At 39.4% G+C, this 72089-nt stretch overlaps 2 protein-coding genes and 1 long non-coding RNA gene across 4 annotated transcripts; 1 reads left to right on the forward strand and 2 right to left on the reverse strand.

Annotated features, from left to right (window-relative positions):
• Positions 1–17651: 17651 nt before the first annotated feature.
• Positions 17652–19149, reverse strand: LOC104222371 (cytochrome P450 71AU50-like). The gene is made up of 2 exons (XM_070174032.1): positions 18463–19149; positions 17652–18352 (listed from the first exon to the last, which is right to left on the reverse strand). The coding sequence occupies exons 1-2, from the start codon at positions 19084–19086 to the stop codon at positions 18305–18307; spliced, it is 672 nt and encodes a 223-aa protein (XP_070030133.1). The 5' UTR covers positions 19087–19149; the 3' UTR covers positions 17652–18304.
• Positions 17742–18223, reverse strand: LOC138868523 (cytochrome P450 71AU50-like). Its single transcript, XM_070146078.1, has 2 exons — positions 17984–18223; positions 17742–17912 (listed from the first exon to the last, which is right to left on the reverse strand). The coding sequence occupies exons 1-2, from the start codon at positions 18221–18223 to the stop codon at positions 17742–17744; spliced, it is 411 nt and encodes a 136-aa protein (XP_070002179.1).
• A 4067-nt stretch (positions 19150–23216) lies between the features above and the next one.
• Positions 23217–30994, forward strand: LOC104226248 (uncharacterized). 2 transcript variants are annotated; one of them, XR_710811.2, is made up of 5 exons: positions 23217–23465; positions 24420–24521; positions 29145–29261; positions 29362–29778; positions 30881–30994. It is a non-coding gene; the product is annotated as an uncharacterized lncRNA (long non-coding RNA). The 2 variants fall into 2 exon arrangements; XR_011407373.1 differs by having other exon boundaries at positions 30884–30994.
• Positions 30995–72089: the final 41095 nt, after the last annotated feature.

The raw sequence follows: 72089 nt of genomic DNA on the forward strand, positions 1-72089 counted from the left end.
GGGTGGCACGCCGCCATGGGTATGTTATCTTGATCGGGTTGCATGCCACACAGTGTGATGTTGAGTATAGTTTTCTATATGCTATTTTGTATGCCTTGCTTCCTATTTTCTAAGGAAAATCCGTATTAGTGCGTGGGATTGGTAATTCCTTCCAGAGTTCGTTTTCTTTTTGTATCGCGTTCGAATTGGTAGCCTATTGGCATATTAGGGCATCATATGCGGCTTTTGATTATGTCTAGGGTGGCTTATTGCCTGAGCAGTTCGTAATGGGTGAGACGAGATCATTGAATTCGAGATCAGTGCAATCTGACCATATGAAGTAAATTAAGGGGCTAAGACCATTGTTTGGTTCATAATGATGTGATAATTCTTGCCAGAAGTATAGACCCAATGAATTGTTGATTCGGCGGTGTTATGAATTTATACAGATCCCATCCGTCGTGTCGATATTGTAAGAATTTGAACAAGACCTATGTATGTCATGCAGAGCATGGGATGTGTAATGATTTTTCTTCTAGATGGGATCAATGGAAGTTCTTGACTAGTTGAGTACGTAAACATTCATGGTTCGGAAGGGGGGTGAAGTTCTCATGTTACCTTAGGATGATATGGTATATGCGATATGTTGTGAAGTATTGAGATTTGTGTGTGTAAGGTTATGGTTCACTTCTGAAAGGAAATTCATAACATTCTTAGGGAGTACGGGCAGCTTTAGGTGATTAGAGAAATGAGCTTCAGATGATTAGGGTGAATTATCTTCAGATGATTAAGGAAATTGTATTTCTAATCATAGTGATTTGTAGAGGGTATATGTTTCAGAAAAAGGCCAATGTGATTAAGTTGATGGCACTTCAATAGTATTGCGGCACTTTAAGGCTGGATCGACTACTGATATTCGAGTTGCTTGTATGGCACATGGAAATTTTAAAGTATTTATCGTGGGATGATTGGGTATTAAAGGTGTTCAAGTATTCGCACGGTGGAAACTGGAATCAGGTATGACGATTTGTGTGCCATATGGAGTTGGATACTGGGAGTTCTCATGTACAAGCTAGGTTGTGGTGGTGGATCATGTGTATTCGGCACCGTTTAGCGCCAATCGGGATTTGGAGGCTCGAGTGGATCTTTGTTTGCTGGTATGTTAGATTTATGATGTGATGTCGGAATTCAGACTGGTTGTCTTAATATTGAGTGATTCTGAACTATTGCGCTATGGGCAATATCAAAAATGCCATGGGTTGAGTGATGAAGTGAGTTGGATTATGTTCTAGCAGAGTGGTTTATATTTCAAAGAACCAGCGGACAGTTGGGAAGGATTGCTTTCTTAATTGGGCATTCGTGATAGATGTCAGTGCAAAGGTTGCTATCATTAATTCAGTTCTGGTGTTGAGGGACTTTTCGGATGCATTTCGTGTGGCTAGGCATGTCGCTGGGCGAGGTTGTTGATTTCGGTATTAATTTGGTGTCGGGAACCGGACCGTCTGGCTCCGATAGGAGTTGTAGTAGTGGAAGTCGAGCGGGATAAGTAATTAGGTGTTGCTCGGTGAATAACGTACCGGTTATGTTCTATCAGGTTTGCGTGGTGTGTGTTATTTGTTTCACTGTGGGTGTAATGATTTGCTTTGGCTCTAGACATCAATTGAGCATGGTTGTCGATTTCAAGCATAGAGACTTGAGGTGTTTCATGAGGAGTAGTATTTGGATAGTATCGCGCGTTGCAGCAAAGCTGTGTGGAAACATGACCTTGCGGGTCAAATTTGTGTGTCCTATTTCTATGATGTGAGACAGGGTCTTAGCCTTGTGTTGTGGCAGTACTGGTGAGTTTGAGGTACAACTCTCTCAGTTGAGTCATTTTCATGATTTGAGTATGTTCGGACCATTTTTTATTGGTGCACGTATTATGCAAGTTGTGGCTTAGGAATGTATTGATGTGTCATGTCACCAGAGTGGTGTGTTGGGTTCGAAGTGATCGTTGGGGTCATTAATGAATTCAAACGGATTTGATTTCAGCATGTTTGATGGGTAAATATCGAGGTTAGGTTCAAAAATTTGTTATGATAATTGCTAGAGGAGAAATGGCCTCATGAATGGTTGATCTGAGCAATGGTTATGGTTTATTGCATGTTTCAATTATCGTTGCCAGTTTATGAGAGTGTTGGAATGAGACCTTGGCTAATAAGATATTTCTATCGGTATTTGGTTGTTGTGGGCAGCTGCTGTGAATGGAAGTTATCGCTGCATTTGTTTGAGTTATTGGTATATCATATAATTGCACCTAAGGTTGCAGGCATGGTCTATTACAGCTGGTTCAGACTTATTCTGAATGTAAGTGTGAGGTTCTGATCTTGTGTATGATTCCGAAAAGGTGAAATGTGGCTCTATGATTTATGGGCTAGACTAGATTGTGTGATTTTAGTTAAAACGCATTATCGGACCCATGTGAGATAGGGTGACGTTGGATTATCTCCGGGTTTATGCTTGATAAGGTCATTCAGCTTTTGGTTGGCTTCTAGGACAACTCTGGGTACGCTCGAGGATGAGCATTTGTTTAAGTTAGGGAGAATGTGACGACCCGACCCGTCGTCTCGTCAGTTACCGCCCCGTTTTTCCCACTACCTATTTTGTTATGGTTTTGTGGACGAGTTGAATTGGAGTGGTTTTGACAAGAAATGAGACACTTAGTCTCTTTAAGGAAGGTTTGTGTAGGAAAAGTCAACCGTACGTTGACTTATGTGTTAGAGGGCCCAGATTTGAATTCCGATGATTTGGTTAGCTTCGGGGGATAATTTTTGACTTAGAAGTGTGATCGGAAGTAATTTTGGAGGTCCGGTGTAGAATTAGGCTTGAATTGGCGAAGTTAGTATTTTGGCGATTTCTGGTTGATAGGTAAGATTTTGATCCGAGAGTCAGAATGGAATTCCGAGAGTTTCTGTAGCTCCGTTAAGTGATTTGGGATGCGTGTGCAAATTTTAAGGTCATTCGGACGTGGTTTGATCGGGTTTTTGATCAAATGCGTATTTCGGAAGTTTTTAAGAAATTTAGGCTTGAATCCGATGTAATTTGATGGTTTTGGTGTTGTTTGTGGTATTTTGATGATTGGAACAAGTTTGAATGATGTTTTAGGATGGGTTGGCACTTTTGGTTGAGGTCCCGGGGGCCTCGGGGTAATTTCGGATGGTCAATCGGACCAATCTTGGTTTTTGAAGTTGCAGATTTTAGCTGAGTGTTGCAGAACATTTTTGTTCTCTGCGATCGCAGGAGAGCAATTGAGATTGCATAGAAGGTTTGGGGAAGGCCGTTCTGATTGTTCATTGCGATCGCATGAGGAGTAATGCGATCGCGTAGTGTTAAATGGACCTGAGGATCTGAGGGGTACTTTGTTCAATGCGATCGCGGAGTGGTGTATGCGATCGCGTAGGTTTGATTGGTGAACCAGTGCTATCGCAGTTAAGGGTCGCATTCGCATAGGACATTTTGGAGGCCTGGGAAAGTTGAGCTATGAGATCGCAGAGGCTTGGATGCGATCGCATAGAGTAAAATCTGGGCTGACAGAAGGGTTTTAATAAACATTTCAACCGCGAACCAAGTCCCTTTTCCCCCATTATTGAGTAACCTTGGGAGCTTTTGACGAGTATTAAAGAGGGTTTTGACTGGGAATCGATTGGAGGTGAGTCATATGGCCTAGAAACGTCATTTAATTGTAGATTCAACATCTAAATTCATGGAAATTTGATTAAAAAGAGAAGGATTAGGGCTTGACTTTTGAAATAGAAATTTGGGGGTTTGAGGGAGCATTTGAGCTCGGATTTTGGTAAATTTGATATGCATAGACTCGTGGCGAGATAAGGAATCCGGTGATGTCAATTTTCTGATTTTTTGAGAAGTGGGCCCGAGGCACAGGTTTTGCCAACTTCGTGATTTTCGATATTTTTCGAGTCTTTTCGATTGGGTTGTATTCCCTTAGCCTATTGTAACGTATTACTTGTGGTTTTGATCAGATTCGACGCTCGAGGAGGTTGATTTGCGAGGTAAGGGAGCAGCGAGCTAGGATTTCGGCCTGCTTGAGGTGAGTAATGGTTATAAATGATGTTCTGAAGGTTTGAAACCCCGGATTTGCACAACGTGGTGCTATGTTGAGATGATACACACGCTGTATGATGAGCGTGGGGTCTGTCACTACTGGGGATTTGGACTCGGTCCATCCCGTTTGATGACTCTACTGTACTTTTGACTGAGACTTAATTAATATCATTATATTATGGGCTAGTTGCCATGTGTGGGGCCTTATGCCGATCTGTATAACCCTTAGGGGGCATTTGTATTGGTTGACCCCACTTTTCTTGTCGAAATCATACTCTCAGTCATGTTCTTAACTGATAAACATAATATGAACCAACTTTAGAAATTGTTAAATCCTAATGAGAGTAACGTGTGGGTTGAGGACCCCGTCTTATCTTAGTGTGCCCGAGAGGCCAAGTCTATATTGTTTGAGAGGGGTCGAGAACCCCATGGTGAGGGTATTTGATATGATATGGATTGGGCTGCATGCCGCAACAGTATATATATTTATGCGGATCGGACTGCACGCCGCAGTAGTATATTATATGGATCGGACTACATGCCGCAGTAGTATATTATATGGATCGGACTGTACGCCGCAGTAGTATATTATATGGATCGGACTGCAAGCTGCAGTAGTATATTATATGGGTCGGACTGCATGCCGCAGTAGTATAGCTCTTGGACTGAAGGAGCCTCTCCGGAGTCTGCACACCCCCAGTGAGCGCAGTCGAATATTCTTGGATCGGGCTGCACGCCGCAGCAGTATATATCCATATATATATATATATATATATATATATATATATAGATCGAGCTACGCGCCGCAACAGTATACTATATGGATCGGGTTGCACGCCGCATCAGTACAAATATGAATTCGGTTATCGTGAGGAGTAAATGAAATGAATACTGGCTTAAAGGACTTTTAACTGACTTCTTCATTCAGTTGTTGTTTTTGATATTCTTACTATTTTAATATAGAACTGCGTAGTGTTTTACGAGTTTTCTTTCCGTCAATCATTATTTATTGCTATTACTCATTGAGTCGGAGTACTCACATTACTCCCTGCACCATGTGTATAGGTACAGGTATTCCTGAGGCATAGAGCGAGCTTTCCTGCTGTTCTGTTTTCATTGGAGTTATCGAGGTAGCTGCATGGCGTTTGCAGACCCGATTTCTCCTTCTATCTCCACTTATTATTCCGCATTTTAGACATCTTTCTGTATTAGATTATTGAAACCTTGTATTAGAGGCTCAGACTCGTGACACCAGATCGGTGGGATTTATATTGTTATTTTATGGATTTTCCGTACTGTTTATTTATTGCTACAGAGTTATAATCATGTTAATTTGGCATTAAATTCTATTAATTGGTAATGAATTCTACATAAGGGATTGTGAGTGACGAATTGGTCGGGCTTGCCTAGCATCATGTTGGGCGTCATCACGACCAGGGATTGGGGTCGTGACATATTGATTAGTCAGACACGGAATTGTTATTTCTGGAATGGATCCAAATATGATTTGAGCCATAGTTTAAGGGGATTGGCAAAATTGATAGTTTATTTAGCTTTCAATCAAGTGTTAATAACAATCAATCTACCTAAGGTTTATGAGAATCATTTTGAGCAGTTTTCCTGTACATCTTTTTATGTGAAGATCTCTTAAGCGCTAAAGGTGTTATTGTAATATCAAATTTGTTGGAGTATTATTGTGAATGAATCTCGTTGAGATTGCTTTCGTTTCTTTTGATATTGTCTAGTTAAAATCTAGTATTTGATATGTTGATTTGGCAAAATGTTTAAAGTCTTTTTCTTGCTGGTTTTCTTTTGTTTCAACGTGAATTTTCCTTAAATCCTCGCACCCCAGCTCCTACTGGCTGGGAATGAGACCTGCTTCATTTCTTTAGAAAGTTATTTTTTGGTTAATGTTAGATAACGTGAGTTTCCATAACCAATGGTCTTGTTCACAATGCAAGGTTATAAAATTGTAGATTTGGTAATGTTCTGAATTATTTTTAATCATTTGTAGCATGTCTTTCCAGTTAGCTTTTCTTGAGAACCTTTTCATGTGATCAAGCTTTTGGATAATCGTAGGGGTGGGCAAACTTTTAGGCGCATAAATAAAGTCATTGTGACTATGAGTACGGTTCCCGTAGCATAGTCATGATACATAAATCTAAATTTGGATGTGCATTTCATGTGACCCGATCATAACTTCTAATAATAATAAAATAAACATATCATAGATCGCGGGTGCATTTCATGTGACGCGGTTTGCAATGTGTAGCAGAACGACAAGTGTACGACATCGTGCCTTGTTCCAAAAAATAATTCCATAAACACTAAAAGTGGTTTGAAAGCTAAAAATGCACATAGGTTTTAAATATTTAATAAATGGGATAATTAGGCCAATTATTAATAGTTAAGCGACCGTGCTAAAACCACGGAACCCGGGAATGTCTAACACCTTCTCCCGGGTTAACAAAATTTCTTACCCAGATTTCTGCGTTTGTAGACTATAAATAAGAGTCAAACTTCCTTGACTCAGGATTTTAAATCGGTTACTTGGGACACCATAAATTATCCCAAGTGGTGACTCTGAATTTGAATATAAATAATCTCGTTTCGATTGTTGTCACTTTAATTGGAAAAATTCCCTTATCCCTTTGGGGTAAAAAAGGAGGTGTGACAATTGGATCAAGACTACATAATGACTCTTTGGTCCTTACAATTAGGTGGCACATGTTGAGGATTCTTGTGGCTAAGTCAGCTAAAATGTAGGGCCCACACCCAAAGGTTAATACTTCTCTAAATTCACTTTGTAATCTCTACAAGGGAATGAAGAAGGTTCAACAAATTCTCAAGAAATTATAGTTCTCAATAGCAACGTGATTTGCCTCAAATATCTCATACAAGACTACTTAATGATTCGCAACGTGAGATTTTGCTATTCTAAGGGAGTACGGTGCAATCTTTCTCAAGAATATCATACATATTTTTTCCTACTTCGATCCATCGTCACGTGTTTTATCACAAAAGACGTATGTTAGAGGGATTGTTAAGAGAATCGGTTCAGGTATGTTAAGGCTAATCCTTCCTTCTTTTGGCATGATCCAAGTAACGATACGTAAACATAATGCTATTTTATAAGTGTTTCTGCTCTTAGCAGTTAAAGATGTCGATGTTATTCACTCTTGTAAAGTGATATTCAAGTATGTATAAGTATGCTCCTAAGTCTCTATTGAGGTATATGATAAAGATGTTAATATTTATAATATAGTGATACATGCATCTTCAAGCATTTACCAACGTGCTACGGCCGGTTTGGCGGTCATGCTTATTTATTTACCACTTTGCTACAATTGGTTGGGCAGACATACATCTTTATTTACCATCGTGATATGGACGGTCGGGCAGTCATGCATTTACTATCAGGCTACGACCGGTTGGGCAGTTGCACATTTACTATTAAGTTGCGGCCGGTTGGGCAATCATGCATTTACCATCGAGCTACGGCTAGTTGGGCAGTTACATATTTACCATCGAGCTATGGTCGGTAAGGCAATCATGCATTTACTACCGTGCTACGGTCGATTGGGCTATAATACATTTATCACCATGCGAAGGCCGGTCGGGCAGTTACTATTGATCAGTTGGGCAGTCATGCATTATAATATATGGATAATAGTCTCAAAGAGAAGCATTGTATATATATGAGTATAATAAGTATGCATATACGGTGGCACTTCAGAGATTCAGGTTGATTGTTATATGTAATTAATTAATGTTGACTTAATGTTATCTTTCAGTTCCACCTTACATACTTAGTACATTATTCGTACTGACATCCTTTTTGTTAGGGACGCTGCATTCATGCCTGCAGGTATAGGTTATCAGTTTGAGGAGCCCTTAAAGTAGACGAGGTTAGCATTCAGCGAAGGATCGGTAAGACTCCACCTCATTCAGAGAGCAGCCTAGTCTATAAGTCATCGTGTTATCAGAGTTTGGCTACGGACTTCTAGGTAGGCTGGGGCCCTATTATGTTTGATGTTTAATACTCTTAGAGGCTTTGTAGACAAAGGTTTATTTTGTACAGTATGTTAGAGGCCTTGACGGCCCATATGTATTCATGATTTAAGAAAGATGGTTCATTGATACAACGTTTTTCCATTTATAGTTATACATTACGAATTGTGGCCATGTTGTCCCATGATAGTTAACAAAGAAAAAAAAAGAGTTACAAAGTGGTTCGCTCAGGCCAGTACTGTACCGGGTGCCAGCCACGCCTCCCCAGGTTTGGAGCGTGACATTTTTACACTATTAAGACAATATGATCGTTTATATGGAGTTGTTACTTCATTTTTTGGACGAGTAGCTGTTGTTGTTATATATCAACTTACCTAATAAGGGCAGCCCAGTGCACGAAGCATCCCGCATTCATGTACAAAAACATATGCTAAGGCATAACTAAAATTTCACTAAGTCTTTTAGCCGAAATGAGGGAAAAATTATATAGCCATTTTAGAGGCCGAAACGACCCAATTTAAAGAGCCTAAGGGCCAACTTTAAAAGTGCCTAAGGGACAATTTTAAAAAGAGCCTATGGACCGATATATAAGAGCCTAAGGGCCAGCTTAAAAGAGATATAGGGTCAAAAGCTTATGGGAGCCCGAGACTTCGTTCTCATTCAACTCGGACCCAAAAGCCCCGTTGTTCCGCGCTCTCATCAAAGTAATTTTGAGCTTAGCTCGAGTATCATCTAAAACCTTAAGGGTTATGATCTTGAGAAATAAAAACCTAAGGGTTTATTACGAGTCTGAACCAATACTCGAGCTATGTATTTGAATCATCGGAACTTTCCACAAATGGAGACAAAGTAAAATTCAACACAAATCGAGGATAGAACAAAACAATACTTTATATTCATTAGGTGAATTTACAAAATATATTACAATGCCCACAAAGGGCCCTTGCACAAAAAAAAGAAACCTAATCTATTTTCGGGGTCAAACCCCCCGGAAGTGTCGTCTTCATCTTCAGCGGCTCTATCTTCAGGAGTCTCTTCCCCTACGGGAATATCTTATTCACCTTCCTCGTCCTCGAAGCCACTCACCACATCCTCGTCATCGAAGGATACAAGAAACCTAGCATCGGTTTCCCGCGCCTTTAATTCAGCCATCTCCCCGGCGAGGTTGAACCCTCGGTCATGGATTTCTTCGAGAGTCTCCTTCCGGGATTGGCACCTAGCCAATTCATTGCTCTGTCTTCCCCGGTCAGAGGCCTCCATCAACTCATCTTGAACGGCCACGGCTTCCCTTGAGTATATAGCAATGGATTTATCAGCTGCAGCCTCCATCTTTATAGTTTTGGCCTTAGCCTGCACAGCTTCAGCCTTAGCCTGTGTAGCTTTGGCACGGGCTTTATCCAGCTTGGAGCTGAGCTTTCGCCGAGGCCATTTGGGACACAACATCTTCCTTATCAGCTGCAAGTTGATCCATAATTTTCTTCCACTGATGACAATCTGCCCGAACATGATCTACCTCACCCCGGAGCTGCCTAATCATATCTAGCTTTTGCTGTAGCTGAGATATCAAAATATTATCCTCTGAATCAGGGCCAAGAAGGTCGTACTCGGTTAAAATCAAAGTTACCTACTCATCTAGCTCAGACTCGCTTTTTTGAGCTTTGGCCAATGCGGTTCTGAGATCCTTAAGTTCCTCTTCCTTCTGACTACAGAGGAGCCTCAGGGCCTTCTGTTCACCCGAAACTTTCTTGATCTCGGCCTCACATTGGCTTAGCTCATCTCTAAGCTTTGTGATGGCCTATATATGAAATGGAGTCATATCAGTCGAAAGAAAAGAAAGAAAAAATTACAATACTAAAGGTAAGTACTTACCCGGGAAAGGAAATGTTGAGCCTCTTCAAAGATAGGGATGCATCATTCAGGTCATCGGAATCCTGAATCCCAACGTAGCAACCCTGAAAAAGATTGTCCTCGATGACCTTGTTCGGATCGGGCATGCACAGAGCGTTGGCTTCTTCGATTGCCCCCTCGGAAAAGGTTGGCAATGAAAGGAAGTGACTTATTGTTATGACCCTGAGCTCTTCACTCGGGGCATTCTCGTTACCAATGTGGGTCTTAGAATTTACCCCCTCCAGTATAGTTGTCGAAGACGGAGGGACAATCTCAACCTCTGGGGACAAGGAGCCCTACCCACTTCTTCCTTCGGGGTCTCCTCACCACGGGATGAGATCTCTTGTTCGGTAGGTTCGGCGGCCTCGACTGGCTTGCTGGTCTGAGTCACCATTGTTGACTCTTCATCATCATTTTCTTCATTATCCGGGGAATCACGAGCCGAATCTGCGTCCGTTTGAGCAAATCTTTTCTGCAGCCTTCGAGCGAGGGTTCTCTTGTCTTTAGGGTCTTCGGGATTCGAAACTATTTTCCTTTTGTTGTCCTTCTCGGACATCGGATTTAAAGGCTTGGTCCCTTCCCCGATCGAAGTCGACCTCATTTTGGATGCGTCGTTGTGGCCTGCATAAGTAATGTCATGGGCTGCTTTCCAGACACGCCCCATGACCCCTTGGCCGCGCCCCATGGCAGCCTAGAAAGCCTCACAATGCCTAGCACCATGGTCGGCCCCGTGGTCTTGGCTGCGCCAAGTGACAAGCGCGCATGCGCCTCTGTTGCCCCACCGATGCCTCTCGCCAGCGCCCAAGGGCTGGCCAATGACAACAGCGTCGCGCGCCCTGACAATATCGCGCGCACAGATCCTGATGCCTCGCCAGCGCCCAACTGCAGGCCCATTCCAGCAGTGCCTCGCACACAGACCCTGATGCCAAGCACCAGCGCCCAGCCTCAGACCAGCACAGCAAATGTTGCACGCGCCCACAGCAACGCGCGCGCAGACCCTGACCCGCAAGACAAAGTTGTTGCCGTCGGACTTAGTTCTACCTTGTAATAAACTAAGTCCTTTTCATTGTAATTATAGACTAGTTTACATCATTTCCATTTCAGTGTGCTTCTACAGCTTTATTAGGGCTAATCATGTAATGTTGGTTTATTTTTTTTAAGCATTATTAAGGGGGACCAAACAATCAAACATTTCAAGCAAGCATTTTTCTGGTGTCTCTCCCCCTCGACACCCCATCTTTGTAATCAGCATTTTCATTCATCAATAAAATCATCATCATCATTCAAAACTTAATTCTCTCTCAGCTTCCGCAATTGCTCATGACATTGGTTTTCCCGCACGGCACTGACAATCTAGTCTAGCGTGCGGAGGGGACCTCATTGGCTAACAGCAACTGCACTGACATCGGTTGCTTAGCCTTACGTTGCCCTTCCAAAGAACATCAGGAAGGCGTTGCGTAACAGTAAGCATGAATAAAACACTGTCAATGTATGAAGAGCGTTTGAAACTGTTCAAAGAAACTTACCGTGGTTCTTGGCCTCCCACTGGCCCTTCGATAACTCACACCACTTGCGCTCATCATAGGAAGAAGTGGCAGCTAACTTCCGAATCCAATCCTTGAGGTCGGGCACCGCTGGGGAGCCCAAGCATTGGCTGCCAAAAGAAGGATAAAAGCATTACAAAAAAATGGAAGCAGAATATAAATATATACTGGAAATACTAACTCCACTTACGGTTAAAGTTCCACCTCTCAGGGAAAGGCATCTTTTCCCTGGGGATGATGTCCAAAATTCTTACTCTAACGAACTGGCTCATCCAACCCCGATATTTGGGTTCGTCAGTACTGGCAAAGAAGAATTTCGTTGTTCGGCATTGCAGCTTGATGAGCCCTCGAAATAACTGGGCTGATACAATCGAACCAGGTGGCTGATGATGAATTCCAAACCCTTGGCCTTTTCAAAAAAATACTGCAACATGATCACGATACGCCAAAAGAAAGGATGAATTTGACCGAGGGTGACTTCGTACATTTTGCTGAAGTCGATCAGCACGGGATCAAAGGGACCCAGTGTCAAGGGGCAAGTGTAAACACTCAAACCACTCCCCCCCTCCCCCACGTGGGTGGTAATACTTTCATCTGGGCTCGAGATCTGAACCTCAACCTCATCTCCCCAGCAACAGTCCCTCTTTACATCCTTGATAAGCTTCTTCGTTATCAAGCTAATATATCGAGATGCGTGCTCGCATCGGCCTGGGACATCGGTAGGATTCTCGATACTAAAGTCTTTCTTAATATGCAATTACCGGGGCTGATTTTCTCTAGTGTTGGTGGCACCACTGGTTTGGCCAGCCAGGAGGCGGAAGAAGACGATGCTTTATACTTCTTAGGGACCGTTTTGGAAGTTTTGGCCATGGTTGTAAGCTAAATAATACAGATTGCACAAGGATGTGGTGCTTCTGGCAAGAGCTTGGCGTTTTCTGGCGCTTAAAGAGGCGGAGGAAGTGGGTGATTGGAGAAAGAGATGAAGATGGCAAAGGGGTGAAGAAAGAGTAAAGTTCATTACTTAGAGGAATCGCCTCATATTTATAGAAGGGCAACGACGGTTCAGCGGCACTAGTGGCCAAGTAACACTGGAATGCATTCAATATTTTTGGGGAAATGGACCGACGGGACATTTCGGTTACTCTGAATGCCTGCGTCACAAGCATGACATCATCATGAGAGGTTCAGGAAAATCGAGGTTCAAATCGTTTCTTATCATCTTATTCTAAGAAATGCGGGGACTATCTGTATATGGTAGAAATCAGAGAGCTCGATTTCAAAGACTTGATTACATTCTGAGCCCGAGTTCAGGAAGCTCGAAGTAAGAATCAAGCCAGGCCCGGATAAGTGCACCTCGAGAAGCGAATCGGGGACCGGTCATGATCTGCCTCGAGGGTAGTACAATTTCTAGGACACTCAAGAAAGAACGGGAATTTCTCAAAGACACGTGGATCAGGGCACAAATTAAAGGATAAGATTTTGTATGGAATAGTACGAGTCCGTACCAGGTTGTTATACAGCAGTACCAATATAATTCTTTACCCCAATTAGGAATGTACTATGTTAGGGTTTTCCCCTCCCATATAAAGGGGATCTCAATCATTTGTAAAGAACAACATTATTCACTGCCATAGAATATTCTACTCTATTTTTCTCGTTTATCGTGCTCAACAATTGTTCTTCAGCTTTATCATTTTTACTTTATTGTTCATTCTTTATTGGTTCTTAGCTCACCTCGAGGCCCCTGGGACAATCGAGCTCGAGGCCCCTATTGCTCTAACAATAATGGTTTGCTTCATCAATTCTTCTTACTTAAGCTTAGTATTACTTGTATATTCACTAGTATTGGAATAAATCACATATCTTTAAAACCACAATTTATCTTTAATTGTTACTCACGATTTCGAGGTAAATACTGAGTTATACACTGCAACAAAAACAACTAGAAATTGATAGTAATGTTTGTCATGGCAGTAATAGCACAGCATCATTCATCACAGTAAAACTTGATATAAGCACTTAAACTTTCACTTAACATCTCGTTTGAGTTCATCACTTAGCTTGCGAACTGATAAAAGTACTTATATAAAGTACATTGTAGCATTAGATGCAACACAGACTAGAAAAGATGGATAATGCATTCTCGCTGAGTCGCTTGTTCCCATGCTCATACATTAACATTTTAGCATTAGAGACGTTAAGCAAACACTTGGAAGACATGAACTCTGAGAAATCCTAAGGTACATGGAAACCTCAACATACCTCAACGATTCCTCAACTTACCTGTTACGGAAGATCGTGGATTAACTAGCACATAATAACACACAAAGCAAATAGAGAAGCAAAACAACACAAGGATTTAACGAAGTTCGGCTAAGCCTAATCCTCAGGATAGAAGCAGAGATAGTTTTCCACTATGAATGAGAAGAAAAATATAATCTAATCTCTAGAATCCTTATGTTTTATACTTAAATACCACACAAGAAGGGGGAGGTGATTTGTGTGGTGTCCAATTTTCGCGTGCACAGGATTATAGAAGGACTTGGTTCTTCTATGCATTCCTTAATCTACTATTGCAGAATTAATAATGTAGAAACTAAAGAACACAAGTATTTTTACGTGGAAAACACCCGACTCAAAATGTGAAAAAATCAAGACCTGCTTCCCATTAGTATTTTTCCCAACATGTCACTAAAACTCTGAGCCAAAATAACAATATTTATAAACTCTTGTAAATCTAAGGATTACCGTTAACCCTTGTAGCAATCAGCCACAGCTTGTTTTGACAGCTTCAAGTTAACTCTAACTTGAATAATACAACTCAAGTACTTAATACAGTTTGCTTTTACGAAAGTTGAAAGGTACAACTCAAAAGCCCTACTATAATTGAACTAGAATAAAAGACAGACATATGGAACTGGTTCTTATATCTGGTTTATGTAGCTTCAGGTTCATGTCTTGCTATTTTGCTCTCAATTCTTGCTTAACTTCAGCATGTGTGCATCACATGTAAAAGAGAATACAACTAATATTTATAGAATTAGTAGAATAAGGATTAACTAGAGTTCTAATGGTTTACTCTTCCTTGGTGGAAGAGTTATAGTTATCTTCAATTTCTAACTATTTTCTTATCTTGGATAGATTTATGTTCAAGTAAGGAGTCCTGCTCCTTAACAAATATACAACCTTTTCATTCAAGGATTATAAAAAATAACCGCCTATATTTATCTCTTTCACGTGCATGTCTTTTGCTTGATTATGTTTGTCACATGTGTACACTGTCCATGGACCTGGTTTATACATGTGTTCCTTTGGTAATCATCAAAACCAAAATCGCTCAGGTTAACAAATCCCCAACTACAATCTCTATATATAGATCCCAAGTAGTCTGAAACATATAAGAGAAAGGTTTTTCCAATATTTCGAGGACAACAAGTTTTCCTTTCCCAAATCTGTTAGAACAATGGATTTCCCAAACCTATAGAAATTATGTGTTTTCAAAAAAATACAAGAAATAATTCAAGCCACAAATAACAAATCTTTCCCTTGGCTTGAATTTTTTCATCACTAGAAAAACATGTCTTTACCTTGCCCTCAGCCCTTGCATGGGCTCTATCCATTGTCGCACACATTAACCAAGTCTAGGCAACGCCTAAACTTGTTAAGAGACCCAATCTCTTAAGCTATAATACCAATTCGTCGATCTACTTTTGTACTCGATATAGCTTCTTGATAGCTATTGCACTCTAATACATCAACGGTCTCTGCAATTGATGAAGCAAATCCCACAAGATTTATATATCCAAGAAGATTTTCATCAACTGAGTTTGCAAATCTTTACGATTGATTGATCACTCTTTCTTCTATGTCTGTTGCAATGCTATACGGTTGATGTTGCACATGCGCATTAGCATTATTATCCTGATTATTATTTTACACCTCCTCCACTTCTCTACTTTTAGAATTACTGGATTGAGCTAGTAGAGATTCAATTTCTTGCTCGATGTGGTCACCGATATCACGATATGTTTTTGCTATTGACTTCTTCCTCTAACTACCCAGTGAGGTAGATTATTGAATATCATGTTCTACTTATAATTATTCGTGGAGTCTTTTGATCTAGGTACCAGAACTTATAACCTTTCAGTCCAGTTGCATATCCTAAAAATATGTACTTCCTTGCACTCAGATTAAGTTTTTCATCCCTCACATGCGCATAAGCAGGATATTAAATCTCCTCAAATTTGAATAATCAGCCGGCGAACTGAATAATACCTCAAAAAGAATTTTAAACTCAATAGTTGTGGATGGAGATTTGTTGGCCAAATAACAAGTTGTATTGATTGGTTCAACCCAAAAATCCTTGCTAACACACAAGGTGAAATCATGATTCATTGGAGTTCTGTTTATACGTTTTGCAACACTATTCATGGTGTTTTGATACATGTGGTGTGTCTTACTATGCCTTCTCTGTCGCATAAATCATTAAACTCTAAACTATAAAATTCTAACCCATTATCACTCCGAAAACATTTAACTTTTCTTTTCGTCTGCCTCTCAACTATCATCTTCTATTCAGCAAAAGTAGAAAATACCTCAATTTTTGTTTATGAAAAATACACTCAAAACTATTTTTGAGTAATCGTCAATCAAAGTCATAAAATACCTGGCATCACTCTTGAATGGAACTCTATTTGGATCCCACAAGTCTGAATGTTATAATCTAACTTGTCTTTGGTCTTGTGCTCTGTCTTCTTGCTGAATTTTACCCTTGTTTGTTTATCAAACGCACAATGTTCACAAAAATTTAAAGCTTGATTTTTAAACCAGCCAACAAATTTTGCTTGCTCAACAAAGACAATTCCTTGTCATTCAAATGACCAAGTCGCAACTGCCACAATTGAGACTGATTCAAATTACTTTTTCCAGAAGCTATAATAGCTTCCCTTTCAGCTATACTAGCTTGAAGATAATACAGTCTAGAATGCAGCTTACCCATCATGAGTACCATAGGGCCTTTACATATTTTAAGTATTTCATTATCGGAGTGAAAATTAAACCCTTGATCCTCTAAAGTTGAAAGAGAAATCAAATTCCTTTTTATCCCAGGAACGTGCCAACATTCAATATTTCTGGTGATTCCATCGATCATTTTTAATTTGATATTATTATCCCCTCTATTGGTAATGGATTATCATCTCCCATATAGAGAGTTTCACTTATCTTCTTGTAAGCTGCAAATCAATTCTTAAGTGGACATATGTGATTTTATTTATTTTTATACTTTAATGTTAATTTGGTGGTTGCAAATACTAGATTGAGCCCGTTATTGTCTATTTCTTGTTGGAAAAACTAGAAATTGGATTGGGTAGCCAACAAGTAGAAGAATTAAGCTTATTCAAAAATTAATGAAGCTTGATTAGGAATAGGGAGATTTTTACTTGGGTTAGTATCAATTGGGTTTATGGATTCCTTTGGGTTTGGAAAGACTTTTGAGGGATAAGCTTGAGTTGAAAAATTATTGTGGGTAGCTAACAATTGGACCATAATCATTAATTCAAAGTATTTAGGCAAGCTACATACATCCAAGAACCAATTATGCTATATTGAGGTTACAACGATGGTCATCTTCTTTATAGAAAACAAATCATTTTTTAGTTGCATGCTACGTATTCGCTTCAATTCCTTGGTAACTAATTTAGTACTTTTAGCTATAATTTTAGAAGTAATTGAAATCAACTCTTTGTTTGGCGAATACAACAGGAAATATCAGCAACAACAACAGCGATCCAGTAAAATTTCATTAGTGTGGTCTGGGGAGGGTAGTGTGTACGCAGACTTTACCCCTATCCCGAAAGAGTAGAGAGGCCTTAGCGCACACCATACTTCTTGTTGGATTTAACCTCAACCTTTGTTGTGTTTGTTATTGATGCGACCGTACTACTTTCATCGTGAGAGTAGGATTGGATGTCACCAACACATAGTAAAAAGAGAAACAAGAAAAGAAAAGGTCAATTTTGTACATAATGAGACTATTGGCATATTCTATTCTTTTTAGGCATAACAATATATTATTTGTAGAATAGCAAGGGAAATGCACAACAATCACAAAACCATGGAATAGAAACTTTAAATATCGCTTGTGTAATATTATCAGTAGCTAAGTAAAATAAAAAGTTTAGAGAGATTAGTTCTCTTACAATCTGCAATGTGTTTGCATCATTTCTTTAGTCTATATGTAGGAATAGCCATCAGTGGCTTTTCTTTGCATGCTACCATCCCAAACTGCTCATCAATGTCTAAATCAAGAGGCTGCATACCATTTGGAAGCTCCCAATCAAAGCAATGCACCAATTGTGCAACCACAAGGTGAACAATGGTAATCCCCAACTGCATTCCGGGACTTCTTTTTTACCAGAGCCAAATGGTAAAAGTTGAAAATTACGTCCACGAATATTTACACTGCTCCCAACAAATCTCTCAGAAAAAAACTTCTCAGGCTCAGGCCAAACATTTGGATCCCTCTGAACCGCATAACAATTTATCATGATTCGCGATCCCTTCTGTATGTGGAAGCCATCGACTACACAATCTTCCATGGCCTCATGATGCATTATTGGCACTATGGAATGCAGCCTCAGGCCCTCTTTTAAAACCATGTCTAAGTACTTCAACTTCTCCAAGTCTGATTCTTCTACCATCCTTTCAATTCCTACCAATTCTTCTAACTCTTTTTGGAGTTTCTTCATCACATGAGAGTGCCTAATTAGCTCAGTGAGTATTCATTCTATTGATGTTGCTGAAGTGTCTGCTGCTGCTATTAGCATGTGCTGTATGGAAAAGGAAGCAGGGAAATTATTTATTGAAATTAGAAAATTTAATCTAAAAATTTGTGGTTTCTTGAGCTTATATTAGAATGTAAAATGGAATGGCAACCTACCACGAGGATAGCTTTTATATGTCGACGGTCAAACTGATACTCTACTTCTCCTGATTGCATAATCTCGATCATGGTGTCGACAAAGTCCTTGGTCTTCTTCTGGTCATGAGACTGAACATGTTCGTCAATAATCTTCTCAAGAAACTCATCAAACACCTTTGAAAGATCTTTGAGCTTGCGATTGAGTCCCTGAAGATCAACTACACCAAGAAAGGGGAAAAAATCTCCAAGATTCGGTGTCCCAGCGAAATGCACAACTTGTTGAACTACAGCTTTGAATCCCCTCTTGTCAAAGTCCTCATCCATATACTTCTTTCCAAAGACCATTAAGCAAGTCAAGCTAGCATTCAAGGATGTAACCTTTGCACTAAGATCAACAACAGCGCGATCATGAGCTTGTTCTTTAAGCGAGTTGATCAGAAGTTCAACTTGTTGCTTTCTCATGGATTGAAATGAATTAATCTTGAGATTACTCAAAAGGTGCACAGTGCACAATTTGCGCATGTTACGCCAATATGGTCCATACTTTGCAAAAATCATATTCTTCTGGCCATAGGACATATATTGAGATGCCTCGTTACGAGACCTACTAGCAAAGATGTGATCATATGTCTTGAGGACCATGTTTGTTGGCTAGTTTTTGTAAATCTTTGTGTGGATATTTACCTAACAAATGAAGATGTCCTAAAATGGGAAGCCCTTTTGGACCAGGAGGAAACCTTTTTCTCTTCTGAATGTTTAGCAGCTCATAGAAGGCATATACTAATAGACCAACAATTAGAGTTGCCCATATAAAAGCCATGGCTAATATGACTTTGTTACCTTCTAACAACTCTAATGGAAGATGATGGAATGGATATATGGTGGTGCTAAGAGCTCGGACGTTGAGGGGATATATATATATATATATATATATATATATATATATATATATGTGTGCACCATTGCCGGTGCATATATAAACTTGAAGGAGGTCAAAATAATTTTTAACTGTTTAATAACCAGATTGCGATACAAGTAATAACTAAAAGGAGGATTTAAGTTATATATCAGATAGCATATAATTTACCAAGACAATTTAATTATTTATAACATGCTATTATTTCATTTTTCAAGTCACAATATCACAATTGTTATGAGTTATTTGTTATTATAGGTCAACTTAACTTGACAACATTGCAAAAATTTAAAATTTAAAGAAGGATGGCATTGCCTCTTATAAAAAAGAAATCACTTGACAATTTTAAGACAATATCTATTAGGATATGTAATAAAAATAAATTTGAAGTAAAGGATAAATAAATCTATAAATAATTTTTTTAAAATGAAATATAAAAAATATTTTGAATTGAAAGATAATCATGTATTTAAAAAACATGAATATTAATAGTGAAGAATATCATTTTAGACGAAAGTTTTCAATTAATAAATTTAACATTCTTCTAAAACTATTATTATTATTATTATTATTATTATTATTATTATTATTATTATTATAATTTATAAGTAAATCTATTTAAGAATGCCTTATAAAGTGGCCAACTGGAAAATTATTTGATTTCTCCAATAATAACATAGCATTATTTTCATTTTTGATAACCAACATACTATCATTTTCTTTGTTGCGTGAATAGTGTAACTTTACTGATTACTATTGTAGTTTAGTTGTTGTAACTGTATATTTATTGAAAACATCTAAAACAAGTTTTGTGATTTTTGCCTACTAATGATAATATATAAAATTAAATCATATTGATTTAATTTTTATATGTACAAAATTAATAGATGTGGTATATAAGTAGCACTCTTAAAATTTAGTAAATTAAGAATATAATATCAGTATTTATAACCCAAGATTCAATTAAAAATTATAAGATTTCAAAATTATTTTTAACACATTAAATTTAAAAAAAATTTAGAAAAAAAATCAATTTCTAATTATATGTACTACAACAACAATAATTATTAAAAATAATGTTAAAATAAATTTATGAAAAGCTTCACCCATAATTATTAATATAATATATTAGAAAATTATTAAGTCTAAGTTTCAGATCGTTGTATTTATAAAGGTATGGACTGTTATTTTATTCTCTAGCAAAAATTACTGAAAGGAGGAAAATGATAAATGATGATTAAAAAAATATAAGTTATTTGTAAATAATAAAGTGAATAAATAATTTGATAGTCTAGTAAATAAGACATGGGCTTTGCTATAAAATGAATATATACGTAACTCTAAAATATAATATTGGATAATGGCACAAGTTAATCATTATACAACTTATAATTCGAGCAACTAAAGCTAAATTTTTCTCAGAAAATACGCTGAACAATAATGTTGACTCCAACTAAGTTAAAATACCTTCTAAATTCAAGCAAAAATGATTTTCTATCATATTATTCTTTTATTATTATTAAAAGTCAAGTCATATTTTTATTTCATATATATGGGACTATTTTTTATTAACTAAACATGTATTTACAAATGAACCACTTTCATGAGTTACAGGTAGGAAGGGTTTGAAGATTATAATGACCATAATTAACAATGACAAATAAAGTTAGAAACACACCAAAAAAATTCTAAATTCATTTGATTATAATATATTGTTATTCGTTTTAAGTCATGTTATATTTTTAGATTATTTAATTATAGTACAACCTAATAATTATGATAATCATCAAAAAATTACTCGATGTTATATGAGTCTTTTGATTTAATTACATAAACATTTATTAGGGTAGATAAGAGGACAATAATAATTTTGTTAAACCAAATGATGTAACGTGCTCAAATAAATTAGATAATATTTCGATATGACTAATATTCACCAATAATGTCCGCCCATCGCGCGTGTGGGTATTAATACTAGTTTAATTATCTATAACATGGTATTACTTTATTTTTCAAGAGTTGCTATGAGTTATCTGTTATTGTAGGTTAATTTAACTTGACGATATTGCACAAATTTAAACAAGGATGACATCGCCTCTCATGTTCATTAACAGAACTTCCCTCCTCTCCCACCAGAAAAAAAAAAAAAAACAACAATAACAGCATCAAGAAAAGGGAGATCTAATTACGTAATGTTCAAACGTTGAAACTCCATGACGATTGACGAATAATCCACCAAAAAGCAATAGAATTCTTTTTTTGAGTAATATACACTAGACGAACATCGCTCAATATACTTACTGTATTTTTTAACCAAATACTTAATACCCTTAACCTAGAATAAATTAATACTGTTGATAAAGACCAAATTAGCCCCATAATAACTCAAGCCATAGATGAGCCGCAAAAGCCAATTGGTAGGTCTGCTTGTTATTAAATTGCCAAAAAATAAATTAATACTGTTGCTAAACAGCAAATTAGCCAACACAAGTCAGCCATAGATTAGGTAAAAATTGTGTAGGGTAGCCACTTTTTAAAGTGGTATATATTAACCACTAGTCTATTAAAATTAATATGAAAAGACTGTATTACCCTTTCTTCTATCTCTTTCATGCTAGGGAGAAGAACTGTGCCCAGGGAATTCATGGGGCTACATCAATGACTGAAATTGCTCTTTTTTCGACTTCAATTTTGTGTTCATTGACGGACCTTATAAATGGTAGTAGTCTGAGTGTGGTTGGTCGAGCTTCTGAATCGCAGGAATACAGAGAATTGCAAATTATTGGTGGATCTGGAATTTTTAGGCTTGCTCAAGGTGTTGTTACTGCTAAGACTTATTTCTCAAGCAATACAACTGCTATTGTTGAATATAATATCATTGTACGTTATTACTGATTATTTTGTTACTTATTTTTTGTCTTAACTTTTGGGGGAACAATAAGCTTAGCTCCGAAAAATTGAACTGAGTAATGTTTGATAAATATGTTTCTTTGAGTTTTAGATCTCACAGTTGTTACAAATAATGTTGGGAAAGCGATTATGATGTTATTGTTTATATATATAGCTGCTTATTTAATGAACTTAGAATTATAAGTTCAAAAGTTAAGGACATTTGGTCCTGAACTTAGATTAACAAGCTCAAAAGTTAAGGACAATAGGTCATGAACTTAGGCTAAGAAGCCCAAAAGTTAAGGACAATAGGTCTTGAACTTACAGTTACAAGTTCAAAAGTTAAGGACAATAAGTCCTGAAGTCCTGAACTTAGACTAACAAGCTCAAAAGTTAAGGACAATAGGTCCTGAACTTAGGCTAAGAAACCTAAAAGTTAAGGACAATAGGTTCTGAACTTAGACTAACAAGTTCAAAAATTAAGGACACTTGGTCCTGAACTTAGACTAACAAGTTTAAAAGTTAAGGACATTTGGTCCTGAATTTACAGTTACAAGTTCAAAAGTTAAGGACATGCACTACAAGAAATTGGATTATTAGTGGCAACATATAGTAGCGACCCTATAGGTTGCTACAACAGCTATATTATTAGCAGCGACATCTAAAGTCGGTGCGGAAGGATAATTTTAAGCAGCGACTTATTTTGGGTCACCTCAGATATGGCTGAAATTTTCAGTCCCACTAAAAATAAAATTTTGGCTCCATAATATTTGTGGCGACTATGGAAAAGTCGCCGCTAAAAGTATCTGGCAGCGACTGGGTTGCTCCTATAACCTAGATTTTTACTTTTAAAATAATAAAGAAAATAAAAATTAAATAAGCTAATTAAAACTTGTTTGTGGAACAGAACCCACAAAGCTGCGAGTGAAACAACAGAGGAGCAAAACTCTCTCGAGAATATCAGCCCTCTCTCTCTAAAAATTAAATCAGGTCTTCATCTAAAATTCATCCAAATCAAAACCCCTCAAATCAAAATGTGAATCTCATTTGTTAGGTATGTTCAACTCCCTAATCTTTTCATTTTTTGGGGGAAAAAATTTGATAATCGATCGATTTCGTGTTGTGGCGGAAGAATCAGAATTCTAGAAAACGCTACTTTGTTCTTCACGATCACCTTCTCAAGAACTTTAAGTCAGACCCTGTTTCAAACAACGAGGTCCATCATTTTCTCTCTCTCTCTCTCTGTGTGTTGTCTTGTTGCCATATATAGTGCTAATTCTTGATAAACTATTTGGGTAAATTTCTGGGTTTTTGTTTTTTTTATTAAAGTTTAGCATTGACAAGAATGGCTTAAGTTTAATTGATATCAAGTTCTTGCCAACTGATTTGCCTATGTGCTATGTTATTTTTTTGTGCTGATACTAACTATCAGAGGCAAGTAACGTTGCACCCAATTCTTTGTGACAATGTGTTCGAAATTAATACCCACCCACACAAACATTTATTTATATGCATGCTGGGTTATAGATTTTAGCCCTTTTGAGTTATCACGTTCTAACTTAATAATTTGTATATTAGGAAATAATTTTTTTAAGAAAAATAACATTCCAAAGCTACTGGGTTCTATCGAATCATACCTTCTAACTCTACATCTGCCCCTACATTTAACATATGGAGTTTTGAGATCTCAATTTTATGGACTTGAAGTTGTAGTTTAACAGCGTCGAGTGAACACCTTGTATGTTTGTTTAACAGCGTTCTGGCCTACTTCACCGATTAGGCATATACTGGAAGTTTTAGTTGTGATGAAACCTGCATCTTCTGCTTGCTTATGTAAGATATAAGTAGTTTTGTACTAGCTAGAAAGAGCTTCAACTAGTAATGGAGAGCAAGTAGCTAAGCAGTTCCAATGCATCTAGTACAAATGATTTCATTGGCTATTGCTTGTAAAAAAGCAATATTTCCATTTGAATTCATGTCAATTCTTCAAGTTTATTTGGACTTTCTTGTTGAATTATCCAACAAAATAACAGAATAGGGATTGTTTTCCTCCTTGGTCTTTCTGACAAAAGTTTCAACATGCAGTTAGGGATAATTATTTTTCAGCAATTTCACTTTTGTATTCTTAGATTTTATCTCGAATTTCTCTGAGCCATTTGATAATCTACAGGAATACCAAAAAAATCACACAAAAAGAATCCTTTGAAGCGTATTTGGTGTTGTTATTGTCGATTCTTGGTCTTGACAGAATCTCAGCTATCTCTTTTCCTAGGTAAGTTAAAATCTTCTTATTGAGAGACATTTTACATGTCGGCATTCAATTCAGTTTGAATTATTATATGAGCTTCGTAGGTTCTTTCAGTTATGTCCCCTTACCACTTAGATCTCGACTTTGATATCGCAATAATTTGATTTTCTCTTCCTAGGATTTAAAAGGGAGTTGTTTCAGTCCTTGCCGTAGTTCTGTTGTTATTGCATTTGATATGAAGTTTAAAAAGAATTGCAAAGGAGCAGTTTATTAAATATATTTTATGAATACTTAAAGCTTCTTATTTCGTAGTATCTGTTATATTTCATAGTATCTGTTATATATAGTCTCATTTTCATCAACAATATGTAGTCTTATGCTCACAAAAGATATAGTCTCGTGCTCACAGAAGCACTACAGGTTAAAACGATTGAATTGAACTAAAAGTAAAATTCATGACACTTTGAGTCTAGTTGGGTAAGATATGTTAATCTGTTTATCAAAAAGGTGTTTATATTATGTGGTAGTGTATAAATTCTTTTTATGAAACTATTTATTTTCCTTGTTAATCTAAAGGTGTGTGAGAAGAAAAAATTGCTACAATAATTCTATTTTATTTATAAGTGATTTTATTTGTTCATCTTTCTTTGGTATGCTAATTATTATAGATATTTTGATTATTATCATCCTTCCACTTTTAATTAGGTAATCATTTATTTATTTTTGAAAATAGATATGATGGATAAAAGTTGGTTGAATATAAGGAATAGAGTCTACCAAAGGTATAGAGATGGAGTAGATAACTTTCTTAATTGGGCATTCAGTCAACCAACTGTGAACACAATGATTTGGTGTCCTTATAAAGGGTGTATGAATATCGCGTTCAAGCTAAGGGTTGGTGTAAGAGGAGATTTATTGAGGAAGGGTTTCTGGGATTCTTATAAAGTGTGGGACTTGCATGGAGAAGTGTTAGTTAGAGTTGACACTTCTAATACTGCAGTTAGTGATGAAGCAGAAGATGATAGCATTGAAGAAGATAATATTACTAAAATGATTCACGATGCTTGTGGATATACGAATATGGAGGATAATAATAGTAATAATTCAGTGGACAATGAAGAGCCAAATGTACATGCAACAAAGTTTTACAAATTGTTAGAAGATGTTGAGATAGAACTTTATCCTGGTTGTAAAAAAGTCTCGAAGTTGTCTTTTGTTGTTAAACTACTTCACTTGAAGTGTCTTAGCCATTGGAGCAATAAATCGATGGATGCATTGTTGAGCTTCTTTAAAGAAGTTCTTCCCGAGGGGTCATTTGTGCCAAATTCTTTCTATGAAGCAAAGAAAGTTCTTTGCGACCTCGGCTTGGGGTACACCAAAATAGATGCATGTCGGAATGGTTGTATTTTATATTGGCATGCTTATGCCGATGTCCAAGCATGTCCTAAGTGTGGTAAGTCTAAATGGAAGTCTGAAGAACACGGAGGCAAGAAAGTAGCTCATAAAATCTTACGGCATTTTTCAATCAAACCAAGACTTCAAAGATTGTACATGGCAAGAGAAACAGCTAAAAAGATGAGGTGGCACAAGGAGGAAAATATTGATGATGGTGTCTTGCGACATCCGTCTGACTCAGTAGCATGAAAATCCTTTGATGCACAACATCCCACCTTTTCAGCTAAGTTAAGAAATGTTCGATTAGGTTTGGCGAGTGACGGGTTCCAACCTTATGGGAATATGAGTTCTAATCATAGTATTTGGCCAGTCGTACTAGCTACGTAAAACTTGCCACCATGGGATTGCATGAAAAATCCATATTTCATGATGACACTTCTTATTCCAGGCCCCAAGTATCCAGGAAATGATATCGATGTATATTTACAACCAATGATTGAAGAGTTGAAAGAATTATGGGATGGGGTGGAGACTTATGATGCGCACTCAAAATCTAATTTTCTGATGCGTGTGGCTATTATGTGGACGATCAATAACTTTCCTGCATATGAGAATCTTTCAGGATTGTCAACCAAAGGTAAGCTTGCATGTCCTTGTTGCCATAAAGATACACAATCGACTTCCTTGTGTAGTAAGTTGTGTTATATGAGTCATCGTCGCTTTCTTCCCATGGACCATCCATGGAGAAAAAGTAGGACGTTATTTGATGGGAAAGTTGAAATGGGAGTTGCACCTAACCCTGTAACCGGTGATGAAGTACTTTTGCAATTACAAGCTTTGGGTAATGTGACTTTTGGTAAAGGACAAAAGAGAAAGTGTGATGTTCATAAAAATGCTTACAACTGGAAGAAGAAAAGTATCTTTTTCTAATTGCCTTATTGGAAGAGTCTTATGTTACGACATAATCTTGATGTGATGCACATCGAAAGAAATGTGTCTGACAATATTATATCAACTGTCATGAATATGGTTGGAAAGACAAAAGACACATTGAAAAGTAGATATGACTTGATGGACCTTGGAATCAGACAAAGGTTGCATCCAATTGAGGATGGGAACAATATTTTGTTACCGACTGCGTGCTATGTATTGTCCCCGGAAGAGAAGCTGAAGGTATGCAGTTTCTTAGCTAATCTGAAGGTTCCTGATGCCTTTTCCTTAAACATTTCAAGGTGTGTCAATGTACAGGAAAAAAAGATACATGGATTGAAATGTCATGATCATCATGTATTGTTGCAAGATATTTTTCCAGTAGCTATACATGGTTTGCTACCCAAGGAAGTGTATGATCCAATTATACCCTTAGGAAATTTTTCAAGAATATATACTCTAAGTGCTTGATGATTGAAGATCTTGATATCCAAGAGGCAGAAATTCCTATTATTTTGAGCAAACTTCACCTTGTTTTCCCTCCGGCGTTCTTTGATGTCATGGTTCATTTGCCAATTCACTTGCCAAGTGAGGCAAAGCTTGGTGGACCAGCTCAATATCGGAATATGTATCCTATAGAGAGGTAATTTATTGTTTAATAATCTCGATACTATAGTTTTAGAATGACATATATTATATTAATGGGTTATTTTATATAGGTATTTACGAACACTTAAGTCATATGTTCGCAACAAAAATCGTCCAGAAGGTTCAATTGCAGAAGGTTATTTGGTAGAGGAAAGCCTCACATTTTGCTCGCGATACTTGAAGAATATCTCAACCAAGTTTAATAAACCAACTAGGAATGACGATGGATCTGTGTCAAATGATGTGATGTCTATCTTCAAAAAAAGTGTTCAAACAAAAGGTACTTCAGACGACATCAAGCTATCTCATGATGAGTTTAAACAAGCATGTACGTATGTGCTTCAAAATTGTGAAGAGGTTTCGCATTTCATGGAGTAAGTATCTTATTAACTCCACGGTAGTTTCATACTGATATAATTCGAACCCGATTTATCTTAACTAACTTAAAAATGTAGGGAATACACAAGAGAGATTGAAAGCCAAAGTTCAATGAGAGCTCATAAAAATGAGTTTCTTGATTGGTTTCGCGCACATGTAGGTGTCTACTTAATTACTAATATTGATATTAGTTTAATCATCCCATCATGTTATTGGTCATAATAGTGTTGTTCGTCTTTGTAGATATTTGTACTATCTTCACAAGGACGAGCAAATGATGAGCTCATAAGCTTAGCCGTCGGCTCTGCACCATTAGTACATCGATATTCAACATTTGTGGTGAATGGATTTAAATTCCATACAAAAGAACTTGCATTGAGAAGAAAAATGCAGAATAGTGGTGTTCTTGTGAGATGAGATGATTCAGACTCTAATAAGGAGTATTATGGTGTATTAGAGGATATTTATGAGTTATCTTATGTGGAAAACAGAAAAGTTTACTTATTCAAGTGTCATTGGTAGGATGTGGGTCGCTTAGGAAGAGGATATAAGATAGACAAATATGGCTTCACAAGTGTGAATACTCGGTGTGCCTTAAATACAAATGAGCCATTTGTGTTGGCATCTCAATCGGAACAAGTCTTTTACTTGGACGACATGGTCGATAATGATTGGCTTGTTCTTGTGAAGACAAATCCTTGCGACCTTTTAAAATGCCTGATAATGATGATAATTGTGTAGAAATTGAAGATGAAGAATTACTGAATGAAGAAGTCTATCAACAAGAGGAAGCTGAATTTAATACTTCGTGCACCAATGACCAAGAAAATATTATTAAGGTGTCTCTACATAAGGATAATGTTGAACCACAAAGTATTAACTATGATCATGCAAGTACGCAAGCTCAAAATAATGTGCATAATGAGAAAGCCGATTTCATTAATGACAATCATATAGAAATATCAGAGAGTTGATATAATATTGTCAAACACATTTCTTGGAAGTCAGGATTTTAAGGTACTAACTTAATACCTGAAGATTCTGCCAACCAAAGGGCACCATTCACATCTTTGAAAGGTGATCTATTAATATGTTTACTTATAGTTTGTCAATGAGAGGAACAAAAGAAATAGAGAAAAGCAAGTAACTAAGCATACTTGTGGTACAAAGTCTTTTGCAGAAATAGAGGAATCTACGGTAAAAATATATTTAGTCCCCTACTATCACATATGCTTCTTTGTTACTTACATATTTATATATTTGCCTATATATTTTTTGTCCAAAATTATATTGCAGAGAAATCCTATTACTGGAGAAATAGACCCACCAGATAAAGTTTGAGAGATCCAACATACACGCAAGGATGATAGAGGAGAATTGGTGTGAGTGGATCCACAATCCCAACAAATTCATGTAATTATCTAAAATCATAGACTATTATCTTTTTGTTTCTGTAAGTTACATTCAGTGTGTTTTATAATATTTTGATGTAAATGATTATGCATAAATCCAGGGTCAACTCCAAGAAGTTGTCACTCAGCAACAATCTGAAGAGATCGAGCATCCTATGACTAGAGATGAGATTTTATCCACTGTTCTTGGTGAGAGAACAGGTTATGTTCGCGGAAAAGGATACGGAAAGAAGCCTCCTAAAAAGAGTAATATGCAGCAGGCAAGCATAGAGTCCAGCGTGTCTTTCGCTATGGAAATTATGCATCAAAAGATGCAAGCCGATATGGATAGAAAGTTGCAAGAATAACGTGAACAAATGGTTGCTCAGTTGCAAAGAAATATGGAACTTGAGTTGCAAAGGAAGTTGGCAGAGGAGCGTGAACAGTCAAATGTAGAAATAGACAAGAGGATCCATCTAGAAGTGGACAAGAGGATGCATGAACAATTTGCTAGTTTGATGACCAGAATGCTACAACAGGTACTTCCTCTGCTGCTTCTTAACAATTCTTCTTCCTTCTCGGCATTTCTTCTTCCTTCATTCGGGACAATTCTTCTGTCATTTGCTCCATATCTTCTTGTCAACTTCTCCTTCTTTAACTTTCATCCTCTTGATAATAGACTATTGAGCTGTTTTTTGTTTATGTGAAATCTAGATTTTTGCAAACGTTGGGCTTCAGGGGCTTAGTTGGTAATAGACTATTGGGCTGTTTTTAGTCTATATGAAATCTGAATTTTGCAAACCTTAGTTTATGTGAAATATGTACCGTAGCTACTTCAGGGGCTGCTGCTGTGGTTTCTTTGCAAACCTTAGTTGTGTGGGCTGCTGCTGCTGCTGTTTAGTTGGTACTTGTGTGGTTTCTCCTGGTGTTGATTCATGACTATGAGGCTAGTAGAAGGATGTAAATGGAATTGAGGGAGTGGACAAGATGCCAATGAAGTATAAGTTTGTCCTGAATATGAAACCAATAACTCTTTTTAGATAAAAAGAAGCACATCATCTTTAAAATTTGTAGACCCCCTCTAAACTAAATCAAAAGGATCAGAATCTTTTGACAAGAAGTGCCTTAATTAAATTCTAGCTGATGACTTAGACTAATGCAAGAGTTAGGCATGAAAAAATTCAAGTGTTCATTCTTAACGTAGCATAACTGGAAAAAGTAGGATTCTTTTTTGTTTAAGTATCACTTCTTTTACATACTACCTGAAAGGACCAGAATAGTGATAAAAAGAAGGATATTTTGTTTAAGTATCACTTCTTTTACATACTAGCTGTGGACCAGAATGGTGATAAAATGTAACCATCATGGATTCAGTAAAGGATATTTTGTGAAAGGATTAACGACCTGCAAAAGTAGGATTCAAGTTATAATTACATCATCTTCAACTGGTAGTAGAAAACTCGATCGGAAGGTTAGTTTACTTACAGTTGTCCACACATCAACCTTAAAGCTATTAAACCTTTGGGCAAATTTAGAGTAAACTGGGAATCAGCTGAGACCCTTTTGTTATCCTTGAAGTTTTTCTATGCATGTTTTTGATATAAAAAATATCATTATGTTCCTTATATATAGTTTTTTTAGCAGGGACAATGCACTTAAACAATGGTATCGTGCAAGGATGGTGTCGACCAAGGAGCAGTTACAAGACACTTAATATTTTGTCTTTTTTGGGATATGTATATGCGTACAATTATATTACAATGCATAATGAAGTGTAGTTTTGTATTATGAATTGACCTTTTTAGTAATGAAAATATTTATAATATTCAGTTTGAGAAACTCTTTTGGTATTTTTAAATATTATTGGTTGCTTTTAATATTGGTATTCAATTTATGTGAATATACAATCATTAAATTTAGAGAATTCAGTTCCTACCGGAAATATATATAATTTCGTCATTATGTAGTTTTTGAGAAGATAAGTTTTACTGGCGACATTATTTTGTCACAAAATATAATGTTAAATTTGCCAATCTTCATTTTGCAGCGACTTTAGTCACTACAGAAATATATTGTGTCTTTCATGGTTTATTATATTATAGCGACACGGGTCACTACTAATAGTTATTTATAGTGGCGGACCTTAACTTGCCACTAAAAAAAGTTTTGGCAGCGATAGTACTCGCCACTAAAGATGAATATTAGTGGAGACCAAGCTAATTTTCTATTCTTGTGGAGCCAATTTTGTAGTGAGGTTTCTCACCTTTTGTGGAAACTGTGTCGCTGCAAAATGTACCGCTTTTAGCGGCGACATTGCTTTGTCGCCACAAATACATTTCAGGCATGCTTTTGCTTGTAGCAACACAAATGTCGCCACTGATAACATGTAGCAGCGACTTTCAGTAATTTTGTAGCGACTTTAGTCGCCGCAATAAGGCTAATTTCTTGTAGTGATGTAGTCTTGAAGTTAAGTTTAAAAGTTAAGGACATGTAGTCCTGAAGTCCCGAAGTTAAGTTCAAAAGTTAAGGGCATGTAGTCCTGAAGTGCTGAACTTAGAGTTCGAAGTTCAAAAGTTAAGGACGTGTAGTCCTGAAGTCTTGAACTTAGAGTTACAAGTTCAAATGTTAAGGACATGTAGTCATGAAGTCCTTAAGTTAAGTTCAAAAGTTAAAGACATGAGCAGAAGGGTATTTTCGTCCGGCAGTTAAAGTTTATTAAAGTAGTGGCTAAAGACTAAAGACATTTTAAATAGTGACTTAAAAATAAATACATATGTTATTAGTGGCTAATCGTGCACTACCCCTTTAGGTTAGCCCTAAAGTCTATTGGTAGGTATGCTTGTTATTGAATTGATAAAGGAAGGGGATCAATGACTACACACAAATGTCAACGGGCAAAGTAGCCTCTAAGGTCTGGGACCGCTGCCTTCGTTCATTACTATATTCCTATTATATGGCTACTATTCCAAAAGCATTGGCAAGAGGCATGACGCGTTATAAGATATAACTATAGCAATTACCGAAGAAAGTGTTTGTTAGTCCAGAAATAGACAAATCCGAAAATGAAAAAGATACACAACACTAAATTTTAATATGGAAAACACTTCAATCAAAGGTAAATAATTATGTGATCATAAAGATCGAAGTAAATTTCACTATAATAATAAGAGGGACACAAAAGTTTTTCAAATTGCCTAAACAACAAGTGTCAAATACAAAACAACAATAGCAACAAGAATAACAACAAATTAGTTGAAGAAATAAGAGAAAATACCCAAAAATGGAGCTTCTTTTCAAGACTCAAAATCGATGCTACAGACCTTCAAATCCGTTCTCCACCATTAAAATTAAAGACCAAGATGTAAGGAGCACTCAATTAAAATTTTAGCACGATCCACGGTAAACTAATCAGAAAACGCAATTTGAACTTGGTATAATGACCTGATCGGCCGTTTTAAGCTTTAGTGTTCCATTCAGTCGTTTAAGACTTTGAATAGATTTATATAATATATTATAACTTGTGTGTATAGTCGGTTTAGTTTTGGAGTGGTTCGGGATTGATTTGGAAGAATGACTCTCGATATGGAATCTTTTAGTTGGAAGAGTTGACGAAGGTTTGACTTTTAGGTAAACTGATTTGGAATCAAGTTTTTATGGTTCCGATAGGTTCGTATGATGACTTTGGACTTGTACATATGTTCGGATTCGATTTTGGAGGTTCCTAGAAAGATTCGACACTATTTATCGAAAGTTGGCAATTTGAAAAACTTAAGAGTTCATAAGTTTGACTAAGAGTTGATTTTGATGTTATTGGACTCCAATTGGTGTTCCGAGACTTTGGATAGGTCTACGTAGTTGAATTAAACTTGTGTGCAAAGTTTGAAAGTAATCCAATGTGTTTAAGTGTGATTCAAACACTCTTTTGAAAGAACGAAGATTTAATAACGTAAGAGAAAGTCTATTCGGTTTGAGCCTCAATTCTTTGTTGTGATGTTCCCGTGTTTGTTTTGAGACTTTGGGTAATGTATCTGTACTTATAGGTATGATTGGATGGGGTCCTGAAGGGCTCGGGTGTGTTTTAGATCATTGGTTGAGGAACTAGTTAAGGATTTGGAGTTTGACCATGGTTAATATCGAGTCAAGATGATATCTTTTTGGTATTTTGAGTACGTGAGCAGGTTCGTAGCATATTTTATGATTGAAATGCATATGTGGTTTGTGTCCGAGAGGTTCCGAATGAGTTTTGGGTACTAAAACGAAGATTTTCTTATTGCTGATTTATTTCCTGGTATAAATAATTAAAAAAATGCCATTTATGTCCCTAAAATTTTCAAACTTCCTTTAAAACCTCAAAACATCATATCTCCCTCATTTAAGTCCAAATTGAGTGATTCAAAAGGCTATTTTGGATGTAATCTCGCAAAGATTATGCTGGACTTAACAAATGTGAGTTTCAGGGTCATCTAGGATCTGATTCGAGCTGGAACAACTGTTACATTTTTTTTGCTTGTTCCGAAATTTAGTCACTTTTTTTCACAAGATTAAATTTTCCAAACAAAGCGGTGTCACGTGACACCGCTTCACTCTATGTAAATCTGTCCCTGCTCACCATGCACTTTTTGTGCCACATAGTCCAATTTGAAACCTGCATAGGAGATATTAGTGATGTCGAAATTATCCCAAATTGAGGCCTTCTTCCCTATATTGTAACACTCCTCAAATTTATAGAAGTTTAAACACTCGCTAAATATAGAATTAATATTTTTTTCCTTATATTATACTGCTAGTACAGATTTAAACCCTTGTGATTGATTTTGAGTTACTTCTCTATTTATAAATAATTGGATATATAATTAGGGGAATATTAATATATTATATTATTAATAGTGGATATCGTTAAATACTAGTTAAGTTAAAAAAGAGAGAGAGAGAGCTAAAATTGGGCGTGAGGCCCATAGAGTAGTCTGTACGTGAGGGAAGGAAAGGCTTAAGCCTTGGACTAAAGGAAAATAAAAGGCTCAAAAAGACTTAGACAAGTCAGGCACAAACCAGAAGGTCTAAACTTCTGTTCATTCACGTTAGCAAGGTTGTTTACGCAGACAAAAAAATTCTAGGGTTCTTTACAAACCACTAATTCTTGAATTCAGGTATATAAAATTCCCTATTGTCAATTACCCTAAAGTAATAGTATGTAAGAATTAAATAGTTAATTTCCTTCTTCCTCTATATCAACAATAAATTTCATGTTTAGGTGTGAAACTTTAAAATTGATTAAAATGCACTGGTTGTTGTAGAATCGATTGTTTGACTGGTGTTAATTGGACTGGGGCCTACGTATTTGCTCGAGAAGTTTTGAGGTGAGTTTATATAACCTTTTACTAAAGTGGTTTAACTCACAAAAACACGCATACAAGGTGTTTGATGAATTACTTAAAAGAGTTTATATTTACTTAATTGGAGCGAGTGAGTACTTATTAACTTAGAATTGTTCTAGCAAAAGTTTAGATGATTTATTACGATATATGTGTATAAATTTTTAGATTTTTGTATTATTCTTGTATTTTTTTTTCATGTTGAAAATTTATGAAGAAGCAAGAATCTTTAGAAATACTTTTATATGTTTATTTCGTTATTATGCCATGCTTTACATTTAAGAATACCAGCATGAGCATGTACAAGATGTTCTATAAAGAAAAGATTTAGACTTGAAAAGTCACACGAAGAAGTTTTAGAAAGAAAGGATTTTTGGGAGTATCCTTTATTCTGAGAAGGGGTCATCGTCCAGGCCGAGGGTCCTGACCAAGGTGTTGACTTCTTGAAACTACTTGTGCCAAAGTGGGGAGCACACGAGCCGAGGGTATCATTGCTGAGAATTTACTTAGCCATGCTAAGGTATGATACATGAGCGCTGAGAACTATGAAGTGAGTGACACCTCGTGGATTGGGCCTATTCGATCAGGTTGGGATCGAACCCGTGCCGATCACACGGTGACTGAGACAGAATTAAGTTAGGATAGTTGGAACTCCCAAAGAATAAAGTGAAGTATTTTTTTTTATAAGAAAGAAAAAGAAAATAATTTCTTTAGAATATTCATAAACTATTATTATGCAATTATTTTAGAATTATTCTTATAAGCTTTATGTTTTACATGCATTTAGAACCTTTGCTCGTAATGTATATGTCATTAAAGTTTCGCTCCCTGTTGTTGAGACTCACTTAGTACAATGGATGGTACTGACGTTCTCTTTTGGGAACATACGTTGGTCTGCGGTACAATGTAGGAACCAGTTTTGCAGGCGAGCAGGCTACTGGTTAGGACTTCCTTCTCTTCCAGTGCTATTGGTGAGCTCCGCTTTTGTTCCTGGAGTATACCTTAGAGTTATCTTTGTTTAGTTATTTCTTTGTTTACTTAGAGAACTGGCCAGGAAATCTCATATCCTGAGCACTGCGTCAGTTTATCAGTAGAGGCTTCATAGACATAGTCGTTAGGTTAAGATTCAGATGTTTTTGATAATAACTTAGCAGTAATTCAGTAGTTACTACGAATAAAGTTTTGAAGTTGATTTATTTAAATATTTAAATTAATCAAAAGTATTTGGTTAGAGTATTGCCTTGTTGCATATAAAGTTTGGAGTTATAATAAATTTGATAAGCAGAGATAGTTCGCTCGGTCATGTTTAATGATCGAATGTCAGTCCCGGCTTGTTCAGAAAATGGGTTGTGACATAGATCTTAATCTGTTCCTGACTTTAAACTGTTACTGTTTCATAACCTTCGAAGCTACTGTTTCATTGACCTGCGTATATCCCATTTTATTACCCATTATAGATCCCTGCTCGATTGCTTTTTCCATAGCTGGAGTGACTTCTGATGATTGTTGGGCCTGGTTTCCTCTCTTCTTAAGTTGTGCTCCCTGTTGCGCTGCTGTTGCCCGAGCCATTAACACATTCTGACTGGGATACGAGCCCTCTTCCCCACGGTGGCGCAAGTTAAGCTAACTTGCGCCGAGAGAGAAATATTCCCTTCCCCTTGTAATAAAAAAAACAACTAGGAACTGATAGTAAGGTTTATAATGGCAGTAACAGCCTGAAATTCCATTCATCACACTGAAACATGATATAGGTGCTTAAACTTTTCATGTAACTCGTTTGAGAACTCATAGCATGTATATCACTTTCATAGACTCATATTGTTCATCACTTAGCTTGAGAACTCATAAAAGTTCTTATATAAAGTACATAGTAGCATTATATGCAACACAGACTAGAAAACATGGATAATGCATTCTCGCTCAGTCGCTTCTCCCCGTGCCCATACATTAACATTTGAGCATTAGAGACTTTAAGAAAACATTTGGAAGGGATGAACTCTGAGAAATCCTAAGGTACAGGTACATCTCAACAATTCCTAAACCTAACATACGCTCCAATACGTTTGTTAAGTTACAATCTACACAACAAAATTCAACTTCATCAATTTATGTCCCTCAACCACGTATCCTAACTCAACAAAATGTACTCAATTAGATAATTTCCTCCAATTTGATCACCATTTCAATTCAATTTGGTGTAAACTAGGTCCAGCTGTCTCGTTTCATACTTTTAACTTCTTATGCTTATCATTAGAATAATAAGAGTTTATAATTTCAAGCACGCACTAACCACTCATCATCTTGCACCAGCATCCAACAACCTCCAGTAATGGTGGAACATAGGGTTCATTCATTAAAACCTTCCAACCAACACCATAAATACCTTAAACATTCATAAATAATCAATAATAAATGAACTTGGAGTGGTGGAATTATCTCAAGTGGACAAAATCTTGAGAATCAACATTTTGGGTAATTTTTTGAAGACCTGAAAGAGAATCTATGGATTCCAAAATTGGATAAGGTTAATACTAGTGTTAATAGGTGAAATTAACTCAAAGTACCCATACATCTTAGCTCGCATGTAAGGAGTGAGCCTTGGACCGCAAGCCCTAGCTCTAAAAATGACCCAAATTAATTCACTCTTCCCGAATGAGTGTTGTGTTTATACTGTCAGGCCCTGAACACAGCTCCATATATCCCGGGTGCCTTTCCTTGGGAAATCAGCCTGCTTCGCGATGCAAGACCCATGGCGAGAGTCTGTGTCATTTTACATAGCTACTGGAATTCACTCTTCACCCCAAAATACATGCTTGTGTGATGCGAGCTTCAATGCTAGTCCTCCTAGACTTCCCGGTAAAGTCCGAGCACGAGAGTGGCTGCACAAAAGCCCTGAAGCTTCTCTTCATTTCTTTTGAAATTCAAACGCCTTCCAATTTATACCATACTTGCCTACGAGGTTCCAGTTATTTCTCCGCCCTCATGTGGGCCTATATGAATCTCGAGGTTAGTTTACATTATGTCATTAAGTCTGTAATTACAAAATTAAATATAAGTATTGCCAGGCTTTACATGAAGAACCTCGTTAATAATCGTTGTGGATAATGTAACGAGTTATTTTTTCTTTCTTTTCACAAATGAAGGTCATTTAAAGGATGCGATATTTAAAGTCTTTCGCCATGTTATTGGAATTAGCAAAGGTTGTTGAAGCTATGTCTCCAGAAGTCCAGAACTTGTGTCCTACTGATTGTTTTAAACTAGCTTCCTTTAGAGGTAGCTATTTACCCTTAAAATGGATAACAATTGAATTTATACGTGGTTTTAAAAATATGTGGATTAATTCGATACATGTTGTCACGACCCAAACCGATGGGCCGCGACGGATACCCCAGTCCAACCTGTCAAACACCTCTAAGCATGCGTTTAAGGTATAAACCTGAATAACATCTGCTGAATTACGAGAATAATATACATAAAGGAAATCTGCCCAAAAAGGCATACATACATATACGTGCAACGTACATAAGGCGAGCCGACAAGCCTGCTATAGACAACTATATACCTCAAAACTAGAAGCTGGCAAGGCCACATACTATCCAACTAGACATACTGTCTACAGACCTCCAATAGAAATATAACTATACAAAGACGGGACTGAACCACGTCATACCCATATAACTATATATATATACACAAACATATCGTACCAAAATCGAAAGCAGCTCCGGATCAAATGGAGCACGCCAACTCTCGCTGATCAAGGATCCTAAGAAGGGGTACCGTCAGCTTGCCTACCTGCACCTGCGGGCATGAAACGCAAGCCCCGTGAAATAGGGCGTCAGTACGAAAAATTTACTGAGTATGTAAGGCATGAAAATTTGTACGTCAAAGACATAGATAAAACATGGAATAAAGAAACACATCTTTAAATCTAAATAACTTTGTGAATTCTGTAACATTTATAATGTCATGCACATGCGTATAAATGTCGTGTCTTGCATAGGTATGAGTGTACATAATATCACCAAGCCACTGAGGGCATCCCATCATATCGTCTCAGCCACTGTGGGCAACATCATCAACATATACCAGCTGATCAGGTGGTGCTGCGTATATAATGCCGTAACCTTTTCCCATATCCCCCATATATATATTTACATATATACGCGTATATAACGCCATTTGGTCACGGGTCAATGCACATGTATAAATGAGTGAAATGCATGAAAAATACGTAATAATCTCAATATTCCTTCCGGATAAACTTTTTCAACTGCGTATAACGTTTCATGCCCTGGTTTCAATGTAGTAGCTCCTGTATTCAAGATATGTTCATGATAACAGATTCCATAATCATGCTATCAATTAGCAACCAACAACAGAAGCCAAATCTTCCCTTAAGCATTGCAACTAAAGCTTTGACCGTTTGGATTTTTGTCCATTTTCTAGTACTAGTACTATCCTTTCCCTGAATTTAATCCTCAAACAACCAAAAGTTTATTGATCAGTCATCCTTAACTCAATTGTTTTTACACTATCCCCGCTTATTGTTTAACTAAAACGTCTTCAACTTTGATGTAACGTAACCACTAAGTTGGTTGAGATCCATAAACAGAAGATAATAATAATTCACATGGGGAAATCAAGAATATAGACACCCCTAATATTTCTATGAATAGAGTAATTTATGGAAACTGTGCGTTTGCTCGTTTCTTCGGTATAATTTGGACCATGCCAAAAGAAAGAAAGGATAGCCTTAACATACCTGGAGTAGGAAAAACTCCGTATAATATTCCATTGGAAACCTTCGTGGATTGAACTTAGAACCCCAAAAATCGGATTAAGCTTCTATTTTTTTTTAAAATTGTTGAACGAGATTTATTCCTGCTTCTTTGAAATTTTATGAACGAAATTTTTGCTGGATTCTTGGAAGTTTTGGAACGAAATGGCTTCTGCTTCTAATGTTTTCTTTGAAGGCAAATCATATATCACAAAATGGGTTATCCATGTTCTTATCCTAAGACTTATAATCAAGTCTTGCTTGCTTAAACATTTAATGAGCTCTTAAGTGGCCACATGGCATAATGACTAATGAGTTATTTTTTTGTTATGGTGGCTTTGTGCCTTGTTTTAGATGGGTATATTTTATAAATTTTTATCCACTTATTAGATAACTGGGTAATGTCCAGTTACCCGGTAATTAATCAATTACCCGCCTAATTTAAAAAATTACCTCAAATTACGTAAAATTTTATTTATTCTTAATATACTTTATACATCGTATTATCATGGTCATATGGTATCTTGCATGGTACTAGCCCATAATTATCGGGTATTATTGCTCGACCCGTATTTTATACCAAATTGGCCACTTTCAACGAAACTCGTTTCCTTTCATTCATGTATCATTTATCCTTCATGACACCTATTTATCGCTTGTTATAATTAGCGCAACTACACTAACCTCAAGATAATCTCATCCCCGACTACGTCGATTAATTGAAGATGAAACATTTAACGTACGAAAACGCGAGATGTAACACACGTGATCAATGGTGTTAGATTAAGCAAATGAAAGACGTAATAAATGGACAAATCAATGATAAGAGTGATTCCGAACTTGGTTAATAGCTTAACGAGAAACCTGCCTTCGGTTTCGAGCTTGCACTTATGAAGAACTTTTGAATAAAAGTAAGAACTTTGAATAACTTTTAGAGAGAATAGAAGTAAATTGCCTTGATATGCATGTTACAATGTCTCTCATGAATAATATGCTTCCCCTTTATATAGTAGGAGAATTTTACCCTAAGTACAACTATAAGAAAGGTAAAAATCTTTCGTTTCGCTAATCACTGATTTTCTGCCAATACATACCGAGATTCACACCATGGTATCCGGTTGGGCATGGACATCACGGCCCTTTGTTGGTCATGCGCGGCTATTTGGTAATGCTCTCTGAAGTCTTGAGGCTCGAACCGACCCCGGAGGACGTGGTGCCGATGCCCCCGAGGGCTGGTATTTTGCTTGAGCCCCGATACGAGGGCTCCTTACTCTGACTCTAATTCCTTATGATCACGTCCCTGCTCCGTTTGCCTCACCGGGACCTTGGGGTGCTTGGTGGGCTCGGCTTTACAAATATATAGATAGTCCCCTTGTTTCATAGAGAGTAGGCTTGCCGAAATGATAGGAAACAATAGATGACTCTGATTCCTTCCTTCGTACATTACGACGAGGGAGCCGAAACGTCCCATCACTCGCGTCATTCTGACTTCAGACACGTGTCACTCATTGGCAGGTTTCCCCCAAATGCGAAACGTCGACTGTTTCTCTATAAAAGCTTCCTCCCTTTGTTTTTTTTCTACTTTCCGACTAAATTACTACCTTCGAGCTTTCTAGCCATCATCAACCCTTCTTCAAACCTTCATATATTCATCCTTGTTCTTCAAGTTCCATAGCAATTTCAAGATTTTTTCCCAGATTTTCTTTAAATCTTCATACCATGTTCTTCATATTCAAAACCTGCCTTTTCAAAACATTGCATTCTTTCTTTAAATTTCAAACCTTCTTACAGATAACAATATCCAAAACATCGAAATCTGTTCCTCAACAAGTTGCCTCTTCATCTTCTCAACCAGCTGCTAGTACTGAAGCGGTCGCCCCTGAAGTAGTCGCCCTCAAAATGGCTTCCCTTGATGTGGTTGCTACTGAACCGACCCCCGAGCCTCCCTTGAAAGCGTTTATCCATGGGGACTCAAGGTACATATGCTCTATGACTGAATATGTTCTTCCCATATCTCGAAAGGACTGCTATCGAGAAGGCAATGACGTAGTAGTCCCCGGGCCCGATGACGCTATTACTACCCACGTGGAGGGGTACTTAAGTGTTTACGCTTACCACTTCACACTGGACCTGGTGGACCCGATTGTTCTGGACTTTTGCAAGAGGTACGAGGTGTGCCCGTACGAGGTGTACCTCGGGCGACTCCATTTTTCATTGTGAAGGATCGTGATCTTTCTCCGCTATTTCGTGAACCTGATCGAGTCTTATCGAGTCACGATTGACTACTTGCTTCGGTTATATAGTCCCTAAATATTCCGATGGGGACTGGTCAAGCTCACTCGCTGGGCCAACAAGGCCCCTTTCTTGAGTATTGACAAAGACCGAGATCGGGGCTGGCAAGGATGCTTTGTCCGAGTGAAAACTGAGCATTTGATCCCCCCCGAATACATGCCATTCCCTGATAAGTGGAATGTGTCTTGTAAGTGCAATCTCTCTTTAAACCTCAAAATTCTTTTTCTTTAATATCTTTCTTCTCATTCATGCTTGTGTTTGTGCAGCAATCACTCAAGTTCCGAATGCGGTTCCCCGACTAAAGGAATGGATCAAGGGCTTCTGTACTAAGATGTCATACTTTGTGCGCAAATGGCGCGGACTCTCGAAGGGCCGATAGGAGGCCCGTTCTCACGGTAAGGCTTCTTTCTGAATAGCCAATACCACGTTTCTACCATTTATTACACTAACTCCTCTTCCCTTTTGTTGTTGCAGGTTCGCCTAAGACCACCGAACTTAGGTCTTCGAAATGGGACAAGGATGTGCCCCCGTCCATTGATTGCTCCGTTGCTGCCACGGAGGGAAAGAAGAATGTCACGCTCCGTCCTCGAGAGGCGCAACATGCGCTCAACCGAGTGAACCCGACTGAGCAAGCCTTTTGGACATTTTCTACCCAACTCGTTACGATCAAGAAAACATGCTTTCATTAATTTGACAATAGGAGAGGCTGTACATATAACGTTGCTAGTAAATCTTACATTAAATTCCTTACACCATAGTTAAATTCCCGAAATTTCATACAGTTTATAGTTTAGTAGAACAGGGGTTTAAAATTATAACACAGTCCAATGACCCATCCAACACGCGTACATAACCCATACAAACGTCTACGGAGCCTCTAAAGATATAAAAGACAGGTATGATAATGCCGGCAACAAGGCCCCGGCTATACCTCAAAATGTGGTAACTTATAATAACAAAAGATATACTGCATGACCTTTGGAAGAAAGGGGGCTCACCAAGACTGCTGAGAGGAGGATGCACCGCTATCTGCAATCGGCACTGTCTGCTACGGAACCACCTGCATCCCTTCAAAGATGTAGCGTCCCCAGAAAAAGGGATGTTAGTACAGTCGAATGGTACTAGTATATATATGTATAAATAAACACCATCTCATTAGAAAGAACAATATAAGAAGAATATAATCATAAGGATCAACATAAGCCTTAAACAACATTACAACATCAAATTAAGGATCACATAACTTTCAAATGATTTTCCATAACCTTAGGTTGGGACATTTTAATACTGTTACACCATCATCCACAATACCACCACTTTCTTTCGCGGAGTCCGATCACGACCCGATCGTCTAGGTTGTCTCATTTCAGACATGTACCTCAATCACAATTTTATTGTCACTTTCCAGTTTCAATATCAGCACAGTACCACCATGTATGGCATCCGATCACGGCCCAATCGGCTAGGCCGTCTCACCAAGAAATTCCCATGTTTCATCAATTATCTCATTTCAAGTTTATATCACACATATCAATTCATCGGCACTTGGGGCCACAATGTTACATCATACTTGGCACTAGGCCACATTTCATAAATCAAGCTCTTTTCCCCCACATTTCATATTGTTGCCACTTTCAATATTGAACCTTTCAATTCAAGATAATAGGAACATATGAGAGCAATTATAGGTCGTCCGCATAAAGATGATTTCACATATTTCGGCATAACAATCTCAATTCAAACTCGACTTGAAGTCTAGGCTTTTTAGCACATGTTCCACATTCTTCACACATTCTCAATTGACAAAATAGCATAATGAAAGCATTGAGACACACCTTGCACCTATATTCTTGCAACACAAATTCATTTAAAATAGCAACCACTACATCGATCAATTTTCGGAACTAACAACATTTGCATGGACACCAAGGGGGTTCAATTTCTAAGAAGAGGGGGTTTTAGCCATACATACCTTGATTGAGCTTTTCTTTAAATTACTATAACGTTCCGAAAATCCTAGCAATCCCAATCTATTTCGAGATATAACACAATTCAATACAAATTAGGATGATATTCATAGCTCGTTTGAGTGTTCCATCAAACATTAGGTGTGCATTAAGTCTTTAAGGTCCTTTTATAGAGGATTTCATCAACCTTCAACCCATCCTTAAATATTTTTAGCTCAACAATGTTCCTACACCCGTTGATAACACATGCAAGTAAGATAACAACTCCAATACCCACAAACTTTCTTGATAATTACCCATATTTAGCTAAAATTCAAAATTAAGGGTTAGAGTGTTGAATCTTACCTCAAGAATGAAGATCTAGTGTGTTTTCCTTGTTAATCTTCAAAGATTTGTGTAAGAATTGAAGAATGATTTAATGGAGATCACTTTCTCACTCTAGGGCTCCCCCTCTCACTCTAAAGAATCAGATTTTTGCTCAAAAATGACCCATTGCGTGTATTTAATGAAGTTGGGTCGGGTTATAAAGATAGAAGAATGGATAGTCCAAGATTCCGGATCGGGCTACAGACCTGGGGTCGCCAGGCTAAAGCTGGCCCAGCCTTGCTTTAGCCTAGCCTCGCTAGCCTAAAGCCTGGTCTAGCCCGGCTTTATCCTGGCCTCGCTAGCTTAAAACCTGGTCCAGCCTGGCTATAGCCTGGTCTAGCCGTGATGAAAAATTTCAACTCCCCAGCGCATTGCTCAACCGCACCAACAACTCCGAAAATACAATGTATTAGCCTACCTTGACACCACAAAACCTTAAATTACATAGTGAAGTTTTTTGGGGCCTTACATTCTCCCCCGCTTAGGATCATTCGTCCTCTAATGAGAAGTAAGTTAAGCCTCCTAACGCATAACATAAATTATCTCTTCTTTCGCATAGCTAAATCTCCCACACACATTTTTACTAACTCTCAAATTTTCCAAAACTTTCGGTAGAGTTTCCTTTGTAATTGGGTCTATCCACCTATCAGATAATCCAAGAAACCAATCCTAACAACATATATATAACACAGTGACATAACATAACTCAAGACAACACTGACAGTAGCCTCACAACCAACATATAACCAAAAGGAACACCTCTAACATTAACTGCACAAGTGATACAAAATTCATAGGCGACAGTTTCACAGAAAGATTACATAGCTATTCAAACAAATGAGGTTACTTCTTCTTCATTTCTTCCTCGGCCTCCCAAGTGGCTTCCTCAACCTGCTGGTTTCGCCATAACACTTTTACAGAGGCAATTTCTTTATTTCTTAGCTTTCAGGCTTGCCTATCAAGAATAGAAACTGGAATTTCTTCATATGACAGTTCTTCATTAACCTCTTTAGTCTCAACTAGCACAATAGTCGACGGATCTCCAACTACCTTCTTCAGCATAGACACATGGAATACCAGGTGCACTAATGACATCTCAGGTGGTAGCTCGAGCTTGTACGCCACCTGACCGATCCTCTAAATAATTTTGTATGGCCCGACATACCTCGGACTCAATTTTCCTTTCTTTCCAAACTGCATTATGCTCTTCACGGCGGAGACCAAGAATACCCAGTCATTTTCTTTGAACTCCAAGTCCCTACGACGAACATCCGAATAGGACTTCTGACGACTCTAAGCAGTTTTCAATCATTCCTTTATGATCTTAACCTTCTCCATAGCTTGATGCACGAGGTCTGGTCCTATCAATTTGGCTTCCCCAATCTCGAACCACCCAATGGGAGATCTACATCTCCTACCATATAAAGCCTCAAACGGTGCCATCTGAATACTAGCATGGTAACTGTTGTTGTAGACAAATTCTACGAGCAGTAAATGATCATCCCAGCTACCCTTGAAGTAAAAAATACAAGCGCGCAACATATCCTCAAGTGTCTGAATTGTCCGCTCTGCCTGCCCGTCGGTCTGTGGATGAAAGGTTGTACTAAGATTCAACTGAGTACCCAAACCTTGCTGAAATTTCTTCCAAAAATTAGCCGTGAACTGTGCCTCTCGGTCAGAAATGATAGAAACTGGGGTGCCATGCAACCTACTATTTCTTTGATATACAACTGAGCATACTGTTACGTTGTGTCGGTAGATTTGACTTGTAAGATGTGCGTTGATTTCATGAGTTGATCCACGATTACCCAAATTGAGTCGAACTTGCGCGGAGTGTGCGGTAACCCAACTACAAAATCCATATTAATCATTTCCCATTTCCACATTGGAATTTCTATGCTTTGTGCCAATCCACCGGGCCTTTGATGTTCGGCCTTCACTTGCTGATAGTTCGGACATTTTGCCACAAAGTCCGCCACATCCCTTTTCATGTTATTCCACCAATAAACTTCCTTGAGATCATGATACATTTTTGTGGAACCTGGGTGTACGGAATACCTGGAAGTGTGAGCTTCTGCCATGATCCTTTTCCGAAGACCATCAATATCTGCAACACATAGGTGCCATTGGTACCGTAGTGTACCATCATTCATGCCAAAAGAAAAGGCTGTGATCTTGTGTTTATGAATCCTCTCCTTCAGCTGTACCAACAGTGGATCATTGTATTGCTTCTCTTTCACTTCTGCCACAAGTGATGATTCAACTCTATTATGCACCATTACTCCTCCTTCATTAGAGTTCGCAAGACGAACTCCCAAACTAGCCAACTGGTGAACCTCCCTGGCCAACGGCCTTTGATACGCCTCTAAGTGAGCCAAACTTCCCATAGATTTCCGACTAAGAGCATCTGCCACAACATTGTCTTTTCTCGGGTGATAGAGAATATCGATATCATAATCCTTGAGTAACTCAAGCCATCTTCTCTGCCTCAGATTAAACTCCTTTTATTTGAAAATATATTGAAGGCTCTTGTGGTCCGTAAATACATCCACATGGACCCCATACAAATAATGTCGCCAAATCTTTAGTGCAAATACCACCGCCGCAAGCTCTAAGTCATGGGTTGGATAGTTCTTTTTTATTCTTGAGTTGCCTAGAAGCGTAAGCTATAACCTTGTCGTGTTCCATTAACACACACCCAAGCCCTATCCTTGAAGCATCGCAATATACCACAAACCCCTCTGTACCCTCTGGCAAGGTCAATACTGGTGTTGTAGTCAATCTTGAATTCAATTCCTGGAAGCTCCTTTCACAAGCATCGGACAACTGGAAATTAACCGCTTTCTATGTCAATTTAGTTAATGGAGAGGCAAGAGTAGAAAATTCCTCCACAAACCTCCTATAATATTCTGCCAAACCTAAGAAACTACAAATCTCTGTCGGACTGGTAGGTCTAGGCCAATTCTTCATCGTCGAAACCTTTTGAGGATCAATCATAATTCCTTCACTGGAGATGACATGACCCAAGAACGTGACAGATTCAACCAAAATTCACATTTCGAAAACTTTGCATAAACTGGTGCTATTGAAGAGTCTGTAGAACTACCCTGAGATGGTCAACATAGTCCTCTAGACTTCGAAAATACACAAGGATATGGTCAATGAACACTATCACAAAGGAGTCTAGAAAAGACTTGAAAACTCGATTCGTAAGATCCATGAAAGCTGCCGGGGCATTTGTTAGCCCGAAAGGCATCACCAGAAATTCAAAGTGTCCATACCATGTTCTGAAGGCTGTTTTCAGAATATACTGCTCCCTTATCTTCAATTGATGAGACCCGAATCGTAAGTCAATTTTTGAGAAGCACTTAGCACCTTGCAATTGATCAAACCAATCATTTATCCTTGGTAGAGGGTAATTATTTTTTATTGTGACTTTGTTGAGTTGCTGGTAGTCGATACACTTTGGTAGCGACCCATCTTTCTTCCTTACAAACAAGACCGGTGCACCCCACGGCAACACACTCGGCCGGATGAAACCCTTCTCTAACAAATCCTTCAATTGATCCTTCAATTCCTTTAATTCTGCCAGTGCCATTCTATAATATGGAATTGATATAGGCTACGTGCCTAGTATTACATCGACCCCAAAGTCAATCTCCATGTCTGGTGGGATCCCAGGGAGCTTATCTGGAAAGACGTCCAAAAATTCATTCACAACTCGCACGGACTCAAGGCTAGGTTCCTCGGCATCGGTGTCCGTAACTCGGACTAAGTGATAGATACACCCCTTCTTGATCATCTTAGTAGCCGTAAGGAAAGAAATAAACCGACCCTTCGGCACTACATTATCTCCCTTCCATTCAACAACTGGCTCATTAGGAAATTCGAGCCTCATTGTTCTAGTCCGGCAATCAAGTTTGGCAAAACATGAATAAAGCCAATCCATCCCCATTATTACATCCAAATCAACCATCCCCAATTCAATAAGATCGGCCATGGTATCCCAACCACGTACCGTAACAACACAATCTCTATAAACTCGCGTGGTCATAATAGACTCACCGACCGGAGTAGATACGGAGAATGGCTCATGAAGCTGTTCTGGCTCTATCCCAAATTCCACAGCAATAAAAGGGGTAACATAGGACAAGGTAGAAGCCTTTGCACTCTGGTGACCACTCTGGTGATCACTCATAATATAGAATTGACTGGGTCCTCCTGAACCCTATGCACCATCCCTAGCTTCACCACGCCCAACGGGTGCTAGAATACCTCGAGCTGGAGAGGGTGCTGAAGAAGTAGTAGCTGCTGGGCTGGCTAGCTGCGTTGTATCCCTACTGCACCCTAGCAGAATACACGACAATGCCTCTGAATATGGCCCCTCATCCCGCACCTATAGCATATGGGTAACTCCATATAGCAGATCCCTGAGTGCATCTTCCTGCACCTAGGTCATGGGGGCCTTTGCTGCTACTGGGCTCTCCCTCTTGACCGACCCTGCTAGTGGGGTCCCCTGCCGCTCTGACTGGGCCTGAAATGACTCCATTACTACTGTTGGCTGGGCCCCGATGGTGGTGCACTGGCTGAAGATTTTGCAACAGACTGGGATGGACCTGATGATCCTCCCTTGAAAGCTGACCTTCCCCCACCAAATGACTCCCCGAAATTGCCCGTAGACCAGGCCTTGCTGTTAACCTCTCGCTCCATCCTGATCTTCAAATTGCAGTTCTCTGTGGCCTGAGCAAATGCTACCATATTTCCATAATTCATGTCAGAATTCAAGGCATCTGTAGAAGCCTCATTAATGGTCAAAGAACTAAGGCCCTGAACAAACTGATGCACATTGGCCTCCATAGTGGGCAACATGTGAATAGCATACTTGAACAGGCGTGCAAACTCCATATGGTACTCCCACACACTCTTTCTACCTTGCTTTAGACTCTCAAACTCCGCTTCACGGGTTGCCTTTGTCTTAGTATGCAGGAAATGATCTACAAAGGTGTCGGCAAACTCACTACATGGGAATCTTCCCACAACTCAAACCATGAATAGGCCACCCTTTCAAACGATAGGCAGCCAACTCTACTCCCTTTGTCTCAGTTACACGCATAACCCTGAGGGTCTTGTGCATCTTATCAATAAAATCATGGGGTCCTCCTCGGGATTTGCACCCATAAACACTAGAGGATCTAGCTGAAGAAATCTATTCACCCTAGAACTGGTGGAATCCTGGCTAGAAGAACTAGGTGCAACATTTGATCTATGGGATTGAGAGGCCATTAGTTGAGTCAGCATCTGGATAGCTCCCCTAAGATCCCCATCAAAAATACCAGAACCGAAAACTGGGGCTGAAGGCGGAACAGGAATATCAGTGGGAGGGATAGTATCACCCTCAGCAGATGTAGGAACTGGTGTGGTGGAACTGGGCAGTGTAGTAGTCGGGGGAATGTCCTCACCCCTTGGGCTCACACCCGCATCATCAATTACCGAATCGACTGTCGTTCCTAGGGCAGCGTTGTCCCCTTGGCCAGTTCTTGCCTTCTTCTTAGGTGCCATTTACTAAAAGTTAGAACAATGCATGATTTAGAGGAAAACAACCTCACATTCAGTTCTATCGCATGATACGGATCAACAAAGAAGGGTATTATTCCTAAATGTCCAAGTAGCCTCCAACTTATAAATGCGGTTGACAACACATCGATAAGAAGGACCCTACTAGACACGACTCCAAGACATCCTAGGACACATTAAAACCTTAGGCTCTGATACCAAGTTTGTCACACCCCGTCCTCGGGAGGCGCGACCAGCGCTCAACCGAGTGAACCTGATTGAGCAAGCCTTTTGGACATTTTCTACCCAATTCGTTAATGATAAAAAAAACATGCTTTCATTAATTATAATATTGGATAGGACGTACATATAACGTTTCTAGTCATCTTACATTAAATTCCTTACATCATAGTTAAATTCCTAAAATTTCATATAGTTTACAGTTTAGTAGAATAAGGTTTATAATTACAACATAGTCTAGTGACCCATCCAACACCCGTACATAACCCACACAAACGTCTACGGAGCCTCTAAAGATACAAAAGACAATTATGATAATGCCGGCAACAAGGCCCCGGCGATACCTCAAAATGTGGTAACTTATAACAAAATATATATTGCATGACCCCTGGAAGAAAGGGGGGTCACCAAGACTACTGAAAGGAGGATGCACCGCTATATGCGATCATCACGTCTACTACAAAACCACCTACATCCATTGAAAGATGTAGCACCCCCGGCAAAAGGGACGTTAGTATTGTCAAATAGTACTAGTATGTATAACTAAACACCATCTCATTAGAAAGAACAATAATACAAGAAAAGGATAATCATAAGGATCAACATAAGCCTTAAACAACACTACAACATCAAATTAAAGATCACATAGCTTTTGAATTATTTTCCATAACCTTAGATTGGGATATTTTAATACTGTTACACAATCATCGGAGTCTGATCACGACCTGATCGGCTAGGTTGTCTTATTTAAGACATGTACCTCAATCACAATTTCACTATTACTTCCAGTTTCAATATCAGCACAGTACCACCATGTGTATGGCATGGCATCCGATCACGGCCCGATCGGCTAGGCCGTCTCACTAAGACATTCCCATGTTTCATCAATCATCTCATTTATAGTTTATATCACACCTATCAATTCATCGGCACTTGGGGCCACAATTATTACATCATACTTAGAACTAGGCCACATTTCATAACTCAAGCTCTTTTCCCCCACATTTTACATCGTTGCCACATTCAATATTGAACCTTTCAATTCAAGATAATAGGAACATACGAAAGCAATAATAGGTTGTAAGCATAAAGAGGATTTCACATATTTCGGCATAACAATCTCAATTCAACTCGACGTGAAGAATAGGCATTTTAGCACATGTTCCGCATTCTTCACACATTCTCAATTGACAAAAGAGCATAATGAAAGCATTGAGGCATACCTTGCACATATATTCTTGCAACACAGATTCATTTGAAATAGCAACCTCTACATCGATCAATTTTCAGAACATACAACATTTGCATGGGCACAAAAAGTGGGGGTTCAATTTCTAAGAAGAGGGGGTATTAGCCATACATACCTTGCTTGAGCTTTTTCTTAAATTACTACAACGTTCCAGAAATACTAGCAACCCCAATCTATTTCGAGATATAAAAAAATTGAACACAAATTAGGAAGATATTCATAGTGTTAGCTCATTTGAGCGTTCCATCAAACACTAGGTGTGCATTAAGTCTTTAAGGTCCTTTTATAGAGGATTTCATCAACCTTCAATCCATCCTTAAACATTTTTAGCTCAACAATATTCCTACACCCGTTGATAACACATGCAAGCAAGATAACAACTCCAACACCCACAAACTTTCTTGATAATTACCCATCTTTAGCTAATATTCAAAATTAAGGGTTAGGGTGTAGAATCTTATCTCAAGGATAAAGATCTAGTGTGTTTTCATTGTTAATCTTCAAAGAATTGTGTAAGAATTAAAGAATTATTTGGAGATCACTTTCTCCCTTTAGGGCTCCCTTTATCACTCTAAAGCATCATATTTTTGCTAAAAAATGACCCATTGCGTGTATTAAACGAAGTTGGGTCGGGTTATAAAGAAGAATGGATAGTCCAAGATCCTGGACCAGGCTATAGACCTGGCGTCGCCAGGATAAAGCCTAGCCTAGCCTGGCCTCGCCAGCCTAAAGCCTGGTCCAGCCTGGCTAAAGCGCGGTCTAGCCGTGACGAAAAATTCCAACTCCCCAGTGCATTGCTCAACTGCACCTATAACTCCGAAAATACAATGTATTAGCCTAACTTGACACCACAAAACCTTAAATTACATAGGATGTTTTCTGGGGCCTTACAAAGAAAAGGAAGAGAAAATCCTCGGGCTCCCCGGGCTCTGAGGTGAAGACACAAAGAAAAGGGTGCTCCGCAAGCCTATGAGGGGTTCTAGTTCCTAGGTGCTGGATTCCGACTCTCTTCTCCGGCTTAGGGATGAGCCAAAGGATAAATCTATTTTGTTACCCACGGGACGACCTACCACCGGGGACTCGAGATGCATCCGAGAGGGAGACTGATGTGCCGTAGAATTTTGGCATAATTGATACCAATTGCTTAGATTTTATCTCGTCTTTTAATGCATTTTTAGTTAATTTTGATCAAGTTTGGTTGTTTTTAGTGCATGAGCTTGAAGACCCGAAAACATGGAAAATAAGTCAAAGGTCGCAAAAGAATGGATATGCTGCAAGTATGCAACCGCATAATTCACATGCGGACGCATAATTCAAATGGTGATCGCAAACTGGGACAGACTTATTGGCCAAATGAAGAAGAAAATATGCGGTCCATTATGCAGACGCATAACACTTATGCGAGCCGCATAATGGTAGCATAACTCCAGTATAAGAAAGTTCTCACCATGATATGCGATGGCATATACGGTCGCATAACACACATGCGGATCGCATAATTGCTATGCGACCGAAGCAAAAACTGGGAACTTATCAAGCCTGCGATGGAATGAAGAATATGCGGACCGCATAAGTGGTCTGCGACCATTATGCGATCGCATAAGCTATCTGAAGGGGTATGTTTGTTCGATTTTGACCACGACTTGTGGTCCACTATAAAGAGAAGAACTAGGGGTTTGTGGGTCATTTAAGTCTGAAACAAGGTCCTACATAGAGAGCATTGAATACTTCATTTATTTGGAAGGTTGTGAAGAAAAAATCTTGCACTTTTGTAAGCTTTATGGCTTTATTAAATACTTTGTTCTTGTATTTTAGCATGAGTAGCTAGTTTTAAATACTAAGGTTGTTGACCCTAAATGGGTGTAATGTTAATGGATGTTTAACATTGAATATATATATATTGGTTGATATTTATTCATTTTTTTCCTTTATTTATGGTTGGTAGTTGCAAACATTAATCTATTCCATTTTACTCTTTCTTTAGTTGGAAAAGTGGGTTAGGGTGTGGTAGAAATGAATATCAAGAACTCAAGACTTTAAATTTGTTTAATAGAATCACTTAGGAATAAGTGGGTTGTACTTGGTATAGATTGGTTGTTCTTAAATTGCAACTCTTTTATATTTGGAGAAATCATAAAGAGAAAATACTGCCCAACTATTGGAAAATATTGGGTAGTCATTTAGAAACCATTTGCATATCAAAGGACCATCCATTAGAAATATATCATATTAACACCGGCAGCATTGCATTTCATTGACGGGGACACAACCTTGGTTTCCTTAATCAAATCATTTACATTCTCATATCACAATTAGTTATCTCGTTAATTCATACTATATCATTCTCTTGTTACGTTAACGGAATAGAATTCCGACCTAAGTCATATTTCACACTACTTAAGTAAACTTTTCACACCATATTCCCTGTGGGATTCGACCCCAACCTTGTTGGGTTATTATATTTTGACACCGACCGCCTTACACTGTTTAATTATAGTGTAATGAGCGTATCGAATTTTGGCGCTATTGCCGGGGAATACGGTTTTGAAATTACTAATTAGTGTGTGCTTTACTTTACGTCTTCTTCTATTCCATCATACTTTGCTTGTTTTGCTTGGTGTTTACAGGAAAACATGGCTGAATATGAGGAAGAATAAAATCCTTTTTCAGACATAGAAGAGTACATTGAGGATACAAATGCTATTGTACCTCCGAGAGTTGACGCTGCCACTTTCAAGGTGGAACGTGGTTTAATCCTAATGCTCAAAGCGGAGGGGTTTTTAAGGAATTCCACTGATGATGATCCGACACAACATCTTAGAAACTTCTTGGGTGTGTGTGTGATGCACAAGCAGAACAACGTCTCAGATGATGCCCTAAGGTTGAGGGTGTTCAAGTCTCACTGGCTAGGGAAGCAGGGAAATGGCTTCAAAATTTTCCACCAAATTCCATTCATTCTTGGCCTAAACTTGTCTGAGCATTCTTAGCTAAATGGTTCCCGCAAAGCAAGAAATCTGAGCTCCGGGATAAAATTTTCTTTTTCAAGAAACTATCGGGAGAACATCTACATGAGGCATGTGATCGATTCAAGTTATATTTGGTGAGGTAGCCTAATCATGGTTGTTTACCGTGAAAATGGTAATAACAATTAAATTTGATTTAGTGGTTCTAAAAATATGTGATCTATTTTTTATGCTAGTTTTTAAGCAGTTGATGCTATGTAAAAGACTTAGAAACGAGATAAGAGCTTGAGAGTAAGGCGATAACCAAACTGAATGATCAATAATCGAAGCCTCGAGCTTGCCTATTTGAGGGTCTCGGGGTCGATTCCAAAGCTCGGCTGTGAGCTATCGAGGGTGGTCGATGGAGAATAACAGTTATAAATAAATCAATGACGGCTCTTTATGGCCAATAATAAGCAATAAATGTTGAACTTTAGGTAGAACACAATAAATATGAGCAATAAATGAAGTAATAAGATCAAGAGAATAAGTTAGAGAGCAGAGAGAATGTTCTTGTGTATTTAGTATTGAGCAGCAAATATTTACAAAATGACAAGGGTACCCTTTATATAAGAGGGGGAATCCCAACATAGTACAAGTGCATTTATTACAAAAATATGGAGACGGGATAGCTAGTTAATGCCACGATACGGGCTTAGACTAGCCTGACAGACTTTGTCGGCTCTAGCTTCATGCCTTGGGAACTCCCCACTTTCTTTCTGTAACCGTCGGTCTCATACTGCCCCAAGGTCGAGCGTCGATGGCCCTCGAGGGATGAAACTTGATTGTGATTTCGAGCCTTCGATATGTCGTAACGATGGAAAATTGGACCCTCCGATTTTACCGTATGCAATGGTTTTTCGGATTCTTAGAGTAGAACGATAAGAAACGACCTTGACAACCAGCTTTGCGAGTTTCCGTGATGACGTCATACTAATGACGCAAGTCTTTGTGATAACCGAGATGTCCCGTCGTTTCACCTTTCTAGAATCATTCAAAGAATTTCCGTTTCTTATTCTTCAAGGCAATAATGTCGCCGCTGGTCCAACTCCCAAGAATGTATCGAATGCGCCTGCCGATGCGTCTTTCAAAGACAATAATGGCGTTGTCGGTTATGCTTCCGCCCTTTCTATAAATGGGAGCCTCCTGGAACCAACTTTTTATCCATTTGCTTTCCAATATCTTTCCACCCCTTTTTTCTCACCATTCTCATCCATTGTTATCCACCATGTTTGAGGCCCATGGCCTTAAAGTTACATGGCGGCGTTCTCATCGGCCACGCTATAACCTTTTTCCTGGACTTTTCCCTACCGTGCGAGATCACACCAACTTGTTAATATTGTTGTTGTTGTTACTGCTACCATCGTTGGCTTGAGACAAGGAGATAGGGAGGCTGATTTCCTCCAACCCAGGAAAATGTTTGGACTCTACACCGCTGCTCAGGGAGGTGTTCAGACTCTACACCGCCACTCATCTCCCCCGTCTACCCGGTGTGGTGCCTCACTCCTTTTTTTTCTGTGTAGTGAGGTGGTACTATCTACTAACTGTTGCAACCCGTACCAGTGTGACGTCTCAAGAAGTGGCTTTATAATAATGGTGCTGGCGAGATCCACACTAGCCAGATTTTTCACCCAGCCACTTCTTCAACCTCTTCTGCGTCACTTTCCTCTTCTCCATCAGTTTCCTCTTCTTCATCTTCGCCCTCGGAGATATCATTCTGGAGGACTGAGATGAGACCCCCATAGAGGTGGTGCTCGAAGATACTACCACCAAGGATGTATCCCCGAGAATAGATTAGACTCTAGCTTTTCTTCCATATGTACTTTTTCTTCTTCTTTGTTTCTGTGTAAAGACCCTTTGTAGGCTTTTGTAATCAAGTGTTTATGAATGAAAAAATGTTTCTTTACTTTGTCTCTGATATATACTATTTTCCCTTTATCTGTACTTGTGTAGAATCTCAGTGCACAACTCCATCGGTTGGTGCAAATATCGAGCCTAGGTGTGAGTATTTTTTTTGACCTTTGATTGATTAACACGGCTCCCCTCAGAACCCTTTGTCGTTCCTTGGACCGAGCTCGGGTTGGACTAATAAACTCGGGTTGTCGCGACCCTGACTCGAGTTGAATGAGAGTAGGGCTTCGAACTCTCAAATAGAGACTTAGCCTTTAGACCCTGCGATAATCTTCAAGGGAGGATTCGCTCGAAAGCTCGAGAATTGAGACTGCCTTTAGGCTTTCGAGAACAGTCCCCAAGTGGGGGTTTGCTCAAACTCGGGCCATTTGGAGACTTGCTTTGAACTTAGTGTAGATAGCCTTAAGGTGTTGTAGATAGATCCTAGATAAGGGCCTATCCAGGTTTAGATGGTACCCCGAGGCCGAGCCTATATGAGTAGTTTAAGTGCTTATTTTCTTCTTGAAAGGATACTTCGAAACCGGGTACCCTCTCAAGTTTTGTAATGATATAGATATACCCTTAGAGAGATCTTCAAGATCGGGTACCATCTCGAGACTGACGATGATGTCGATGGCTTTCTGGATCCAAACTTCTTTTGATAGAGGTCCTCGAGATCGGGTACCATCTCAGGACTTGCGATGATGCCAAAGGTATTCCTGGAGCATCACTTCTCTTTGATGGAGGTCCTCAAGATCGGGTACCATCTCGGGACTTGCGATGGTGTCAAAGGCCCCTGGAACCTGACTTCTTTTTGATGGAGGTCCTCGAGATCGGGTACCATCTCGGGGCTTGCGATGGTGCCAAAGGCTTCCTAGAGCCTGACTTCTTTTTTATGGAGGTCCTCGAGATCGGGATACCATCTCGGGACTTGCAACGATGCCAAAGGCTTTCCTGGAGCCTGAAGTCTCTTTAATGGAGGTCCTTAAGATCGGGTATCATCTCAGGACTTGTGACGATGCCAAAGGCTTTCCTGGAGCCTCACTTCTCTTTGATGGAGGTCCTCGAGATCGGGTACCATCTCGGGACTTGTTTGGTGCGGGAGTCTCCGACCCAAAACATCACACGATGTTCATCAAACGGACGTCACGGCTACAAAGTGACCGAGGCGATCCCGCTGGCATATTCCTAAAGTGATTTCGGCCAGCATTTTAATCAGCCTCTGAGGCAGGCGGATCGTTGCCGTTTTTCCCATATATAGGGTTATTTCCGTCTTTTTGGAGATTCCACCATTCTGAGTAGTCATCGTTTTTCCTGCGTTAGGCTTTTCATTATTTCAGTATCAACGCTCTTGCCTAAATTCCTACTCCAGTTCTCTAATTTTGCTGCAGTCATGACTATTACATCAGGATCCGTTCGGTAGGGAGGAGAGAGTTCTGCCTCCGGTTCTCGTCTCGTTGGCGAAGCGCCGCTGATTCCAGGCGGGCCTGACTCGGGGCATTTTGCTTCGAGAGCGGACTTTCCGTCAGAAAAGTACCCCGTTGCTCAAGATCAACGGGAGCATACCTTGAAGTTTACTTCTTCGATAGGAAAGGGACACCTTGAGTTGGTGAGGAAAAACTGTGGATGGGGGGAAAAGGTGGTACTGCAAGTACCTTCCGCAGATGAGAGCATTACAGACCGAACCGAGGGGTTTTTGAATGTGTACATGTATTTCACGTTGGTCCCCCTTGATAGGGTCGTGCTTGACTTCATTCAAAAGTATCAGATTACCTTGGTGTAGATTCACCCCTCATTTTGGAGGATATTGTTGATGATGAGGTTCTTTGCGGAGAAGGAAGGGCTTGAATTTACGCTTAGTCATCTTATCAGACTATACTGGCCTTTTCATCATCGAGGTCTATTACGATGCCAGTCGACCACGCCTTTCATTGTTGATGATGAATAAGATGGAGGTCGGGAGTGGAAAATCGATTCGTCTGAGTACGGACTGTTGATTTTATCCCCGTGGAGTTTATGCCATTCCCTGAGAAATGGAATTATCCATGTAAGTGGTACACTTGTGCCTTCATAGTTGTTTAATTATGGAGAAGGAGTGTTCCGTAAATGTGCCTTCTTTTCCTCTTCTGGAGCAATTTCATGGATGTCGTGCGAGGTCCCTAATCTGCCAGATTGGGCTCAGGAGTTGGCTACCCACTCGACCTGTGATGAGTGTAAGTGGCGAACTTTGTCTAGGGGCAGATGGGAAGCAAAACATCATGGTATGCGCTATGCGATATGTTCCCTTCCTTTCTTTTAGTTGGAAAAGCAATTTCTCTTTCTGCGTACTAACCCTGTTATTGTAGGCATCAGGGAGCCTTCTGAGGCGAGGTCGTGCCCCCTTGAATACGGAGCAGGATTGCTAGCTTCTATGCTAAAGAATGATAACAATAAGCAAGAGATACCTTTGCATGGCGACAGTGCTCAAAGCAAGGCGAACCTGGACCGAGGGCCCAGCATGGAAGTATTGACTGAGCCTACCGCGCTCGTGATTTCTAGTTTGGAAAGGCAGTTTCTCCTCTGCTGTCATCTTCTTTTTCCATTGGAGGTACTTCGAGGGATTCTCGAAACCCAGGATCCTATACACCGAGCGACCGTACCTCAATCAAGGTCGACTCTTTCGGAACTGAGGGAGCTAGGTTAGCAGATGTGCACTCGACCTTCGAGGAAGCAAGCACATCGGCTTCACTCTGTGGTGAGTTTTGGCATAGGCCTTTCGAGTTTCGCGCCTTCCCTTCCTTACTGAGTTTTCTTTTGTAGGCCTTCGACAAGCTTAAGTCTGAGTTGCTTGACCTTGAGGCCAGGCTGCGGAAAGCTCTAGATGAGGAGAACTCCCTTAGGGTCCTTTGCGACGAAAGGGAAGTCGAGTTGACATACTTACGGTATGAGGCGAGTCGGAGCTTGAATTATTAGAGCTATTTGAAGGAGCAGGTAGTTTTTGTTTCGAGTGAGTGTATGTTCCTCCTTCTAGCTCCTAAGAATGTTTCGCTTATTTCAGTTGCGGAAAAAGACAGAGGAATTGGAGTGCCTTTGGGACGAGGTTGGCCGAGCCAAGCACGATCATGATGAGCTAAAAGCTTAGGCAAAGGTTCAGGCTTTAGTGAGGGAGGGTGCTCTAGCAAAAGCTTATGCCTTTGAGGTCCAACTCCACTTAGCTCGTGATAATACTATGGTTCGAACAGATATGATTACGAAGCTCGAGTCCGAGCTTTTGAAGGTCAAGGTCGAGGTTGTGGATGCCCGGGCTGAAGCCGTAATGAGCTGAACTAAGGCTGACCAGAATGTGGTGGTCTATTTGAAGGACGTTGCCGATGCTCAAGCTGAGCTGAGAAAGATCCTTGATGCGAAGATAGGAGCAAAGAATATGCTCGGTGTAAGTGTCGGAGGAAAACCCTCGAGGAGATCTATGCTAAGGGTTTTGACCTCTCGAAAGAGTTGATGCTGGTGAGGGCCGACGAGCGTGGTGCTCGGTTAATTTTGTCTGATGCCAAGGATAGCGAAGATGAGGACGACGGGTCATAGCCCCCAGGGGGGATGTAGATTTTACTTTCAGGTTCTGTGTATAGCATTTTCAAAGCACGTTTGTAAATGAAGCTTGTATTTTTCCGCACGTATGTATAAAGAGGAAACCTCGCAGTTCTATTTCTCATGCATTTCATTTTGCCTTGATTTTAGCCAGATGAACTGGTCTTTGAGTTAGAAGGAATCTTAAATACATAGTATGGCCTTGAGGCTCATTGGGCTGGCCCGTAGGCTCTTAAGCGCTTGGTCGATACGACCTTTAATTTTAGTGCTGGCGACCGTGGCTCTTACGTGTTTGCTCTTAGGCATATTCAGTTAACTGTTTTGGGTTCAGTCTCCAAATCGGGTTTCGACTCGAGCTCATTCGACCCTCAAGTTTTTGAATTGCACACTGGCCTTTAGGCTCTTAAGCTTTGGGTCGGTATGACCTTTTCTGTGGGCTGACGACAATGGCTCTTACGCCTTGGGTCGATGCGACCTTTTGTATGGGCTGGCGACAATGTCTCTTATATTTTTGCTCTTAGGCATATTCAGTTAACTGTTTTAGGTTCAGTCTCTGAATCGGGTTTCGATTTGAGCTCATTCGACCCTCAAGTTTTTGAATTGCACGTTGGCCCTTAGGCTCTTATGCGTTAGGTATGTGAGCACGTGATTTTTTCCCTATATGAATTACTCCCATAAATTCAAAACAAAATAATTTCTTTCAGTGTTTGCAATTTTGGGGATTTTCGTGGCATTTTCTGGTAATTGTTTGCATTTGTCTGTGCATTTTTATTTTATTTAATTAATGAAAATTACAAAAAATATGTTGCATTTGCATTTAGGATTTAATTTTACATTTTTTAGGATTAATTGACAAACTATTTTATAAAAATAGGAAAAAATCACAAAAATAGTTTATTTTGCACTTTTAATTTTAGTTGAGAATTTGGGTAGTTTTTCCTTTAATTTGGCTTTTAATTATTTGTAGTAGCAATTATTAGGGTTAATTAATTTAATGTGGTAGGATAATTTGGTTTAGGATTTAGTTTAGGTTTTAATTTTAATTTTGGAAAAAAGAAAAAGTTTTTTAAAAGAAAATGAATTGAAAATTAATGGAAAATTGGAAAAAAGAATTGAAGAGATAGAATTGGGCTTCCTTCAGTTAAAAGTGCCCAGGCCCAAAGCCATTTTCCCCGTACCCGTCCGTTTGACACAAGCCCAGACCGTCCAACCCGGTCCAAACCCCCCCACTACCATACGACGCCGTTTCAGCAAGCTTGATCTAGGCCGTTGATATTGCCTAATCTAACGAATCAGAACTGGGGGGGGGGGTTAATATATATATGTCCAAACGCACCCTACCCCCCTCATTTCATCGTTCCAACACCCCCGTCTTCAGAGACCTTCCCTCAAACCCTAGGGACCGCTGCCCCCTTTTCCACCACCGTCCGATGGCGGCGCCACCTCCAAACGCCACCAAAATCACACCATATAGCCTCCTCACTCCCCTCTATCCAAATCTCAACTTGGTTTTCTTCAAATCCCCCGGGAACTTCTCGAATCTTGATTTGAAGAGAAGAACCCTAAATCCCAAAGTCCAAATCAACGGGCCCATTTGAAGATTTAAGACCGTAATAGACGTTATTCGTGTGTTTTTGCATGGAAACACATGGTTAGGGTCTATTCCGGTCAAGAAATCGAAGAGTCCTTCAAGGTTTATCAAGTTTGCTTCGGGCCGGTTTTAGGTATCTTCCTTGTTTTAACTTTTCTTCTATTTTTCTGCTTCGTCTCCTCTTCTTGGATTATCTTAGTTGTTCCGGAGTTTTGTTGTTCATGCATGGTTAATTCGGAATCTTTTCTTAATTAGTTAATTCGTTCATCTAATAGTTTAGTTAATTCCCTTTACTTGTGTTAATTAGCAGTAATTTAGTTTAGGTTTTTAATTGTGAAAATTATTCCCGTACTTGGATTGTGCTGCCTTTCAAAGGCTTATAGAATTTAGGGGTTTTAATGTATGATTTGGGCTTTTAGTTGTTGCCGACCCATCTTGCAAATATAGACCGTTTAATTTGGTCTATATCCTTGGGTCAATTTGACCCGTTTGGATTTCTGAAGTAATTTTCAGCGGGTTAAAGGGTAATTTAGGTAATTGGTTTAAGGAATCTTATATAACAACCTTAGGAAGCTTCCAGGAAAGGGGTTTAGAGACTGGTTTTGAAATTCTGTAATTTGCATTAGGGGTATGGGAGCTAAAATCAAAATTGGAAAAGGGTTAAAATGCAAATCTGAATTCTTCTAGGCTACCCTAATAGCTTGCCTATAAAGGCATCCTAACTTGACATTCAAGGGAGATTTAAAAAAAAAGGAGAAAAAGGGCTGACAAGCAAAAAGGGCCCGAATGATTCTGAAAATACCCTAAAATTTCTGTATCTCTTGGGGTGGGAATTGGTTCTGAATCTGCTCCCTAATCTTAAGTTTCAACTGGAATTTTAAAAGGCTTCAAATAACTCTTATTTTATATGGGTAAAAATGGTTTAAAAGCTGAAATTGCTGGGTCTTTGGAAGCTGTTTGATTTGGTTTTACTGCTGATCTCTGCTGCTACACCTGCTAGCCTTGTATTGCTCTAAGCTGATTCTCAAGCTTTTTGTTTATCTTTGTTGTAACCAGGTACTCATTCGACCTCAAATGACATGTTGAAATAGGAATGAGAATGCTGATGGCACCATGTTTTATGGCAATCTATTTTAGATTATTTGGTTCTGTATTTACGTGAGCCTGTTGATTAACTTGTGTGTATTTTGATAGCTGATTCGAATGGCTATAATACTCTACTGAAGCCACTAAGTGTTGTAGTTTTAATGCTGATTAGTAGTAAGTTCTAACTTTAGGATGCAGAAGATCGATTGTTCTTTGAGCATGAAGCGTGTTATGTTGCAATATAGGAAAGTCTCTTATTTGTTTTAAGTGAATTCAGCCAGTGCCTGCTTTCTTTCCAATGTCTGGAACTGGGCAGTTCCAAGGCCATTGTTGATAAATGAAGTCTTTCTGAACTTTAAATTGTTTTCTTTATTTCTGGAAATTCGAATTGGTGACTTTAAATGGTGAAAACGACCTGCATATGAGTTGATAATAACCAAGAATCGTAACTTCATGTCAGTATGTATGTTAGCATCAAGAATGTGCTTTGCCTTGGCTCAAGGTCGTTGGCGTTTGTTCAAACTCTAACCCTTCTTAACAATGTAGTTTACTTCAGGTATTAGTTTTAAATCTTAAAATCGGGCCGCTATCGTTGGCTCATTTGTGATCAGTTTCCCCTCCAGCAATTAGACCACCAATCTGGGCTCCATGTTGAGCCCATCTGATTCTCGTGCTAGGCAGTCAGCTGATGGGCTCACGGACAGCCTGAGCCCTCCCCAATCAAATATTGGTTTTGCTTGTTACTAGCTCATTGGCTATTAAAGTTTAGCTTAAACATTGGCTTAAAATAGTTAGAAATTCCCTCATGTCTTTTAATCAATTAATGATGCTCATTAATTAGTCTAGGGTGAGCTATATTATATGTTACAAGTGGCTCGCGGCCTTCATGAGTTAGTTCAAAACATTTTTTAATAAAATGATTCGAGATGCGCCGTGCCAAACAAAAATGGTAAAATGTACGGCCCTCGTTTAATTGATTTTTATTTAATCCTTAGAATTCAAGACGTGCCATTTAGCAAATTTCCATGGCCCTCGCAAAGCTGAAACATCTAGTTGCTTTAAGCGCGTATTTTAATGATATTATCTTCCTAAACTCGGGTGCGCATTTCATGTGACCCAACCCCAAATCCTAAAACGTTGAATAAAATGTGTTCCGGACCGCGGGTGCATTTCATGTGGCGCAATCCAAAGGCAAGTTTTAAACGACGTTCAATCTTCTTTAAAAATCAATTAAAAAAGGTTTTAAAGTTAGAATTAACACATAGGTTCAAAATGTTCTAAAATCAGATAAGTAAGCTGAAACACCAGATACTGGTCTTACTCATGCTGGGAATCAAGACAAGTGGGAAGCTCAGAGAGGATTAGCTTTTATAGTGGCGTTCCTGGGTATTTTGGTTTGCCCGAGAAAAGATGGGAACATAGAAATGGAGTTTGTAGGGATAGCTGACTTTATGGTGAGAAAGGCAAATGGGACTATAGTGCCGTTGATCTTGGAAGAAATTTACCGAGCTCTTACTCATTGTCGAGAAGGAGTAAAGTTCTTTGAAGGCTGCAATATGTTGTTACAAATATGGATGGAGGAACACCTTTGCCACCGTCTTGGATACCATAATTGCGGTATGACTGGCCTCGAGTGTATTGGAAAACATGAAAAGCGAGTAGAGGGTTATGAGTTTCCAGATGGTACGGAAGCATGGCATGCTCATTTGAGATCTTTGACCACAAATAAGATCGAATGGACATTTGGTTGGCTTTCAGTCGACGAAGTAATCTATATGTCGGCTGAGGTGTGTTTTTTGCTATTAATGGGTCTTCGGAGTATCCAGCCTTATGCTCTGCATAGAGTCTTACGTCATTTAGGCCGATACCAGACCATCCTACATAATGAAGATTTGAGTCGGCAAGTCATTGAGTTAATGCCAAAAGCTGCCTTCCCAGAAGAGAAAGTGCGTCGGGTTTGGCATCAGTGCAGATTCTTAGGGCCAAACACTCAAGTACGAGACCTATCCAGAGGCGAGGTAGAGCCCAGTTATATTGCTTGGTATGGTAAAAGATCCCGAGTGCAACATGAACCTGACAGGCCCGCAAAGAGACCCCATGTCCAGCAATTCACCGATGGAGCTTAGGTGCAATGGGTCGGCTGACCAAAGAAAACGAGTATAGGGTTACCATAAGAAAATTGGAAAAGCAAGTCAGAGAACTTCAATTCGAGAATAACCTACAAGTCGCGGCAGATGAAGGAGAAAAGAAAAAGCTGGCCAAAGAAAATGAGGCCCTCCGAGTTCAAATTCAGAAAATGAAAGTAGCGGCAGAAAATCCAGTCCGAAGTGACAGAGATGAAAAACTCATAGCTAACCTGAGGCAGAAAGTAAATGACTATAGTTTTGATTTGAATAAATCAGAAGGTGAACTAGCCAAGGCTCAAAAGCAATTGGCTAAAAACGCATATGAACGAGTACGCCTGGTTATGCAATTGAGAGAAAGGTACGACGATGAGGTTGCAGGGTTAAAGAGAAGGGTCATCGCCACAGAAAACAAAATGATCAAACAGGAAAAAGACTTCAAAGTTGAAAGGGAACATTGTTATATAGCATTGGAGCAATTAGAAATAGATTTGCAACAACTTCAGGAGCAAAATCATGTGGCTGAGCAAACTTTGGAAGCCAGGGCCCAGCAGATTGGGCATTTGTTACAAGAAAAGGGCGCCATAAGAGAGAGAATTAGAAGCATTGCCGACTATATCGTTATGAAGTTCCAGATTTGTGAGGATATGACTCGCACTACCTTCTTTGCAACAGTAATGACATTTGTTAAACAGATAATGAACGACTTGGATCGACTTCAAAGGGAGCTTGCATATAGGCCCGCGGCGAGACCGAATGATGTCCCGCGGGCACTAGGAGCATTGATGTATTTATGATTTATTCGTTTGAGTATGCATTTCCTTTTGTTAAGCGTCTGTCAGTCATGTTGAGTTTTCTTTCTGCTAGAGTCCGTTCAATTGTTTTCGAGTCTGTATTTTCTTCTGTTGGAATATAATGTCTATTTTTGGAGTCTATATTTCATCTTTGCATCGAAATCTGTTAGTCTTTTGGAATTTGTTAGTTTTGAGTTTGTAATGGAAGCATTTGTTGTTTTATTTTATGAAACTAAAAATCCCAAAAAAAATTATTTCGCACTTATCTACAAGAACTACGCTTGGTTTGATTCATGCGGGGTCATGATACATAGGAAATCTCCACAGGATTTGACCGCAACCAAAAAATAAAAGAGAGAGAGGAAAAGAGGGAAAGAAAATAAGAGGAAAAACAAGAGGAAAGAGCGGAAAAACAAGAAAGAAAAAGAGAAAATAAGAGAGAGTAAAAACAAAGAGAGAACAGAGGCAGGAATGAAAGGAAAGGAAAAGAAAAGAAAAGAAAAGGGGATCTTTGCAATTAAAAGAAAGAAAAGGCTGGGATGACGCATGCAACCAATCAAATACATAATAGAGACGGTGAACTGTTTAGGTGCATTCACGCCCAATGTGCGGTTACCAATCTGTTAAAGCCTAATCGCTAACAAGGTTGTTTGTTTTGATGTATTAAGTTCAGGCCGGTGGTTAGTTGACTCGCATTCTGGCAACTCACTCCTACAACACCCGATCGAAAGACAGGCTGGATATGGTCGACCAGGAACCGGAAACAAGTATTGTCGACCCATCGAAAGAGGTGGAAGAAATGGACGTTAATGCGATGAGGGAAGAAATGTATAAGCTGAAACAGCACATGACTGAAATGTACCAAGCTTGGGCGAAGGGGCATCCACCACCGGTTTATCCCGCCAATCCTGCTTATATCCCACCATCAGCCCAACCTCCGGAGGTTCCCACTGTGAACTCATCTCCAGCCTTTCCCCTCTACCAACAATGTCATGGCGCCACTTCCCATACTTTTCAAGCTCCACCACCCAAACAAGTCTCATACCCTCCTCCACCAATTACACCTGTTTTTGTGGCACCTCCGCCTGTTACATTACACCGATCCTCTAGTGAACCTCTGTTCCAGACTCACGACAACCAGTATTATCCCCCTGAACCCACCTTCAGAGTTCCAGAACCATATCCTTACACTCCTCATCTTGATATCCCGGTGGAGACCGAGAAACCGCCCAAAAATCCCGAGCATGAAGAGATGATCAGAAAGGTCAAAAGCTTAGAGCAATCGTTCCGAGATATGAGGGGATTGGGAGGTCAAGTGAGTGTAGCCTATAAGGACTTATGTTTGTTCCCAGATGTTCAGTTGTCAGCAGGGTTCAAAATGCCCAAGTTTGATCTGTACGATGGGCATGGTGACCCGGTATCACACTTAAGAGGATTCTGTAGCAAGATAGAGGAGCAGGTGGAAGAGACAAATTGCTGATGGCATATTTCAGCCAAAGTTTGAGTGGGTCGGCACTAGAATGGTACACCAGACAAGATCATAGCAGGTGGTACACATGAGACGATTTGGCCCACGCCTTCGCCTGTCATTTTCAGTATAATCTTGAAATCATCCTAGACCGTCTGTCATTGACGAAGATTGAGAAGAAGCCAGTGAGAGTTTCCGAGAATATGGGTTCCGTTGGAGAGAGCAAGTAGCGAGGGTTGACCCCCCGATGAAAGAGAGTGAGATGTTGATTATTTCTTGCAGGCTTTGGAGCCCACTTATTTTGGTCATTTGGTGTCAGCAGTGGGCAAGTCCTTTAATGAAGTTGTGAAAATGGGAGGCATGGTTGAGGAGGGACTCAAGTCCAATAAGATCATAAGTTACTCAGCAATCAAAGCAACTACCTAGGCCATTCAAAACGGTACTGGGGGTGTGCTCGGAAAGAAGAAGAAAGAGGATGTTGCAACGATCGAGTCAGCAGCTTGGGGTGGATCTAGGAACCTTCCACCATTCTACAACCAGCCTCGACCCTATCCCCAAACATACCCCCACACTCCATATAGCCCACCACAATACTACTACCCACCGCCAGATCCCCATTTTTTCTGTCTATCACGCACAAACCTATACCCAACCTCCCGCTCACACACAATGGCGTGCGCCAGCTCCACATAGTCCCTACCAAGCTCCACAAAATACACATATACCCCCAAAAGCCTACAAAAACCCTTCTGGAACAGGTTTTCGACCCAATCAAGCCTTTAAGAATGAGAGGTTGCAGAAGCAGAAGACTTTCACTCCATTAGGAGAATCATATACTAGCCTATTCCACAGACTGAGACAATTGGGTATGTTGAATCTGATCGAGGCCAAAATGTCGAATCCCCTTCCCATAAATCTTGATCGCTCGGTGAGTTGTGAGTATTGTTTGGGGGCCCCGGGACATGACACAGAGAAGTGTTGGAAACTAAAAATAGTTGTGCAAGAGCTTATTGATATTCATCGGATCGAGGTTCAGGCCCCAAAAGCACCAAATATCAATCAGAATCCGCTGTCAGCTCACCATGAGACCCATATGATTGAGTTGATACACAAGGGAGGGGAGCCTAAGAAACCATCGCAGACGGTGATGATGATCTGTTCCAGTGAACCAGTCCCAAGGAAAAGGTAACCAATAGGAAATCAATGGTCCAGTTGAAAGGGGTGGACAATAAGCCAGCTGTGGTAGCCGAGAAAGGGTTTTCAAGCACTGTTGTAGTGAAACCAGAGAAAGCTAAAGTGGTGGTACTAGGGGTTACAAGTAAACCTGTTGTGGTCGTGAAGGGTGCTCGCGCAGAGCCTGTTATTATAAAACCAATAACTCAGCTTCCAATGATTAACAACAAGGTGCCCCGTGAAACTATGAACGAGTGACAGTAACTTACAAGGGGAAGAGGTCAGAGAAGAAGTGTGTGAGACCCATGGCTTGACTCGATCGGGGAGATGCTTTGCCCCCGAAAAGTTGAAAAAAGCTAAGACCTCAAAAGATAATCCAGTGTTGGTGAAGAAAATGGTGACTGAGGAAGAAGTAGAAGAATTTATGAGAAAGATGAAAGTGCAAGACTATTCCATTGTTGAGCAGTTAAGGAAGACACCAGCTCAGATCTCGCTCTTGTCATTATTGATCCATTCCGACGAGCACCGTTGAGCTTTGATGAAGATCTTGAACGAAGCCCATGTTCCTGACTAAATCTCAGTAAACCACTTGGAAAAGATAGCTAACAAGATATTGAGGTAAATCGAGTCACTTTTTCTGATGATGAGTTACCCGTGGAGGGTACCGAGCACAATAGAGCCCTCTATCTAACGGTGAAATGCGAAGAATCCGTGGTTACTCGAGTACTGGTTGACAACGGATCTAGCGCAACATCTGTCCTCTCTCCACATTGAACAAGCTACAAGTGGAGGATGAAAGAATTCATAAGAACAATATTTGCGTTTGGGTATTCGACAGTGGAGGGAAGGATTCAGTCGGGGACATAGTGCTTGAGCTCACAATAGGGCCAGTTGAATTCACTATGGAATTCTAGGTGCTCGATGTGGCTGTTTTGTATAATCTGTTGTTGGGACGACCCTGGATCCATGCTGCCAAAGCAGTCCCGTCTACTCTGCATCAAATGGTCAAGTTTGAATGGGATCGACAGGAAATTATTGTACATGGCAAAGATAATTTGTGTGTGCCCAATGGTGCCATTGTTCCGTTCATAGAGGTTGACGATGGCAAGGGACCATGGGTTTATCAGGTTTCCGACACAGTATCGGTAGAGAAAATTCCGGAAGGAAAGTGCATTCCAACTCCAAAGATGGCTGCGGCATCAGTTATGGTAGCTGTTGAAATGTTGAAAAATAGTTTCGTACTGGGCAAGGGTTTAGCTGCATCCCTGCAAGGTATTGTGCAGCCAGTTTCTCTTCCAAAGAATCTGGATACTTTTGGTCTTGGGTTCAAGCCTACCGTTACAGACGTGAGAAGAGCTAGAAAAATGAAAAAGAGAGCATGGGCATTGGCAAAGCCAATCCCGCATCAGTTTAGGTCATTCGTCAGGCCGGGTACTAGAAAGCAACTGCTGTCAAAGGTCCCTGGACCACTAATTGGTGCCGATGGATATTTGGAGAAGGGGTTTGAAAGGTTATTCGCCGAGGTTAACATGGTTCAGGTTGGGGAAGGGTCCAGCAGGGCAGATGTGCAATTCGTGGGACTACGTGCAAAAGTCAACAACTAGGAAGCTACTCCTCTTCCTATCCGGAGGGAGTCTGGTAGTGGGTTTTGATTTTCTTTAGTTTTCTGGATTATTCCAGGGTCTGTAATTCAGATATTATGTTCCGTCCAGTTGGATATGTTAAAACCCTGTTATCTTTATATTCAATGAAATGCAATTGTTCCCTTTCCTTCATTTTTTCTAATTTTATTTTGTTTTCTTTTTTTGTATAGTTCTTTTTATGTTGATATCAATGACATGACATGCGTGAGGAATCTTCGGCCCAGTTTTAAAAGCCAATCTAACTCTAAAATACTAATACAATAAATTGAGTATGATGACGAGTTGGAATTTGAGGATGATGAGGCCTATGAAGAAATTAGTAAGGAACTAAGTCATTTTGAGGAAAATCCCAAACCTAATTTGAATGACACAGAAGCAGTTAATCTAGGGGACCAAGGAAATATCCGTGAAACTAAAATAAGTGTCCATCTAGAACCTCAACTCAGGGAAGAGATAATTAAAGCATTGTTCGAATACAAAGACATTTTTGCATGGTCCTATGACGACATGCCGGGTCTGAGCACTGATTTAGTGGTTCACAAGTTGCCCACTGACCCGGCATTCCCTCCTGTCAAACAGAAGCTGAGAAAATTCAAAACGGATATGAGTGTAAAGATCAAGGAAGAGGTCACCAAGCAGTTCGATGCCAAAGTTATTCGGGTCACCCGGTATCCCACCTGGTTAGCCAATGTCGTGCCTGTACCGAAGAAGGATGGCAAGACCAGGGTGTGTGTTGACTATCGGGATCTCAACAAGGCAAGTCCAAAAGACAATTTCCCATTGCCGAACATCCATATCTTAATTGATAATTGTGCCAAACATGAGATTGGTTCTTTTGTTGATTGTTACGCGGGTTATCATCAGATCTTAATGGATGAGGAAGATGCAGAAAAGATGGCATTCATCACGCCGTGGGGAACATACTGCTATCGGGTCATGCCATTCGGTTTGAAAATGCTGGGGCAACCTACATGAGGGCAATGACAACAATATTCCATGATATGATACACCAGGAAATCGAGGTGTACGTGGATGATTTGATTGTGAAGTCTAGAAAGCAGTCAAACCATGTCAGGGATCTGAAGAAGTTCTTCTGAAGGCTTCGCAGATACAATCTCAAGCTTAATCCTGCAAAGTGTTCTTTTGGGGTGCCGTCTGGAAAGTTGTTGGGGTTTGTAGTCAGCCGTCGGGGTATTGAATTGGACCCATCGAAAATCAAGGCCATCCAGGAATTGCCACCTCCGAAGAACAAGACCGAGGTGATGAGTTTGTTGGGGAGATTGAATTATATCAGCAGGTTCATCGCTCAGCTCACGACAACTTGTGAGCCTATATTCAAGTTGTTAAAGAAAGATGTTGCGGTTAAGTGGACAGATGAATGTCAGAAGGCATTTGATAAGATGAAGGGGTATTTGTCAAATCCACCCGTGTTGATCCCGCCAGAACCAGTGCGACCTTTGATTCTATATTTGACGGTATTGGACAATTCATTCGGCTGTGTATTGGGTCAACATGATATCACCGATAGGAAGGAGCAGGCCATATATTATTTCAGCAAGAAATTCACACCGTACGAGGTCAAGTACACTCAGCTTGAGAGGATATGTTGCGCCTTAACCTGGGTGGCGCAGAAGTTGAAACATTATTTGTCATCTTACACTACCTATCTCATATCTCTCTTGGATCGATTGAAGTATATCTTTCAGAAGCCTATGCCCACATGGAGGCTTGCAAAGTGACAGATCTTGCTCACAGAGTTTGACATTGTCTACGTGACTCGGACTGCAATGAAAACACAGGCCTTGGCGGACCATTTGGCCGAGAACCCGGTTGATGAAGATTATGAACCTTTGAAAACTTATTTCCCTGATGAAGAGGTGATGCACATTGATGAGTTGGAACAAGTCAAGAAGCCTGGATGGAAACTTCTCTTTGATGGATCCACAAACATGAACGGTGTGGGGATATGAGCAGTACTTATTTCTGAAACAGGGCAGCACTACCCTGTTACGGCTCAGCTTCATTTTTACTGTACCAACAACATGGTTGAGTACGAGGCATGTATCTTGGGTTTGAGGTTAGCTGTGGATATGGGTGTCCAGGAAGTTTTGGTCTTGGGTGACTCGGACCTCCTGGTGCACCCAATTCAGGGAGAATGGGAAACACGGGATTTGAAACTCATACCGTACAGACAGTGTTTGCATGATCTTTGCCAGCGGTTTCAGTCGATAGAATTCAGGCATATCCCGAGGATCCATAATGAAGTCGCCGATGCTTTGGATACTCTGGCATCAATGTTGCATCATCCAGATAAGGCTTATATGGACCCTCTGCAGATTCAGGTCCGCGATCAACATGCTTACTGTAATATGGTAGAAGAAGAACTTGATGGGGAGCCATGGTTCCACGATATCAAAGAATACCTTCGGATGAGGGTATATCCCGTATAGGCCACAAGTGATCAGAAAAGAACAATTCGGCGATTGGAAAGTGGATTTTTCTTCAGTGGAGGGGTATTGTACAAAAGAACTCTCGATTTGGGATTACTAAGATGCATAGATGCAAGACAGGCCACAGCAATCATGACTGAGGTACACTCTGGAGTTTGTGGACCGCATATGAGTGGGTACATTCTGGCAAAGAAGATTCTCCGAGCAGGTTACTACTGGCTCACTATGGAGCGGGATTACATCAGTT

The sequence above is a fragment of the Nicotiana sylvestris genome, chromosome 5 (genome assembly GCF_000393655.2).
Source record: "Nicotiana sylvestris chromosome 5, ASM39365v2, whole genome shotgun sequence".
NCBI lineage: Eukaryota > Viridiplantae > Streptophyta > Magnoliopsida > Solanales > Solanaceae > Nicotiana > Nicotiana sylvestris.

What these genes read in the sequence shown, in the direction of transcription:
- LOC104222371 (XM_070174032.1), bottom strand. Translation starts at nt 19,086, where the DNA reads ATGGTCCTCAAGACATATGATCACATCTTTGCTAGTAGGTCTCGTAAC. An exon ending in ATATAAAAGCTATCCTCGTG is followed by an intron (nt 18,353 to 18,462) that starts GTAGGTTGCCAT and finishes TTTTCCATACAG; the next exon opens with CACATGCTAATAGCAGCAGC.
- LOC138868523 (XM_070146078.1), bottom strand. Translation starts at nt 18,223, where the DNA reads ATGGTAGAAGAATCAGACTTGGAGAAGTTGAAGTACTTAGACATGGTT. An exon ending in AGAGATTTGTTGGGAGCAGT is followed by an intron (nt 17,913 to 17,983) that starts GTAAATATTCGT and finishes CCCGGAATGCAG; the next exon opens with TTGGGGATTACCATTGTTCA.